We start from the raw sequence: 71,174 nt of genomic DNA on the forward strand, positions 1-71,174 counted from the left end.
GTAGTTATTTATTAGCCTGTTCTACGTGGTTTAGTTTTCTTATCCAAGCTTTCATTTTGCCAGTTGATGCGAGAAGCTCAAAGAACAGCACCAAGCATAATTTATATCCCACGTATCCATTTGTGGTGCGAGGCTGTTGGACCTACAGTGAACGCTACTTTTACAACACTACTGCAGAACATGCCAGCATTTGCTCCGGTTTTGCTGCTTGCAACATCTGATGTGTGTCATACAGATCTCCCAGAAGAGGTATTTCTTTCTGTTGATACTTTCCTTACTTTTTTGTTCCATTTCTTGTTAATTTATAAATCCTGTAAGCGTTGGAGTACTGTGCACTCTTAGGCACATTCATCCTGTTATTACCCAGGCACCGTAAGCAGGTCTCTTAAAAATTTACTTAGACAAAACGGTGCTGAAAGCATTTGTCTAAAGTGTTTTCTGAGTAAAGAGACGGACTTTGACCCAACTTTTTCCCCCTTCTCACACACTCATGTTTATTAGACAGATGCATAAATTTACTTCAGACAGTAATTCCAGTGACTTGAAGATGGTTAGTTATGTACTTGGTCAACAATATATGGTGCTTGAAATGTAAATGGGAAAAAGATATTTTTACTGAAAAGTGCAAGACATTTTTACTATTCAATATATTCATTAATGACTTGGATGAGGGAATAGAGTGCACTGTCAGCAAGTTTGCTGATGACACCAAACTGGGAGAAGTGGCTGATACACCAGAAGGCTGTGCTGCCATTCAGAGAGACCTAGAAAGGCTGGAGAGTTGGGCGGGGAGAAATTCAACGAAATATAACAAGGGCAAGCATAGTGTCCTGCATCTGGGCAAGAACAACCCCATGTATGAGTATAAGTTGGGGATAGACCTGTTGGAGAGCAGCATAGGGGAAAGGGACCTGGGGGTCCTAGTGGACAGCAGGATGACCATGAGCCAGCAGTGTGCCCTTGTGGCCGAGAAGGCCAATGGCATCCTGGGGTGTATTAGAAGGGGTGTGGTTAGTAGGTCGAGAGAGGTTCTCCTCCCCCTCTACTCTGCCCTGGTGAGGCTGCATCTGGAGTATTGTGTCCAGTTCTGGGCCCCTCAGTTCAAGAAGGACAGGGAACTGCTAGAGAGAGTCCAGCGCAGAGCCACGAAGATGATTAAGGGAGTGGAACATCTCCCTTATGAGGAGAGGCTGAGGGAGCTGGGTCTCTAGCTTGGAGAAGAGGAGACTGAGGGATGACCTCATTAATGTTTATAAATATGTAAAGGGCAAGTGTCATGAGGATGGAACCAGGTTCTTCTCAGTGACATCCATTGACAGAACAAGGGGCAACGGGTGCAAGATGGAACACAGGAGGTTTCACATAAATATGAGGAAAAACTTCTTTACAATGAGGGTAACTGAACACTGGCACAGGCTGCCCAGAGAGGTTGTGGAGTCTCCTTCTCTGGAGACATTCGAAACCTGCCTGGACGCGTTCCTGTGTGATATGATCTAGGTAATCCTGCTCCGGCAGGCGGATTGGACTAAATAATCTTTCAAGGTCCCTTCCAATCCCTAACATTCTGTGATTCTGTAATTTTAACAGGAAAAGTGTGGTGGTCATACTGTTAATGATGGAATGTAATTTCAAATTTAAAATCTTTACTAAAAATTTCATTTCCTTTCTTCATATAGGTGAAAGGATTACAAATTAGAAACCTAAGTTCCAACTTTTGTTTAAGTAACTTGGAAATCAATTTTTTAGTTGTATTCCCTAACAGAATTCAGTAAGAACACATGCTTAGCTTTCTAGACATCTGAGAGTGTGCATTAAAGGAAGGTGTTCAAAATGTGAATATGCTGCTCTGATTATTTTGTCTCAGCTGGGGGGAGGGGGATTTACCTAGATGTGTTGATCATCAAAGGCTTTGAAAGGGCTTAACTTTCTATGGAAGTTTTTATACTGTTAATAAATTACTTCTAAAATAAGTATTGAAATTCCTTCCACACCTTTTGGCAGTAGAGATTGAAAAATGGAGTAAAACTTGGAAGTATGCCAGACACCTCATTTAAATTAATTAAAAAAAAAAGAAAAAAACAAACCCCACACCTTACCAAAAAGCCTGCACTTGTCTCCTGAACCCTGCCTGTTCCCTCTATAGCTGCCATCCAGATTCTAACTGAAGGAGAGCGAGGCAGGTAAATACGAAATAAGCAGTCTTGGAGGTGGTGAATGTCACGACTTTATCAGTGTATCATATGGTCCCTTCATTGAGCTTTAATTCTAAAGGTGTTCCTAGAGAAGATATTTTAATTTGCCGTGCTAACCTGTGAAAGTCTAGCCTTTTAAGGCCAAGAAGATAACTTTTCACAGTTGTTCTTATTTAGATGATTATTCAGTTTAATTTAGAAAGGTACTCATCTTTTTTTTGGAATAGAATATGAATTTGCATGGCCTTATATCTGAAATATCTTCTCACGCTTTAGATAAAAGAATTGTTTAATAATGATTGCGAAGAAGTTTTCGAAGTCCCGTTGCCTAATATGGAAGAAAGAAGAACATTTTTTGAGGACTTAATTGTAAATCAAGCAGCTAAACTTCCTGCATCAGAAAACAGCCCAGGTGAGGATATTCTCCATAGAAAACTTTGCTAACTGTAAGTTAATAGCTCTACAGTATCTGGTGGTAACTTTCTTTCAATAATTTTTCATATGCTTGTATTTGAGTACCATAAATGGACTCAAAGTTTCTGATGAAATTAAGCTTGGCGGCCATTGGAAGTACTGCCTGTAGCACCGCCGCCTAAGACACTGGCCTTGATGACCCAGCTGACATTTAATGGCTCCTCAGTTGCTACCTGGTGAAGTCAAAAATGTTGTACGTGTCAGTTTCTGAATACTCAAACGAGTTTTTAGTTATATGAAACAGTATTTTTCCCTTCCCTGCACTGATAATAGCTAAAATCTATTGCCACCTCTTACTGTGATTTCCAAGTGAAGGGGGAAAAGGGAAAAAAATAGGGGAGCGATAATGATAGATGTGTAAAGGAAAGATCATTATTTCCTTACTTTTCCTGTGAAAAGGACACAAAAGGACAAAGGGACTTGGGTTTCTTTCAGTTAAAGCGCAAGACACGGTGTGAAGTTTCCTGGTCTCACTGGCATGCCTGGGAATTCTGCCATCGACTTCACCCGTATGCTTTGTGTAGTACTCTGTGAATACAAAGAGTGGTGGGTTTTTCTGGAAGGCAAAAATGCAAAGTGTGTTTTAACCACCACTAAATGAATCAGAAAGCAGATGAGGTGTAAGTCTTTACGGACAATTTTTTCTCCAGCAGATATTCCCTTAAAATTGTCTCTTTTAACTCTGCCCAACACGTGTTTAGCTTTTGAAGTTTACAGCTTTATAAAAGATTTGAAGAAGGGCTCATCTCCAAACACTTTTCTGTTGTTCCAGAAGACCAAAATGAAGTAGAGAGGGATGAAGAGTCCCCAGAAAAACAAAATGGTAAGTGAAAGGTCAAACAGGTCATGTAGCTCCTATTTCTTCCTGAGAAGGATGACACTATTCATTAGGTTTTAGCCTTCTTTCATTCCATTCTGTTATTCCTGTGGTAGCTCTCTGAAATCAGCACTCAGTGTTTCTGGCATAATGATGCTGCCCCTCTAGTTATGCTAGCCAAACTCATGTTTTTCTACAGCTGCTGTTTTTTTGATTCTGAATGTTGTTTTTCAAGTGGTACCTAATTGAAAAACACTTGTTGACTTTCTCTTATTGTATGAGTATCTTCCCAGTAACGAGCAGCGTTAAGTTAAAAAGCTGTACTCCAAGCAGTGTGGACCCAGAGTCACACATGGAATAGGAGACTTATGTCCTAACATTTGCAGTGTAAGATGTGTTTCCTAACCTAAATTACTTTGCAGTTTTACCGTGCAGTGCTGTAATGGCAACGTGACTATGTTTTTTTTCCTGTGTTTACCCTGCCTTTTTCTCTAGTGCTTTTTATTTGTGTCTGAATTTCTAATTTTAATGGAGCGGTGACTTTTGCCAGAAAGAAAGTAAAAGTCAAGCATTTCTCAGTGAAAACATGGTAACAGTTCAGTCTCTGTCATTGCAGACAGACACACTATTCCAGGTACAGGATACTTCACTGGTACTGTGTTCTAGATAAACAGAAATCCTGACTTAAGAAATTTTGTGTCTTTCCAGATTCGGGGCTACACCTTGTGACTCGTGCAAGACGTTCTCGGCTGGAAGAGCAACGGGTGACAGGCGTCGAAAAAGCAACAGAAATTCTCACACAGCCAGTGATTGTGGATTACTGTGAGCTCCAAGTAAGTCTAATTTCAATTTTGTTCATACTGAAGTAGGATATTTTCTTGCTTACGTGCACAGTTGTAAATTAAGTCAGCTCTTAACCAATGCCAATTAAAACAATTTGCAGGAAGGATATATCGCTTGTGAAATAATTCAACCTGTAACGGACTATGACTGCTGTGTTTCCGCACCTGGTGTAGACGGCTGTTCTTGCTTTTGGTGAACTGAATTTTAGGCGACTTGGTTCTCTTCCTCATTTCTAATTTAAAAGGGCCTGTTGAATTTTAAAATAGCCCGCTGACAACCTGCTAGTACTGTTGGTTATTAATGTCTTAAGAGTTTTCCTGATGGATTTGGGGGTTTTGTTTTGGGTTTTTTTGCACGTTTTCGATTATTAGGAACCCAAAAAGGACCTTTATTTCTAGCAGTGATGAGTTTAAACCTTAAGTTAGCAGGTTCACATCAAGCTCACCATGGAAAAAATATTAATACCTACTTTTCTGAATCTCTTTCAAAATACAGTGTTAAAATGCAGCATTCACACAGTTACAGTGTTGTAAGGGTTTTCCAGTCCCTCGCAGGAGGCAAGTTGCTATCCTAGGCGAGAGTTGGGGAAAGGGTTAAAACTGGGCCTAGCTGCAGGGTGCAAAAGAGGTTCCTTTGCATGAATTGGAGAGGGTGGAACAAGGACCAGATCTTCAGGGGATACTGCAGTGAGGAAAACTAGGAAAATTACTGGGTTGGAGTCCTGGACGTAGGCCAGTGCAGAGGAGGGCTGCTGTTCACCTGCCGTGATGAGAGAGGGAGTATTACATGGATGTTTCCCCTATGTGGGGAGAATGTGACCAGACAGGAATCCCCTTTGGTGAAGCGGCTTGTCGACACAACTTCTGTCCCATTTTTAAGCTGTGACCTAATTTGTAGAGGTGAAACTGACTTTTTAAAGCTGGCTTCCTAAGGAAGCAGGTTTCAGGGGGTTTTGTTGTTCATGTCTGCCTGTGTACGTAGAGAAGCCCCACAGGGATTTCCTAGAGTCAGGGTGCTAACAGCGTGTGTTCGGAAGTTATTACCCACTGGAAACGGTACGGTAGAGCCCTTCTATGTGTTTCAGCTTATATAGGTTTCAGCTATGAGGAGAGCTACAGTCGTGAAATGTGTCTTCTAGAAAACTTGTTTCGTTAACATGGGTGCCATTGGAACTAGCTGCTCATACCAGAGCGCCTCTTTGGAACTCAAGTGCGGTGAATCAATCGCTCTCGTGAGACCCCACCTGGAGTACTGCATTCAGCTCTGGGGCCCCCAACAGAAGAAGGACATGGAGCTGTTGGAACGAGTCCAGAGGAGGGCCATGAACATGATCAGAAGGCTGGAGCAGCTCTCCTATGAAGACGGGCTGAGAGAGTTGGGGCTCTTCAGCCTGGAGAAGAGAAGGCTCCGAGGAGACCTCATAGCAGCCTTCCAGTACCTGAAGGGGGCCTCCAGGAAAGCGGGAGAGGGCCTTTTTACAAGGGCACGTAGCGATAGGACAAAGGGTAATGGTTTTAAACTGAAAGAGGGTAGATTTAGATTAGATATTAGGAAGAAATTCTTTACTGTGAGGGTAGTGAGACACTGGAAGAGGTTGCCCGGAGAAGTTGTGGATGCCCCTTCCCTGGCAGTGTTCAAGGCCAGATTGGATGAGGCTTTGAGCAACCTGGTCTAGCAGAAAGGTGTCCCTGCCTGTGGCAGGGGGTTGGAACTACATGATCTTTAGGGTCCCTTCCCACCCAAACCATTCTATGATTCTATGAATAAGCTAGGTGGACCTCCCAAATGTAGCTGCTTTGTTTTGTTTGGGTTTTTTTTTTGTTCGTTCATTTGCTTGGTAATAGGCCTAGAACTTTGTGAAGATGTAGAGGAACATGCAGTCATCTACGTGGCAGTGGTTAGAAATAGTTTCACACGGGACGTTGACCATACACCTCTGTCACATCCTACCTTTTCTGTTTTCAGCAGCTGAAAGCACTCTGCATCGGTTTTGTGTGTCTTATCTGCATGTTGTACAGAATGAAGTTGAGGGGAATGCTCAGATTTTGTGCTGGCTGACCCGAGGGAGGCAGAGTTTGATGACAGGCGGTTGGGAGGCAGTCCTATTTTCATTTGGTATGGCTGCTCTCTTAAGCTACATCTTCACAGCCTCACCCGACACACAGTTCCTAAACAGCCGCAGCAGTGGCAGAAGGTGCTGCCACTAGCTTGGTACTGCTGCTTTCCCAGAGAGTATCACATTTCCATCTCTGGTAACAGAAGCAACTGTGTGAGAGGTTGGTAACCTGCTACAGGCCGAGTGACCCTGCTGGTTGATCCGCTCTGCAGTTTAAAGGCAGGAGCTAACTGATCTAACTTTGCTTCCGGATCTGCTTCAGACACTCGAGCAGTGTGTTCTGCCAGCAGAGCTGCAGGCACGGTATGCGTTCAGCTAATGGGTAAAGGTGAGCACCTAAGGATGCTTCCGTTGCCAGCTGGCACAGCTGTATCGAGAATATCTGTAGCCTGGCTTCCAAAGGCCCATTTTACAGTGCCCTGCATTGCAGCAACGTTTTCTCTAATGAAATGCAACAGTGGGTTTGCTGTAGCAGCCACTCTTCGGCAAAATGGATCGTGTCATTCCCTGCTGTTCTGGAAGCAGCTGATTCGCAATTTTGATCGTCGCTGTAATAGATCGATCAGTAATAAAATATTGTCTGAAATGTAAGCCTTCCTTTTCTCTGAAGTACGAAAAATTACCTCATTTTCTCCAGTTAAATCTTGTGAGCTATTTAATCTGGTCTCTAAAGTGTCACTCATTTTATTTAACAAGGTAAGACAGCAGGATGTCACTTGTGTTGTTATTGTTTAGCTTCTGAAAACATAAAGAGCCTATGCAAAGGATCTGGCACTATTCTAAACTTGCCGTTTCCTTTTTCTTTTCCTTCAGCAACTGTTGGATTTTGTCACTGTGATAACTGAGAACTTCAATGTATTCGCTTTGGAAAAACTACATACTCTTCTCAGCCAGTGCATTTACCAACATCGGGAGGATTACAACAAAACCGAATTAGTGAAGGTAATTTTTTTTTGTAGCACTTTCTATCACTGTCACGCACGTGTGTGTTATGCAGGCGTATGTGTGCACTCTGGACATCACGCTTATTTAGCATGACTCTTTACTGCTTAGTTGCCTGCGTTACAAGACTTTCTCATTTCAGTCTGTAAAACGTTTGTCCCCATTGCAAAACCATTGTTGTATTTGGCATAATTGTTGGCAGTTGCAGCAGGAAAAGGCTTGCACTTGAAGACAATGGGTCCACCCACACAGCCCTCTCAAAGCAGTTAACCGCAGTCTGTCAATAGTCCTTCTCCAGAACCTTTTTAAGGGTGGGTGGGGGGCTATGAAAGGAGGGCGCTTTTCTCAGTCTGTCGCTTCCTCTCTCTCCCCTTACAGGCAGTCAGACGTGGCAATACTTCGTATAGTAGTCATTCCAATCTTGAAAAGAAATGAAGTAGGAAACATAACAAGAGGTTGAGACTTTTCTCTAGTCTCGCCATAATCTCTTCTTAACTAGCATGGCTCGAGCATCTGTAGTTTGACGTAAGGGGATATTTCTGCCTGTGCCAGTTTAATGCTCATGAGTCAATTTCTCGGACCTCTTTGTGTAAGGGAGGATTTCTGAGTTGTTGGAACTCAACAAAAATTTTCCAGAGGCACCCATGGTCCCAGTCAGGTATTCCCGATATTGAGTCGATTTAGATAGGCTGCATCTTCAGTCTTCAGATTCACCGTCTGTGAATCCAGTTGTCTTTGAGATGCTTGTGCCCAAGAATAGATAAAATTCTTTATGCCTCTCAGTCTGCCTTAAAAAAAAAAGAAGCCTCTTCTCTTCAGCCCTGGTCGTCTGGATCTCTTCTTCCGCATCTGATGGAGAGTTAGAATGGACGCTCCATTCTGATTGTGCGACAGTGAGGATTATTTGGAATCAGGGAGGCCATTCCTGACAAATGCGCCCTTCTCTCATCCAGTATAATGCTGTGGTTTAGCATGAGAAGGGTTTATTTCTGTTATCTCAGGGCTTGTGAACTTGTGTGACTTAACTTTTAATGCTTAAATTAAAAGGGACTTGATTTCTTTGTTTTCTATTCTACATTTAGCTTTAACAAAAAGAAATCCCCTATTCAGAGGGCCTGTGCAAGTCAGTCAGGAGCAGGCTCTACTGTACTAAGAGACAGGCTTCAACAAGTAATTATTCAGAGTGCGGGAAATAACATTTCCAGCTTTTAGTTGTGGCTTCTCAGGAACTGTCTCCTCTTTCTACCTGTTGAAGCCACTGTTGATACAGATCCGCAGTCTCTTGATACAGATCCATACAGTTTCTCTAGACTGCTCTCTAGTTTGGCTGCCTAAGGATGCGTTTGAAGCTAGTGGGTATAGAAAGACATTGTGATGGTGGTAACACATGTATTTGCTAAATATTACTAATAATTGTATGTATGTACAGATTCTTTCTTCTTTTATGCAGAAAGCAGCAGGTTTCTTAAGCTTTTATTCGTGCTGACTGATAGTTTGTCTTTTTCTTACTAGGAAATGAGGAAAGAAATTGCAGCCTTCGGTCATGCACAGTGATACTTGATTTCAGCATCCTTCTGCCCTGTAATGTTTCCTTTTCATCGAGTGCTGTTATAAAGAGGATAAAGATTGCTTCTACATACCTACTCATACATGTATTAAACAAATAAAATTTGTCTTAAAATTCCTTAAGACAGCTCAAAGTCCTTTTATTTTATATTTTCGTCCTTTATATGTATTTTTATGTGACACACTGCTGTGATTGCCCTTGGAACACTGCAGATCTGAACACCTCCCAGATAATTTCGGTACCTCTCTTTTAAAGAAAACGATTGAAAACTTGATAAACTCCTATCACTGGCATATTTTTCCCTGTCATAAAATACTAACTTGAAACAAAGCAAGACCTACTCCTGTAACTTTCTAAGGTGAAGTTTAGTCTTACTTGTCATAATGACAACCTTCTTGATACTGGGGAATAGCATTTAAATATAAACTGTTAGTTGCAGGTCAAGTGGTTTGTAGATGAATTAAATTGGAAATAGTTTTCTAATTCCCTGGAGAGAATTGGATCTGTTTATTACATAAAAGTGAATATATTGTTGGTGATGAATATATTTAAGTAAAAGCAAAGCACTACCCTGTTTTGAAGAGGTATGCCTCTTCAAACCAGCAGAGAAAATTTCTCTCAGTTAATTTGATGAGAGTTATTTTTTAAAAAATTGATAAGAAGATAGGCAAAGTTTAATTTTACAAGAATAAAATTGTATATCCCTTGCGATAAAATACGTGGCACGATCCATTGCTCTTATGTCACCTCATGTACACAACATCTGCTGATACTGAATGCCTAGCACAGAATCACAGAATCAGCCAGGTTGGAAGAGACCTCTGGGATCACTGAGTCCAACCGTTGCCCTTACACCACCCTGTCAACTAGACCATGGCACTAAGTGCCATGTCCAGTCTTTTCTTAAACACATCCAGAGATGGTGACTCCACCACCTCCCTGGGCAGCCCATTCTGATGTCTAATAACCTTTTCTGTAAAGAAATTCTTCCTGATGTCCAACCTGAACCTCCCCTGGCAAAGCTTGAGGCTGTGCCCTCTTGTCCTATCGCTAGTTGCCCGGCAGAAGAGGCCAACTCCCACTTCACTACAACCTCTCTTCAGGTAGTTGTAGACTGTAATAAGGTCACCTCTGAGCCTCCTCTTCTCCAGGCTAAACAACCCCAGCTCCCTCAGCTGTTCCTCGCAGGTCAGACCCTCCAGACCCTTCACCAGCTTGGTCGCCCTCCTCTGGACTTGCTCCAACACCTCAACATCTTTCTTGAAGTGCGGGGCCCAGAACTGGACACAGTACTCAAGATGCGGCCTCACCAGTGCCGAGTAGAGAGGGACGATCACTTCCCTAGACCGGCTGGCTACACTATTCCTAATAGAGGCCAGGATGCCATTGACCTTCTTGGCCACCTGGGCACACTGCTGGCTCATGTTTAGCTGGCTGTCGATCAGCACCCCCAGGTCTCTTTCTACCGGGCCGCTTTCTAACCACTCTTCCCCCAGCCTGTAGAGCTGCATGGGGTTGTTGTGGCCGAAGTGTAAGACCCGGCACTTGTTCTTGTTGAACCTCACACCGTTGGTCTCGGCCCATCTATCTAACCTGTCCAGATCCCTCTGAAGGGCCTTCCTACCCTCCAGCAGATCGACACTCCCACCCAGCTTGGTGTCATCTGCAAATTTACTGAGGGTGCACTCAATCCCTATGTCTAGATCATCTATAAAGATATTGAACAGCACCAGCCCCAGAACTGAGCCCTGGGGAACACCGCTAATGACCAGCCGCCAGTTGGACTTTGCCCCATTCACCGCCACTCTCTGGGCTCGGCCATCCAGCCAGTTTTTAACCCATTTAAGAGTCCACCCATTCAAGCCCCGGGCAGCCAGTTTGTCTAGGAGGATGCTGTGGGAGACAGTGTCAAATGCCTACTGAAGTCTAGATAGACTACATCCACAGCCCTGCCCTCATCTACTAAGCGGGTCACTTGGTCATAGAAGGAGACCAGGTTGGTCGAGCAGGACCTGCCTTTCATGAATCCATGTTGGCTGGCCCCGATGCCCCGACTGGCCTGCATGTGCCGTGTAATGGCACTCAGGATGATCTGTTCCATCACCTTGCCTGGCACCGAGGTCAGGCTGACAGGCCTATAGTTCCCTGGATCGTCCTTCCGACCCTTCTTGTAGATGGGCGTTACGTTTGCTAATTTCCAGTCAGCTGGAACTTCTCCAGTTAACCAGGACTGCCGGTAGATAATCAAGAGTGGTTTGGCAAGTTCATTTGACAGTTCCTTCATTACTCTGGGGTGAATCCCATCCGGGCCCATAGCCTTCTGGGTGTCCATCTGGCACAGCAGGTCACTAACCGTCTCCTCCTGGATCATGGGAGGTTCACACAGCCCCCCGTCCCTAACTTCAGGCTCTGGGGGGCCGAGTCTCTTGAGGACAACAGGTCTTGACATTAAAGACCGAGGCAAAGAAGGCATTGAGCACCTCTGCCTTTTCCTCATCCCCTGACACTACACTACCCTCCTCATTCAGCAAGTGGTGGAGGTTCTCCTTGACCCTCCTTTTGCTGTTGATGTATTTGTAAAAGCTTTTTTTGTTGTCTTTGACTGTAGCAGCCAAATCGAGCTCTAATTGAGCTTTGGCCCTTCTAATCTTCTCCCTACACGACCTGGCCACGTCCCTATAGACCTCCCAAGTTACCTGACCCTTCTTCCAGAGCAAGTAGGCTCTCTTTTTTTCCTTAAGTTCTAGTCTAAGTTCCCTGTTTAACCAGGCCGGTCTTTTTCCCCGACAGCTTGCCTTCCTACAGACTGGGACAGCCTGCTCGTGAATATTTAACAATTCCCTTTTGAAGTATGTCCAGCCTTCCTGGACTCCTTTGCCCTCCAGGGACTTGGTCCACCAGCCTCTTAAACAGGCTAAAGTCAGCCCGCCGGAAATCTAAGGCAGAAGTTCTACTCTTGCCCCTCCTTACTTCCCCCACTATTGAAAATTCTAACATTTCATGGTCTCTACTCCCAAGACGGCCACCGACCCTCATATCTCCCACTAGTCCTTCTCTGTTCACAAACAACAGGTCAAGCAGGGCCCCTCCTCTAGTGGGTTCGTTTACCACTTACATGAGGAAGTTGTCCTCCACACATTCGAGGAACCTCCTAGATTGCTTCCTCTCTGCCATGTTGTATTTCCAGCAGACACCTGGCAAGTTGAAGTCGCCCATGAGTACAAGGGCCGGCAACCGGGCGGCTTCTGACAGCCGCTTGTAAAACGCCTCGTTCGCCTGCTCATCCTGGTTGGGTGGTCTATAACAGACTCCCACCGTAATGTCCGCCCTGCCGACCTTCCCCTTGATCTTCACCCATAAACATTCAACCTTGTCATCCTCACTATCTTCCTCAATTTCCACACAGTCCAAGCACTCCCTAACATACAGCGCTACCCCACCGCCTCTCCTGCTTCGCCTGTCCCTCTTAAAGAGCCTATAGCCATCCATAGCAGCACTCCAGTCATGAGAGTCATCCCACCACGTTTCTGTGATGGCAACCACATCATAACCTTCCTGCTGTACACTGGCTTCTAGCTCTTCCTGTTCGTTGCCCATACTACGTGCATTGGTGTAAACACACTTCAACTGGGCCAGTGGCCTTGCCCCTGACACAGGCCTGTCACCCCTAGGTTCATTTGTGGTTGACCCGGTCTTATCCCCCTCCCCCATTGAACCTAGTTTAAAGACCTCTTGATCAGCCCTGCCAACTTCTGGGCCATAACCCTTTTCCCCTTCTGACTCAGCTGTTCCCCATCTGGCCTAAGCAGGCCTGGTGCCATGAAAACCACCCCGTGGTCAACAAACCCAAAATCCCACCTACGGCACCAGTCTCTTAGCCACATATTAGTCTGTTGTATTTTCATAGTCTTTTCCCTATTTTCACCTAACACTGAAGTAATTGAAGAGAATATCACCTGCGCACCTACCCCTTTACCAAATGCCCCAGGGCCCTGAAGTCCCTTTTGATAGCCCTGGGACTTCTCTCTTCAATCTCATCCCTACCCACCTGGAATACTAATAGTGGGTAGTAGTCAGAGGGCCTCACCAGTTCAGGAATCCTCCTGGCAACATCCCTTACCCGAGCCCCAGGGAGGCAGCAGACTTCCCTGTGAGTCGGGTCTGGCCTGCATATGGGGCCCTCCATTCCCCTTAGCAGGGAGTCGCCTATAACAATTACTTTTCCTTTCTCCTTTTTGGAGCTGGTTGCAACCCTCTTACTTGGTTGCTTCTGTTTACGTAGCCCCGTAGAGGGTCTTTCACCTAGATTCGTGTCTTCCTGACACTCAGGAAGACGCTCAGGCTCCAGCACCTCATACCTATTCTGCAGGGGCACGTGGGGAGGGGAGGAAGGTCGGGATGGGATTCGCCTGCCACCCCGAGCAGGGACCTGCCTCCATTCCCCCCCATCCCCTAGGTCTCCTCCTGCTCCTTGTGGAGGAGGAAGAGGATCCTCCACTACCCGGGGAGCATTAGGCCCGTCCGTTTTCCCCAGGACGGGCAGGGAACAGCACTGCCCACCAACCTCTTCCTGGGATGCTCTTGTGCTCCTTAACCTTTCCACCTCCTCCTTGAGTTGGGCTACCAAGGAGATCAGGTCATCGACCTGTTCACACCTCACACAGGTGAGGTCTCCATTACCCTCGAGTGCCAGGGCCAGGCTCTGCCACTCCCTGCAGCCTGCCACCTGCACCTCCACATGCTTCCAGGGCAGGTCCGTTTGGGTTGCCATGTCTTTTCTGGCACCCACAAGGGACTTAGGGCCCAGCCGAGTGGAAACCATACCTTCCTGGCTGCCTACTCTGCTTGCCCTGCCTGTGCGAACTGCTGCGCAAACTGCCACGCCCCTGTTTGCGCGCTGCTGTTCACCACACTCTGGGTAGCTCGCGCTCCCCAGGGGGCCCTTCAAGTCTCCCACAGCGTCTCTGGCTACGCTCCCTCCTCTCCTCAGTCGCTGCCGCTGCTGCCAACTGACATATAGTCATATAGTTTAGTTTTAGGTATTCCTGCGAGGAGCAGGGGTCTGGACTCCAGAATCCTTATGGAGCCTTATGCAGCCCCCCCTCTCCCCAGCAAGCCCTCCCTTTTATAGTGACCTTGATTGTTAATGATATAGAACACACCTGTGGGCCAGCCTGGGTCAGCTGCCCTGCGTTTAACTGCTAATGGCCCTGATCACCATGGCTGGCCACAAACTGAAACGAAATCCCAGTGAAACCAGGACAGTCCCTTCCAACTTGAGATATTCTATGATTCGATGATTCTGTGTGCTTTTGAAAGGCATTTAAAGGACAATGTAAGCATCAGGCACAGTCAACATGGGTTCACAAAGGGAAAGTTCTGTTCAACTAATTTGAGATATTCTACGATTCTGTGATTTGTTCCTTCAGGTTCCTCTCATTTGCCAGTTGCCTGCTGTTTTGAGCTTCAGGTATTTAAGAGATTTCCTGTCTTTCAACAGCCTAATTGTCTCCTTAAACAGCTCTTTAATTATGTTTATATCTATTCTTTTTTATCTACCTATTTAAAATATTTCTCATAAGTTTATCCCTTGTAGAAAGGTGACCTCATTAGAGGCAGCTCGTACTCAGCATATGGTTACAGAGTCTGTTTAATTGTTTATGAAATTTTATCATGCTTTAGTTTTCTTTCCTTGCAAATAAGAAAAATTCTTCTGTGCCTGTGTGCAGCCAGTTCTCCAAGGAGAGCAGGTGGGAGATGGTGCAATGGAGCTGTAACATCCAGCTGCAAACTTTGGTGAAGAAGTCTGATGTAAGGAACAGTGACCTAAGTCCCAGGTGGCCAATGACAGAAATGGTGGGGCTGGGGAGGTGAGGAGTAAAGTTGCCCATAGAGTGTCAGACCTCAAAGGACTGTTTTCCTAGCTTTTATCACCTCTTCTTTAAACTAAAATGTAATAAAAAATATCCTTTAAAATAAGAAATAATTATTAGCTGCACTTTGAAATCTTTCTCCTTAACTACACTATGAAACCTCTCTAATCAGCTGTACAAGTCTTGAAGACTTGAAGAAAATTACAGGAAGAGACATGGCTCCTTTAGGGCTTTCTGTATTTTAATGAGCCCCATGGTGTATTGGGTGCTGACTCCCTGAACCTCAGGTACTAAGAGAAGGTTGAAGAAACTGCTCAAGAAGTCAGAAGCAAAACTCAAAGTACCTGGAAGCATTAATGAGCCCCACTGGGGCCATTACTGACAAAGCCTCCCCAAGGACTCGTTAAAGGAGATAATTGGAGGCTGTGATTATAGGTAGGCAGAGGCCCTGTGCAGGTGGCTGTAATGCTGAGAAAAACCTTTGGTTGGTTTGATGAAGCAGAAAGGCCAAGCCCTGACCCTCCAGGCCCTGGGAAGGAAGATCCTGTCCCTCACATGTAGGTCAGGGCTCTTCCTGGGGACAATGGGATGTGAGGGTGAGCAACGACAAGTGTAGGAAAATTCTATAATATCTCCTGACGTCCGCAAGCAGGGGAAACAAAGTCTAGACCTTCAAAAGAAAGTTTGTCCTGGTGGGCCTCGGTGGCATAGGCAACTGCCATGGCCAAGGGGACAAAGCCCTCAGTCCTGCGGAGTCTTTTATTCTAGCCAGAGCCTTTGGCCATCTCTACTGCAGGCTGTTCTACACTGTCCCATGCCTGCATCTCTATTCTTGCTGTCTGTTCCTTGAAACACAAAGGCATCACAGAATCACAGAATGTTAGGGATTGGAAGGGACCTCGAAAGATCATCTAGTCCAATCCCCCTGCCGGGGCAGGATTGCCTAGACCATATCACACAGGAACGCGTCCAGGCGGGTTTTGAATGTCTCCAGAGAAGGAGACTCCACAACCTCTCTGGGCAGCCTGTTCCAGTGTTCAGTCACCCTCACCGTAAAGAAGTTTTTCCTCATATTTAAGTGGAACCTCCTGTGTTCCAGCTTGCACCCATTGCCCCTTGTCCTGTCAAGGGATGTCACTGAGAAGAGCCTGGCTCCATCCTCTTGACACTTGCTCTTTACATATTTATAAACATTAATGAGGTCACCCCTCAGTCTCCTCTTCTCCAAGCTAAAGAGACCCAGCTCCCTCAGCCTCTCCTCATAAGGGAGATGTTCCACTCCCTTCATCATCTTCGTGGCTCTGCGCTGGACTCTCTCTAGCAGTTCCCTGTCCTTCTTGAACTGAGGGGCCCAGAACTGGACACAATACTCCAGATGCAGCCTCACCAGGGCAGAGTAGAGGGGGAGGAGAACCTCTCTCGACCTACTAACCACACCCCTTCTAATACACCCCAGGATGCCATTGGCCTTCTTGGCCACAAGGGCACACTGCTGGCTCATGGTCATCCTGTTGTCCACTAAGACCCCCAGGTCCCAGGCATGGGCTGATCCAGACTCCCTCTGTGTGACCTCTTACACCACAAACGTTACTGTTTGAGTGAGACATCTTTTTCCTCACCTCCAGTCTGAACCTTCCAAGTTGCATTTTGTGGAGGTTTCCTTCTCTTCCCACTACCAAGAAAAGCTCCATCATCTCTGAAACCACCCTTGAAGCAGGTGCAGTCTACCCCTGTAGTGCCCTGAGGGTCCACTTCACCAGGCTAAAGAAGCCCAGGGCCCTGAGGCTCTCCTCAGAGGCCCCAAATCCCATCCTGACAGGTCTCATCTAGAACCTCTCCAGTTCCTCCCCATTCCTCCAGACTTGGGAGCCCCATGCCCAGACACACTAGTCTAGCTGTGGCCACATCAGTGCTGAGTCAGGGGGGATGATAACTCTCTTTCTGGGTGGCCAAACTCCTCCTCATGCAGCCCTGTATGCAGTTGGCCTTATTAACTTTGAGCATTCACCACTCACTGCTATGGCATCCCTCGTAACGCCCAGGCCTTTCTCCTCAGGGTCACTCCTGAGCTGTTCAGGTCCCAGCCTGCCCTCATGTCTGGGGTTATTCTGCTCCCAAAAAAGGACTTTCAACTTCTCCTTGTAAAACTTCATGAGGCTTCTATTGCCAAATCCGAGACTTTCTTAAGGTCCCCCTGCAGTGAGGCTCTCTTTTGACAGCTGTTAATGTGTACGTACAGATGGCCCAAAAAAGTTGTGGTGCCTCTGACAAGATAACAGCATGAGGAACTGCAGGACACTCCAGATAATAAAAGGAGGTACTAGTTTAATGGAACTGCTGACTAAGGTAGGAAATGCAATGGCGACAAGCTCAGAAACCCCAAATGAATGTACAAGGAAGCCAAACAAGGGTTGGGGAGGAAAGAGAAAAGAGACGTGACCTGTTTACATAGGAGGGTACAAGGATGGTCAACAGGAAGAAATTGTGAGAGGAAAAAAGGAAAGGAAAAGTGAAGCAAAGGAAACAATCAGGTACCCCCAAACAGCCCTGCATGTGTACTACAACGCCTGGAGTCAGACAAGGAAGTCACAGATCGCCTGATAAAACTTCTCTCTGACTGACATCAAAGATCACTGGGAACCTGAGTGCTTTCCCTCCCATCATAAAGGAAAGATCAGTTGTGGATAGAAATGCAGAATCATTCATGCTGGAAGGGACCTCAGCAGGGTCAGCTATGGGGTCAGAGCAATTTGCTCGGGGCTTTATTCATTTTGGGCTTGAAAATCTCCAAGGATGGAGATGACATAAGGTCTCTGGAAAATCTGCTCCAGTGCTTGACCATCTTCACAGAATGTTAGGGACTGGAAGGGACCTCGAAAGATCATTTAGTCCAATCCCTCTGCCGGAGCAGGATTACCTAGATCATGTCACACAGGAATGCGACCAGGCGGGTTTTGAATGTCTCCAGAGAAGGAGACTCCACAACCTCTCTGGGCAGCCTGTTCCAGTGTTCAGTTACCCTCACTGTATAGAAATTTTTCCTCATATTTATGTGGAACCTCCTGTGTTCCAGCTTGCACCCATTGCCCCTTGTCCTGTCAAGGGATGTCACTGAGAAGAGCCTGGCTCCATCCTCATGACACTTGCTCTTTACATATTTATAAACATTAATGAGGTCACCCCTCAGTCTTCTCCAAGCTAAAGAGACCCAGCTCCCTCAGCCTCTCCTCATAAGGGAGATGTTCCACTCCCTTAATCATCTTCGTGGCTCTGCGCTGGACTCTCTCTAGCAGTTCCCTGTCATTCTTGAACTGAGGGGCCCAGAACTGGACACAATATTCCAGATGCGGCCTCACCAGGGCAGAGCAGAAGGGGAAGAGAACCTCTCTTGACCTACTAACCACACCACACCCAGGATGCCATTGGCCTTCTTGGCCACAAGGGCACATTGATGAGGAGAAAGTTTTTCCTCCCTTGTTTCAGCTGATGCACATTGGCCCTCATCCTCCCATCATGCACAACAGGGAAGAGCCTGGCTCCATTTCCTTGCTGATATCCTGGAAGCTGTGGGAAGGCTGTGATACAGTTTTTCCAAAGGTTTTTCCTCTCCTGGCTTTGCACCTTTGCAGCAAAGGCAGACAACGGCATGTTGGGCTGAGGGGTTGGTGGAGGTCATCCTTCCTCTCTACTCAGCACTGCTACAATTTGTCTTGCTCGCTGCCCTCAGGGTTTTCTGCTATAACACCTCACTCGCACTGCAGTGAAATCTGCCCTCCACATCTTCCACCAGTCCTGCCTTGTCTCCTTGTGAAAACCAGATCCAGGAGAGCATTCTTAACATGTTGGAGCAGGGATCACCTTCCACCTACCCTCTGATTTCTTTTAGCAGAGGTCCTTTGTCTTCAAAGTCCCCAGTGATTATCAGGGCCTAAAATTGTGTCCCTTCCTCCAGCTGCCTAGAGCACCTCATGCTCTTCCCAACCTTCTTCGGGGAGTTCAGTGATCCTGACCCAAAGACCATTGTATGTCAAGGAGTCAGTGATCCATGTAACAGTAAACCTGAGCAGACCCAGGCCTGTGCTGTGATGGGCTCTATGTACAACTTGGCCTTCAGGCTGTGTTGTGGAGATCGTATTGCTGGGCTGCAGCATAAATCTGATTGTAATGAAATGTCTGTAGGAATCTCCCACTCAGTACCAGTGATCAGCCCAACTGCATGTCCTTACCTTTATCTAAAACTGCCACAACTACTTCACATGTGAACAGCCTCTTTTGGGGGAGCAGAAATGATGACTTGAACTTTTTCCTCATAAGAAAACACTGGAAGTGATCACAGGAGCAAAATGCAATAACCCTTCTACAGATGGGATCTGCAAGACTTGCTGCATGATCTGACCAGACAGAAGTAACCTCACCATGATCTTGCAAGCCACGTGCCTGCTGCTGACCTTTCAGCTTCTCAGATACACACAACCAAACCATGGTGCTGCTGTCCCATCAGGTACTCAGAAGGAAAGGATGTGACAGCCCATATCCAAGCCCTCTTCCTGGATGGGCCTACCAGGTACCTAGCGAAAGGGATTCCCACAATCAATGTGCCAACCACGTGCCTTCTGCTGCCCTGTCAGAGACACTGGCAGGTGTGAACCTAAAAGCCCATATCGCAGCCCTGAGTCAAGGGCTGACCTATCAGCTGCTTCAGAAAGAAGTGACCTCACAGGCCCTTTCCTAGCCATGTTCCTGCTGCTGGCCTATCAACTCGAGACAGCAGTGACCTCACAGCTGTCTTCACAGTCTCGTGCCTCCTGCTGTCCCATGAGATCCTGAGGCACAACTGACCTCACCATAGCATTCCCACCCATCTCCTCCTTGTGGCCTGTGAGCTGATCAGATGCAGATCAACTCACATTCCTCTTGCAATGCTGTGGGACTGCTCTGGGACCTCACAATCCCCCTCCTGCCCCAGGGGGCCAAACAGCTTATGTTAGTGTTACGAGAGGGTTGAAGGTGAGGTTTTTAGAGCATGAGAAGGAGGGCTTTGTGGGTGTCCTGGTTTGGGTTGGGACAGAGTTAATTTTCTTCCTAGCAGTTGGCATAGTGCTTTGGATTTAGGATGAGAAGAATGTTGATAACACACTGATGTTTTAGTTGTTGCTAAGTAATGCTTATACTGAGTCGAGGACTTTTCAGTTTCCCACGCTCTGCCAGGCGAGGAGGCGCACAAGGATCTGGGAGAGGAGCACAGCCAGGACAGCTGATCCAAACTGACCAAAGGGCTATTCCATACCATAGGACGTCATGTTCAGTATATAAAGTGGGGGGAGTTGGCTGGGGGGGATCGCTGCTTGGGAGGTAGCTGGGCATCGGTTAGTGGGTGCTGAGAAATTGTGCTGTCCATCATTTTTTTTGTTGTATTCTTTTAGTATTATTGTTAGCATTTCCTGGAGTGTATGGAAGATAAGTTCTTGACACAACTGGTGAGTGGGCCAACTAGAGAAGGCACCCTACTGGACCTCTGTTTTGCGCACAGAGAAGGACTTGTCAGGTCCTTCAACCAATAAGGATGGTTGGACACCATCTTTGGCATAGCGATCATGAAATTATAGTGTTCTATTCTTGGAAAAGTAAGGAAGGGGGTCAGCAGAACTGCTACCTTAGACTTCCAGAGGGCAGACTTCAGCCTGTTTAGAAGTCTGGTTGAGAGAGTCCCTTGGGTGGCAGTCCTGAAGGGCAAAGGGGTCCAGGAAGGCTGGACAGTCTTCAAGAAAGAAATCTTAAAAGCCCAGGAGCAGGTCACGCCCTTGTGCTGAAAAACGAGCAGGCGGGTGAGGAAGAAGAGCAGCCTGGCTGAACAGAGAGCTTTGGCTGGAACTCAGAAGAAAAAGGAGAGTTTGCGTGCTTTGGAAGAAGGGCAGACCACTCAGTAGAACTACAAGGATGTCGTGAGTCTGTGAAGGGAAAAAATTAGAAGGGTCAAAGCCCAACTAGAACTTAATCTGGCTACTTCCATAAAAGGAAATAAAAAATGTTTCTATAAATAAATAACCAGCAAGAGGAGGGCCGAGGAGAATCTCCATCCTTTATTGGATGCGGGGGAAAATATAGTGAAAAAGGATGAGGAAAAGGCTGAGGTGCTTAATGCCTTCTTCGCCTCAGTCTTTAGTAGTAAGATGAGTTGTTCTCTGGGTACTCAGCCTGGAGGTGAGCTGGAGGACAGGGACGGGGAGCAGAGTGAAGCCCCCATAATCCAAAGGGAAATGGTTACAGACTTGCAGTGCCACTTAGACACACACAGGTCTATGGAGCCGAATGGGATCCACCCAAGGGTACTGAGAGAGCTGGCGGAAGTGCTCACCAAGCCACTTTCCATCACTTATCAGCAGTCCTGGCTAACCAGGGAGGTCCCAGGTGACTGGAAATTAACAAATGTGATGCCCATCTACAAGAAGGGCAGAAGGAGGATCCAGGGAACTACAGGACTGTGAGTCTGACCTCGGTGCCAGGGAAGATTATAGAGCAGATCATCTTGAGTGCCATCATGGAGCACGTACAGGACAACCAGGCGATCAGGCCCAGTCAGCATGGGTTTATGAAAGGCAGGTCACGCTTGACTAACCTGATTTCCTTCTATGACAAGGCGACCCACTGACTGGATGAGGGAAAGGCTGTGGATGTTGTCTACCTAGACTTTAGTAAAGCCTTTGACACTGTCTGCCATAGCACTCTCCTGGAGAAACTGACTGCTCATGGCTTGGATGGGCATACGCTTCATTGGGCAAAAAAACTGTCTGGATGGCCAGGTCCAAAGAGTTGTCGTGATGGAGTTAAATCCAGTTGGCAGCCAGTCACAAGTGGTGTTCCCGAGGGCTCAGTATTGGGACCAGTTCTCTTTAACATCTTTATCAACGATCTGGATGAGGGGATCAAGTGCACCCTCAGTATGTTCGCAGATGACACCAAGTTGGGCGGGAGTGTTGATCTGCGTGAGGGCAGGAAGAATCTGCAGAGGGATCTGTACAGGCTGGATTGATGGGCTGAGGCGAACTGTATGAGGTTCAAGAAGACTCAACGTTGGGTCCTGTACTTGGGGCACAACAACCCCATGCACTGCTACAGGCTTGGGGAAGAGCGGCTGGAAAGCTGTCTGGTGGAAAAGGACCTGGGGGTGTTGATTGATGGCTGCCTGAATATTAGGCAGCAATGTGCCCAGGTGGCCAGGAAGGCCACCAGCATCCTGGCTTGTATCAGCACTAGTGTGGCCAGCAGGACTAGGGAAGTGATCGTCCCCCTGTACTTGGCACTGGTGAGGCCACTCCTCGAATGCTGTGTTCAGTTTTGGGCCCCTCACTACAAGAAAGACCTTGAGGTGATGATGAAAATCCAAAGAGCAACGAAGCTGGAGAAGGGCCTGAAGCACAAATCTTATGAGGAGCAGCTGAGAGAAGTGAGGGGTTTAGCCTGGAGAAAAGGAGGCTGAGGGGAGACCTTATCACTCTCTTATCACGTTTGCAGACACACGGGAGCTGCAGCTCTTGCACTTCTGGCTCTTCCTGGGCATCTACCTGGCTGCCCTCCTGGGAAACGGCCTCATCATCACCTCTGTAGCCTGCGAACACCTCTTCCACACCCCCATGTACTTCTTCCTCCTCAACCTCTCCCTCCTTGACCTGGGCTCCATCTCAGTCACTGTCCCTAAATCCATGGCTAATTCCCTCTGGGACAGCAGAGACATCTCCTACGCAGGATGTGCTGCCCAGGTCTTTCTGTTTGTCTTTTTCATTTCAGCAGAGTATTGTCTTCTCACCATCATGGCCTATGACCGCTACGTGGCCATCTGCAAACCCCTGCACTATGGGACCCTCATGAGCATCAGAACTTGTGTCCACATGGCAGCAGCTGCCTGGGCCAGTGGGTTTCTCAATGCTCTGCTGCACACGGCCAATACGTTTTCCATACCCCTCTGCCATGGCAATGCTGTGGACCAGTTCTTCTGTGAAATCCCCCACATCCTCAAGCTCTCCTGCTCAGATACCTACCTCAGGGAAGCTGGGCTTGTCATGTTTAGTACTTTTGTATTTTGGTGGTGTTTTGTTTTCATTTTGCTGTCCTATGTACAGATCTTCAGGGCCGTGCTGAGGATCCCCTCTCAGCAGGGACGGCACAAAGGTTTTTCCACGTGCCTCCCTCACCCGGCCATGGTCTCCTTGTTTATTAGCACTGGCACATTCACCTACTTGAAGCCCCCCTCCATGTCCTCCCGATCCCTGGATCTGGTGGTTGCAGTTCTGTACTTGGTGGTGCCTCCAGCAGTAAACCCCCTCATCTACAGCATGAGGAACCAGGACCTCAAGGAGTCCATCAAGAAAGTTATTTCAGGGATGGTTCTCAATACTGGTAAATTTTCCCTCACTCTTCAAGAATGACTCCCATGGTGCCCCATTGCAGGCCTTTCCTTTGTTTGCCATTTTATAATATTTTATCATTTTCTGTCTTATTCATCATTATTATTTTCCTACATAAATATCTGAATCCATCTTACTCGTCTTGACGAATAAACCTGCTGTGACTAACCTGGAGCTGATAAAAAAGTGTGTCTTTCACTGGGACAGAGTTGACACTCTTATTGCATCTCTGAAATAAAATGGGATCACCCCCAGTTACTGATGTTTGGGCTCTTTCAAAGTTGATGTCGACAACAAGGAATTTCACCCCAAAAAGGCCTATTTCTCCCTGGAATTGGAAGAGAAAATCTCATGGTCCTGTTGGTAGCTGTTAAGAGACCAAGGGTTGGATTTTGGACTCACTCAGGGGTGTGTGGTGACTGAGGAGATGGTGAATGGTCTGTGAGGTACATGCCCAGGGCTTTCTCAGGTATGACAGTGCAGAAGAAATTCTCCAGGAAAGTAATCTGGAGCTTCCTGGAGAGCCTTGGGGTTCTAGGGCGACAGTGTGTGCCTGGGGTAAGGGGTGAGTGAAGCTCCACTAAGTCAGAGATCACCAAAGGTGGAGTCACCAAAATGGAATGTGCTAAATACCAGTATCTGCAAGGAAAAAAATATGGACATACCAGAACATACTGTGAAAAGGCTTATTGTGTCAAATTCTTAGTGATAAATTAAAGGAGCAAAAAGTGAGTTAGGCAATGTGCTTATCTTACAGGACATTTGGGGGAGGACAATAAATCACACCTTGCTTGCAGATAATTAGCACTACAAAGACCAGCAGATAGCTGAGTTGCGGTTCATGTCCAGCTTTTCATCCACCAGTACCCCCAAGTCCTTCTCCTCAGGGCTGCTCTCAATCCCGTCATCCCCCAGCCTGTATTGATACAGGAGGTTTCCCCGACCCAGGTGCAGGACCTTGCACTTGGCCTTATTGAACCTCATGAGGTTCACATGGGCCCACTTCTCAAGCTTGTCCAAGTCCCACTGGATGGCATCCCGTCCCTCAGGCATGTCAACCGCACCACTCAGCTTGGCATCATCTGCAAACTTGCTGAAGGCGTACTTGATCCCACTGCCTGTGTCATTGATGAAGGTATCAATCAGGACACCACTTGTCACCAGTCTCCATCTGGACATTGAGCCGTTGACCGCTACCCTCCGGATGCGACCACCCAGCCAATTCCTCATTCACCACACAGTCCACCCATCAAATCCGTACCTCTCCAAGTTAGAGAGAAGGATGTTGTGAGGGACTGTGTCAAAGGCCTTAGAGAATTCCAGACAGATTACATCTGTAGCTCTTCCCTTGTCCACTGATGTAGTCACTCCATCATAGAAGGCCACTAGGTTGTTCAGGCAGGACTTGCCCTTGGTGAAGGCATGCTGGCTGTCTCGACTCACCTCCCTGTCCCCCATGTGCCTTATCATAGCTTCTAGGAGGATCTGTTCCATGATCTTCTCAGGCACAGAGGTGAGGCTGACAGGTCGGCAGTTCCCAGGGTCCTCCTTCTTACCCTTTTTAAAGATGGGTGCACTGTTTCCCTTTTTCCAGTCACCAGGGACTTCACCTGACTGCCATGGCTTTTCAAAATCATATAGAGTGTCTTGGCAAATACATCAGCCAGTTCCCTCAGGACTCTGGCATGCATCACCTCAGGTCCCCTAGACTTATGTAAGTTCAGGTTCCTCAGGTGGTCATACCTATAGAAGTCCTTCTTATTATTCTTTGTGTCCCTTGCCAAGGTCAGCTCCAGCTGCGCCTTGGCCTTCCTGACCACATCCCAACACAACCAGGCAGCGACCCTGTACCTCTTCCCAGGATACCTGTCCCTGCTTCCACTGCCTGTGCATTTCCTTCTTGACCTTTGACCACCAGGTTTTCACTCAGCCATGGTGGTCTCTTGCCATCCAGGAGGAAGAAGTGTGTTGTGAGAATATGTCAGGGTTGAAGGCCCTTGTGCATATCAGGGAACATGCAGATGATTCCATCTTGTGTGCTTGCCTCAGGCTAGGAGATGAAAATGCCCAATGCTGGAGGAGGCCGTGCTCAGTCAAGCCCCGTGAGCTGCATTTGCTCTTTTCCCCTCCTTCACTCTCGACACTTGGTGGGCCTCAGGAAACATCCCTTAGCCTCGATATTGCACGAACCTCCTGGAGTGAGGTTCCATAACTGCTGGGGAAGTGGAAAGGGTTTGTGATGCACATGGGAGTGGAGGGAGAGACTGATGTGTGTATAGCAGTCATTGTGTTAAAGACAGGAAGAAGGCTTGAATTAGAGGGGGAGGTGGGGTATCATGCTGAAGTGAAACATGTTCATTTTGATTTTTGAGGCAGCAGAAGGAGGACATGCATTTCAGGGCTGGAATATGGAGAGAAATAGCAGATTCAAGCAAGTCTATGGCTGTGACATCTTGGGTGCTAGAGGAGCATGAGCAGGGTGTGGGAAGAAGGCAGGTGTTGGGAAACTCACAGGCATTGGCAATTCCTCAGCTAACCACATCTTTTTGTTTGAAGCAACAGTGAGTGAGGACAGAGGGACATGAGTAAAGCTTAGGAGATCCCAGGGTCAGAGTGAGATGGTAAAATGGGGCAGCAGCTAAAGTCTGCAAGGAAACAAGCACAGGCATAAGACAATGTAGGACAGCCTGCAGTGGGGATGACCAAGGGCCTCAGTGCATCTGGGACAACCCCCTGCCAACAGAAATGAGGTCTTTGTCCTCTTGGCTATGGCTGCTCTCCCTTCCACTGAGGCCCATGAGAAGACACCAGTTCCTTACAGCCCCAGGGCCTTGTGGCCTCCTCACCCACACCCCATAGAGCCTGGCAGGTGTCCTGTTGCTGTCCTGCACTCAACATTCCACACCCTCATGTCACACTGCTCCCCAGAAGAGCCACGAACATCCTGTGAGGTAACAGAACCCCATTCCCAGGGGATGGGGGCCAGGGCTCGGCTGTCCTGCTTGGCAAAACACATTAAGGGCTTTCACAGCCACATTCCACATTGGATTTTCCTCCTGTCACCAGGGCCTCTGACTTCCTACTTCACCAGTCCCTAGGAACAGTCTCCTTGTCTGGTCATTCCTTACACGGTCTCTTCTCAGTGATGGTCCTCAGTGGGGCTTGCTGACATCCTCAGAACCTTGGAGGTTTGCTGCTGAATTTTACTTCTCCAGAGGCTTGTTCTCTCTCTCATGATCTTCAGTTCAGGAATTCAGTACCAGAGGGCTCATTAACATTCAAAACACCATAACAAGCCAAGCCTCTGGGAATAATTTTCCTTTAAGTCTTCAATTCCCATGTGTTTAACTAGAAAGCTTTCAGGAGTGTAGTCAAAGTGAAAATATTTTATTACTAAACAAACAGAAGAAAAGAATTTTTTGCTGTTTTCTTTTTTCCTGTTTACACGTTAGTTGATATCAGCAATCTCCAATTGATATTGATCCTGAGTATCTCCTAATGCAGTCTCAATAAATATGAAAATCAAGACCCCTTATGTCCAACAATCAACCCATCTTTGCCCCTACCCCCAACCCCACCATTTCCCACGTCAAACACCTGGCACTTAAAGCAGTCTTGTGCAAATCTGAGCTTCCTCCACTACAGACTGTAGCTACATGTTTCAGCCTGTTGACAGCAACTCCCACCTCTTTTCCTTGGAGAAAAAGATGCACACAGACAGAGAAGGATATTTCTTAATTGACAACAAATAAAAACAAAAGAAGGCATAGTTCAATAAAAAATAAAATTCATTCCTCTGCTGTATATTAACAACCACATTTACCTCCACTGAAGTCTACTTTCCACATCAGATAACCTTAGAAAACACCTTCTGTGTCAAGCACAGATGCCAAGATCCCCCCATACACTCCCTGCCCTGGACTCTGTCCATATCTGCTCTTTGCACACAGTGAGTCACAAGCAAAATTCACAAGTTCCCTCGATCCACTGATGGAAGAAAAGAGACCAAGTGAATGAAATGCTCTATTTTGCACAGCCAAATCTGCACTAATCCCAATATTTTTGGGGTACACGAACTTTATCAAGCATACTCTGCATCATCTACACGCACTCATGTTTTATTCACTGCAGGGTGAAGTACATGTGTCTCCAATGTAGGTGAAGGCAGGGATGAGAGTTATCTCCTCTAATGTTGGACACCTTACGTTCAATTGCCCAGGCTTCCCTTTCTAGTCAAGAGAAGGAAATCAGTTGTGTTAACTGAGATGCCTTGGGCTTCCCTGCCTGTCCACCAACTCCTCCTCCAGAAGTGCTCCTGTAGCTCCTGGGTCACATTTCCCAGTCCCACGTGGGGTCTTCAGTTACCTCAGGGTGTCTTGGAGTCAGTGCCCACTTCTGCGTGGACAATTGAATGATGTTAGATGTACGACAGCATATCAGTGTGGGCCTCCAAGTGCCAGTCCCCAAATGAGGCCCAGAGCACAGTGGTATCAAGAGGTCCACGTCACACCTAAGGCAAAAAAAATGTGACTCTATCTTCAAGAAGGGACAACAGGAGGACTCAGGGAATGACAGGTTGGTCAGCCTCACCTCAGGCCCTCCTTGAGGTGAAGGAGCAGCTCATCCTCTAAACTGTTTCCAGGTGCATGAACGACTATAATGTCATCAGGAGCAGTCAGCATGGCTTCACTAAGGCGAAGTCATTGTTAACTGACCCGATAACCTTCTCTAATTACATGCCTGGCTTGGTACATGAGGAGAGAAGAGTGGCTATTGTTTACCTGAATTTCAGAAATTCTTTTAACACTATCATCTCCCACAATATCCTCACAGAGAGGCTGTTAAAGTCTGGTCTGGATGAGAAGAAATTGAGGTGGACTGAAAACTGGCTGAAGGGGCAGACCCAGACAGTGGTGACCGGTGGCATGAAGTCTAACCGTCTACTGCTGGTTGTTCTCCTTCAGGGTCCTGCCTCCAGCCACAAAGGCCTGGGAGAAGACAGAGACAAAGAAGCCATTAAGTACCTCAGCCCTGTCTGCTCTTGCTCTAATGAGGTTCAGCAGCAGGCATACATTATACCTCTCCATTCTTTTACTCTTGATGAAATAGTGTCAGCTCATGTGGCTACCCTTACCCTCCCCTGCAAGTATCAAGTCTATGGGAGCTTCGGCTTTGGTATCATCCCTGCATACTTCAACAAGGTTTCTAAATTCCTCCTTTGCAGCTTCCCCTGCTTCCACCTTCTGTGTGCTGCTTTTTTGCCAGGGAACTCAGTCAGTTTATACCAGCAACCTCCTGAGATGGTTGCTTCTCTCCATGGCTATTCAAATAGATCATTCTTGTCTTTGGAGGAGGCTGCCCTGTAAGGCCTATCAGATTTCCTGAGCTCCTTCACCCTTCAGACCTGCTTCCCATGGCACCATCAATATCAGTCTCCCAAGTATGTCAAGGTCTTGTCTGGAGTACACCCATCTGTGCTCCACTACTGGTCTTCCTCATTCCTCTTTGGCATCTTGGACCCCACTATTTCCTGGTCACAACAGCTGAGGCAGGCACTGATGGTCACATCCTGACCAAGTCTTCCTTGTTGGCCAGGACCAGAGCCAGGTGAGAATCACTTTTCCTGACCAACCTGGCAGCTGTGTTAACAAGTTGTCCCAAGATCCTCCAGACTGTTGGCACCCTGTATGCCTTGCCTGGCCATTGAATGCCCTGGCCTTTATAGGAACCTGCTCATTGACCTGAGACTTCCTTGCATTGCTGACAGAAGACTTTTTCGGCTTCCTCACCCTCATCAAGTAGTTTGTAACTGCCAACACAATATTGTGCTACGTTAACGGTTGGTCTTGATCTTAAAGGTCCTTTCCAACCAAAATGATTCTATGATTCTATGTCACCCTGTATCCCTCCATTGCAGCACCCCAGCTCAGCAAGCTCTCCCACCACTTCTCATTTAATCCAAAAATGTCACAGTCCTGTGACAAGTCATTGGGCTTCAGCTCCTCCTGCCTATGCTCCAGATCTTCCTGGCCATGCATCACAGCTGTTGCGCCAGGGTGGAGCACAGACTTCTCACAGGGAAAGCTGCTCACTGCTCAGGTACATCACCTGAAGATCGTTGTACATCAAGCAGTTAGTGCTGTGCTGTGCTGCACAGATCCCTTGGCCACAAGACAGCCTCAGCACCTCATTGTCACCGTGGAGACCGCAGGCAGCTCTGACTCAGTACTGACCATTCCACCACCTGTGTGTCCCTGTCTCTATCTAACAGTGCGGCAAGACGTTCTCATAAGAACCATTCCTGTTTGATTGTAGAGAAGATGAATAGAGTTGTGACCTTGTAAGGAAACACAATAAGAGCTTGAATGATCAAATTAGGAGACTGTCTTCTATGGATGATGTCTGTATGGCATGTTGCGTATGGGTGGGAGTCCCATCCGATTCTACACCACCCAGGCCTCCCACGACCTAATGGGAAGAAACATTATCTATTTTATTCTCTCCTCTCCTTATAATCTTAGCTCTAACAGCATTTTAAACGATACCTCACAGAGGCTGAGTCCCTTTCTTACTGAGATCATAACAGACCAGTGTCTCATGGTAAAAAACTTTCTAGGCACACAGAATTGCAGCCCCTCTACTCCCACAGACTGGAAAGGGTGTAGTTTGCTCAAGTGACCCTTGTCTTGATCCCCATCCACTGCCGGTTGTTCTCCTGCAGAGTCCTGCATCAAAGCTCAAAGGCCTGGGAGACCTTGCTGGTGGTAACTGAGACAAAGAGGACACAGGGTATCTCAGATCCACCTACACCTACTCCTGCTGCATTCAGCAGAGATCCCACATTAGCTCTGTTTCTTCTTTAACTGTTCCTAAAGTAGGAAAACCTCCTCTTGGTGCCCTTGAATGCCCTTTTGAGTTTCAATTGAGTTTTGATATGAACCACTGCTGTGCTTGGATTATGCTGTCCTTGAAGGCAAGATGTATCCAGGCTCACTGAAAATGATTGGTGTGTTCCTTGACTGTATCATCAAGGGTGTGAGTAAAGACCCCGGTGTGATGTGCTTTGTGTTCATGTAATTCCTGCAGCTATTGGGTAGAAGAAGGGACAGACCGTGCCTCTCTGATGGCACCTGATGACTGATACCTCTGACTGATGGCATCAGTCAATGGCACACAGGCACCAAATTGCACTCTCTGTGATGCTGTCTGGGGGGGGCCTGTCCTGCACCCACCCTGAATTCAAATTGCTTTGCTTTAAGTCCTCTCCTATACCTGCAAGCCCTGGCATCTCACGTAGCTCTGTGGGACTGGATGTGAATTGAGTAGCTGCCCTGAATTCTGATAGGCAATGTGGGGCTGAACATGAAACAACTGTCAGTGCAGTGAGGAGTGACCTAGTAAATACAGCTGAGGGAGAAGAGAAAGAGAGAGATTGAGCTCTCCTTGTGGCACATGGCTCCAGTTGTTCAGATTAATAACTCTGTAGGCTGCACTGAACATAATGAGTGGGGACAGGTTCAGTTGCCCTTAGTTTGGGCATCAGCTGTCATTTCAGCTGGTCAAAGAAAATACCCAGCAGCCTCTAAGAGGATTCCCTCTGATGTTGGCCTGCCTCTATGAACTGTTTCGTTAGAGCTTGCAGTTACCTGCACATCTTTGACCACCCCGGACACCTTCAGTGTCACCAGGCTGATGTCTGAACAGCCCAGTCCTGCCCTCCATCTCCATTAATCACCATGGGAGCTGAGACAAGGAGCTCACATGCAGGTGCCTATTTTGTGCCCACCTGAACACCTGAGGCAAGAGGAATCCCACCTCCTGTGGGTTTGTGGTGTGAGTGGGAGGGAGCTGAGTCCCCTTCTAGCCCCAGGACTACAAACCCACAAATGAGATGCTTCTATTGACTCATCTGCATCCCTTCCCTCAGCAGGGGTAAAGGACATCCCTCCTGGTCACGGTCCAGTTGTCCTGTCTAATGATAGGACAAGGAAGTGTTAATCTTAGACCTAACCCTATCTCTCAGAGGAGAAATGCTGCTGCTGGAAAAAACTGTCTCTCCTCATGTGCCAGATGAAACATCAGTGATTGCATGAGCCTGATTCACAGCAGGTTCCCCTGAAGCCCCAGGGACTCCTGGAGGGAGCCCACAGGGGACACAGGAAGAGACACCTTGGGCTGGTCCCTCTGCTGCTGAGCTGGGCTGGGCTCCTGGGGTGGAGGGAGCTCATGGCAAGTGGGCAGCACTGCAGAGAGACAGCTCTGCCCAGGAGCAGCTCCTCTGCAGAGCGCAGCAGGGCTGAGGGCACTGCCTGCAGGCAGCGAGGGGAGAGGAGCCAGGCAGAGAGAGGGTGAAGGCAGTGTGGGGTGGGAGGGTGCTGAGAGCTCACTGGGGGAGAAATCTTCACAGCCCTCGACATGGTAAGTCTCTGGCTGCAGCACAATGCAGGGGCAGTTGCTGGTGGGATTACCTGAAGCTGCTGCATCCCACAGTTTACAGGATCTGTCAGGATGTCTCTCGCAGTATCTCTGTTGTAGAGGAGAAGAACATGCTCCAGAGCAGGGCTTCCCTGCTGCACTGTCAGAGGGACAGAGCATGACGGCTGCCTTCTGCTGGGGACAACTAGAGGGGTGTGCAGCCAGGGGTGCCCAGGGCTGTCCTTGAGACCAGGGTCCCTGCACCCCAGGGGTCTTTGCGACGGGGCACGGACTGTGCTGCCTACCATGGTCAGCACTCAGCCTGGCCGGGGACCTCCCTACGGTGCTGCAGGGAGAAGCTGTGGGTGGAAGGAGTGACCCCAGTCAAGGCAGGGTCCTTCTGCTGACAAGGGGATGCTGTGTGGGCCAGGGCTGCTCACAGCTCCAGATCAGCACTAGAAATCTTCCAAGGAGATGTTTCAAGAGGAAGGTCAAGGCAGGGTTTACTCTAAAGATAAAGAGATTTTTCTGAACCTGTTTTCCTACTCTCAGGGCAGGGGAGAGGAGGGGATGGAGGGAGAGCAGAAGAGAAATAGAAAAGGGCTCATGAAGTTTGAACAAGTCATTGAGACTCCTGAGATGTATCTTTGAGTGGTCAGTAGGTCTGCTAGAAGCCTCCTAAAGTGCCTCCAGCCACTCCTCTGCCCATGGACAGCACCAGCATCACCTTTGATGGACCCATCAGGGTGTTCTGCCCTTCTGAACCTCCAAACAGGAACATGCACACAGACAGTGCCCTGCAAACAGGCAGGTTTGTGTAGGTGAGTGCACAGAGGTTGCAACGGGGTCTGTGAGTGCTGACAGAGAAACACCTCCAGGTGGAAAATCTCCAGGCAGCAGGGAAATGATCTGGGAATGAGAGGAAACTAAAACCAGAAATATTGTGCGAGGGAGAGTTCAGAAAACTCTGTCTGACCCCCTCCAATGCAGACCCCTTCCTCTGAGCAAGCCCCCTTGCCTCCTCTCACACCCACCAAAGCCTCTGCCCTCAGGGCCGTGGGGTCCAGGACATGAACCCCCTCCTGTGCAGCCAGAGCTCCAGCAGAGCCGTGGTGCAGCTCTCCAGCCACGTGCCCAGTTCCCTCTGCAGAGCACAGGGGCTGAGAGCAGCTGCCCGGCAATGCTGGTGTGTGGGAGGTGGCGTGCACAGCTGGGTCAGGGTACCGCTGTCCTGAGGGCCCGGCTGCCTCTGCCCTGGCCTCTCCCAGCCACACCCTCACTGGATTTCCCCTTGTTTCTCCACTTGTCTCTGTTATTGCTGTGGTTATTTCATTCTTGCTGCCAGGCTCTCTGGGGAGGTGGAGTTTCAGCTGCAGTCACACACTGACCTTGTGGGTCCTTTCCTGCAGGTGTGTCCATGGGAACAAGTGTCCCTGCTTTCCTCCCATCTGTGGGATCTGTTCAATACAGTTTGTGGGGCTGGGATATGAGCTGGCTCCTACTGAGATGCCCTTGTTAGGACACTTGGCTGTCCCCTTGAAATGTCCTTCCAAGCTGCCCTCAGGAACGTAAACCTATTTCATAGCACTTCTGTTCTATCTTAAATCTCTGGAGATTGCAAAGCCTCTGCAACTGAGGAAATGCTGTTGGGTTGGTGAAATAAGGCATGAGTGTCGTGGGCTGGACGTGGGGTGCTGAGACCTTGAGAAAGGGTGAGACATTTAGTGGTCTGCAGTGGATCCCTCTGCTCTCAGCAGCATCTGCTTATTTTTCAGGATAATATGGGAGTGTGATAGCCCTCCACGTCAGAAAGGTGCAAGCCCAGAGAAACTGGGAATTTGATGGAGGGACAGACCAGCTCCTCTCACTCTGCACTAACCCACAGGCAATCCTCTTGCCTCGCAGGACTTGCTCTGTTCTCCCTGAGTGCAGCAGAAATGCTGAGGGTTTCTGACATCCAAGAGAATACTCCTCAAGTGAGATGGAGGGGGAGCTGTAAAAGAACCTAGAACTCTTAAACTGCCTTCTGCCCTCCCTGTTCCTTAGCACTGGGGGTGCAGATGCTGACAGGCCGTTAACAACAGTTTCATTGGATAAAGTTGACCACTAGGAACGGTCCCTGCCCCTACCCACTTCTGCAGAGGAGGGCTGATGATCGAGAGCCCATGGGCAACTGTCCTGCTCTTCATTGCACATGCTGCCAGCACCAACCACGACTCCAGCCACAAAGCTGAAGGAAGGTCTCCTCTAGAAAAAAAAGGATGTCTGTGTGTTACAGAGGGGGAGACTGTGGGAAATGGCTTTGATTTTGCTTAGTGAAGTCTCTGCTAACTTGTCTCTCTCTTTTTCTCCTATGACAGGTCCCCATGCCCAGAGGCACCAAATGTCCAACAGCAGCTTCATCACCCACTTCCTCCTCCTGGCATTTGCAGGCACACGGGAGCTGCAGCTCTTGCACTTCTGGCTCTTCCTGGGCATCTACCTGGCTGCCCTCCTGGGAAACGGCCTCATCATCACCTCTGTAGCCTGCGACCACCGCCTCCACACCCCCATGTACTTCTTCCTCCTCAACCTCTCCCTCCTTGACCTGGGCTCCATCTCAACCACTCTCCCTAAATCCATGGCCAATTCCTTCTGGGACAGCAGAGACATCTCCTACACAGGATGTGCTGCCCAGGTCTTTTTTTTTTCCTTTTTGATTGCAGCAGTGTATTCTCTCCTCACCGTCATGGCCTATGACCGCTATGTGGCCATCTGCAAACGCCTGCACTATGGGACCCTCACGAGCATCAGAGCTTGTGTCCACATGGCAGCAGCTGCCTGGGCCAGTGCGTTTCTCAATGCTCTGCTGCACACGGCCAATACATTTTCACTACCCCTCTGCCATGGCAATGCCTTGGACCAGTTCTTCTGTGAAATCCCCCACATCCTCAAGCTCTCCTGCTCAGATACCTACCTCAGGGAAGTTGGGCTTCTTGTGGTTAGCGGCTCTTTAGTTTTAATGTGTTTTGTTTTCATTGTGCTGTCCTATGTACAGATCTTCAGGGCTGTTCTGAGGATCCCTTCTGAGCACGGACGGCACAAAGCATTTTCCACGTGCCTCCCTCACCTGGCCGTAGTCTCCCTGTTTACCAGCACTGGCACGTTTGCCTACCTGAAGCCCCCCTCCATTTCCTCCCCATCACTGGATCTGGTGGTGGCAGTTCTGTACTTGGTGGTGCCTCCTGCAGTGAACCCCCTCATCTACAGCATGAGGAACAAGGAGCTCAAGGATGCCCTGTGGAAACTGATGACTCGATGTTTTTCTGAAGCAACAAACTGCCCATCATCTTCTACAGAGCAGTTATAATGTAACTCATTACAGGTCCAGCCTGTCTTTTTTTTTTTTTTTTTTGGTGGTGTTGTTTTTTTACTTGTGATAATGTTGTCATCCCCTTTCTAATTCACTGTCTGCTTGTCTTTTGTGGCTGTGGAAATGAGGAGCCGTGCTCTCTGTGTGTTTACTCAAAATAAAAGACCCTGTAGTGACTATTTCTGTCCTGAGATCCTTCCTCCAAAGCCTTTTTGGAGCTGCAGGGACAGTTCCTTTGTGCATGGGTGGAGGGCAAAAGAGTCTCAGCATGGCAGCACTGCCAGGGATCACCACCATCTGATCTTCCAGTGCTGTTCTCTTTCCACTTCCACACTCTCTGATCCCTTGCATTGGTGTAAGGCCTGAGTGTTCTGGCAGCTTGGTCACAGTTGTGCTGCATGGTAGTCCTGTGACCACAGGCAGGGACAGGCAATGGGCACCTCTGTGACAGAGCTGGCCACCTTAACAGCTTTTCGATAAAGAAAGGTGATCTGCTCAGGGCAGTGCCTGAAGGCTTGGGTCTTCTTCCAAAGATTATCTCAAGAACATGCCCAAGAATGTGGCCTGAAGAAGAAAACACCAGTGTACATCTAGACAGTGTGGGTGTGCATGGTTGGGGCACACAGCAGTGTCCTCGCAGCAGGAACTATATTGGATAAATTTGATAAAACAGCATAATTTTATCTGATCAGGTCCTGGGCCATAGGAGGGTGATGGATGAGTATGGTATTATGAGGTCAGTTGTGTCTCAGAAACTCGTAATCCAGCAGGAAGCGTATGGCTGTGAAGGGGACTGTGAGGTCAGTTCTGTCTCTGTAGGCGATAGGCCAGCAGCAGGAACATGACTGGGAAATTACCTCTGCAAAAGTGCCCCATAGGCCCTATCCAGGAAGAGGGCTTGCATATGGGTTGTCATGTCCATTCTGCCTGAGTACGTGACGGGACAGCAGCAGGCACATGGTTGTTCTGATCTGAGATACTGAAAGGCCAGCAGCAGTCATGTGATTTAGAGGATGATGGTGAGGTTACTTCTCTCTGGTCAGGTGAAAGACCACAAGAAGGCTAGCAGGTTGGGTTCCCTGTTTGAAGTTTTTGAGATGGTAGAGCTTTCCTTAGTGGTGGGAAAAAGCGAGAGAGAGGAAAAATGTCACAAAGTGCAATTTGGAAAGTCAAGACTGGATGTCAGGAGGAAGAAATGTCACTTGAAGGGTAGTGCTGTGGTGCAAGAGATCGCCCAGAGGGAGTCTGGATCAGCCCATGGCTTTGTGTTTCAACAAACAGCCAGTGAGAATGGAGACACATCAGTGAAGATAGATAGGGAAGTGGTATGTTGAGAGCAAGGCAGCAAAGTGAGATGCTACTCACTACAAGGGTGCCTACAGCCTGCAGGGAAAGAGGGGCAGGTGTAGAAGCATGTAGAACAGTCTGTGATGGAGATGGCCAAGGACGCTGGCAAGGCTGGAATGCATCAAGCTGTGTGGAGCTGAGACAAATAATATTCTACTGGATTCTTTATTGATATTATGTAAACAGGGAGCCTGGATCCATATGTACATGAAGTCTTTCTGTCAAGACAGAAACAAGTGTGTGCCAGGGAAGGTTATGGAGCAGATCATCTTTACTGACATCACGCGGCGTGTACAGGACTACTAGGCGATCAGGCCCAGTCAGCATGGGTTTATGAAAGGCAGGTCGTGCTTGACTAGCCTGATCTCCTTCTATGACAAGGTGACCCGCTTACTGGATGAGGGAAAGGCTGTGGATGTTGTCTACCTAGACTTTAGTAAAGCCTTTAACGAAATCTCCCACAGCATTCTCCTGGAGAAACTGACTGCTCATGGCTTGGATGGGCGTACACTTCACTGGGTAAAAAACTGTATGGATGGCCAGGCCCAAAGAGCTGTCATGAAAGGAGTTAAATCCAGTTGGCAGCTGGTCACAAGTGGTGTTCCCCAGGGCTCAGTATTGGGGCCTGTTCTGTTCAATATCTTTATCAACGATCTGGACGAGGGGAACGAGTGCACGCTCAGTAAGTTTGCAGATGAGGCCAAGCTGGGCGGGACTGTTGATCTGCTGGAGGGTAGGAAGGCTCTGCAGAGGGATCTCGACAGGCTGGGTCAATGGGACAAGGCCGACCGTATGGGGTTCAACAAAGCCAAGTGTCAGGTTCTGCACTTGGGGCACAAGAACCCCATGCACCACTACAGGCTTGGGGAAGAGTGGTTGGAAAGCTGCCTGGCGGAAAAGGACCTGGGGGTGTTGGTCAACAACCAGCTGAACATGAGCCAGCAGTGTGCCCAGGTGGCCAAGAAGGCCAACAGCATCTTGACTTGTATCAGAAATCGTGTGGCCAACAGGACTAGGTAAGTGATCATCCCCCTGTACTGGGCAATGGTGAGGCTGCACCCCAAATACTGTGTTCAGTTTTGGGCCCTTCACTACAAGAAAGACATCGAGGTGCTGGAACATGTCCAAAGAAGGGCAACAAGCTGGTGAAGGGTCTGGAGCACAAGTCTTGTGAGGAGCGCATAAGGGAACTGGGATTGTTTAGCCTGGAGACAAGGAGGCTGAGGGGAGACCTTATCACTCTCTACAGCTACCTGAAAGGAGGTTGTAGAGAGGTGGGTTTCAATCTGTTCTCCCAAGCAGCAAGTAGTAGGACAAGAGGAAGCGGCTTCAAGTTGCACCAGGGGAGGTTTAGGTTGGATATCAGGAAAAATGTCTTCACTGAAAGGGTTGTGAAGCCTTGGAACAGGCTGCCCAGTGTAGTGGTTGTTTCACCATCCCTGGAGGTAGTTAAAAGACATGTAGATGTGCTGCTTAGGGACATGGTTTAGGGGTGGACTTGATAGTGTTAAGTTAAAGATTGGACTCGATGATCTTAAAAGTCCTTTCCAACCAATACAACTCTATGATTCTACGATTCTCCTGCTGCCTCCTCCTCCTCCTCCTCCTTTTCCTTCTCTTCATGCTGTGGTCTCCTGCTGCCTCCTCTTTCTCCTCCTCCTCAGACTAAAATCCATTCCTGCTTTTTCAAGTGGGTCCAGAAGGTGTCACATAAAAAATTGAGGTAAATCAAAAGAGACTTCAGAGCCCTGGGAAGAATGCTAAAAAATTCAGAAATACAGGTAGGGTTTTCCTTAATCCTCCCAGTAATGGGGGGAGACTTTGGAAGAAACAGGCGAGTCCAGGTTATGAATACCTGGCTCCAAGACTGGTGCCTCCACCAAAACTTTATGTTTATAATCCATGAAGAGCCTTCAAGAGACAAGGTATATTGGGACCTGATGGTATCCACTTGTCCCGATGGGAAAAACGTGTCTTTGGCGTAAGCTTTAAACCAGAATCGATGGGGAAAGAGGATACCAAAAGGACTGCGGTAGGTAAGCCAAGAGCTGGCATGGCACCGCCTGAGGGTGGCAATACTAGTAGGAACATTTATACTGCTCCTGGGAGCATGGAGGGCTCAGGAGCATATCTGACATGCCTATACACCAACACAGGCAGTATGAGAAACAAACAGGATGAACTGGAAGCGTTGGTCAGCTCCCAGAGCTACAATACCACTGGTATTAGTGAGACTCAGGGGAGTGAGTCCCACGATTGGAGTGCTGGGATGGAGGACTACAGGCTGCTCAAGAGGGACAGGCAGGGCAGGCGAGGTGGAGGTGTCGCACTGTACGTGAGGGAAAGATTTGATTGTACAGCCCTTACAGTTGTTGATGATGTGGTTGAGAGCCTCTGGGTGAGGATTAGGGGGATGGAAAACAAAGGAGATGTTGTAGTGAGGGTATGGTATCAATTGCCCAGCCAGGATGTAAGCATTGATGAGTTATTGCACAGGCAATTAGGAGAAATCTCTGGATCGGTAGCCCTTGTCCTTATGGGAGATTTCAACTTCCCAGACATCCACTGGGAATATCATACCGTGGTGATGAGCAGGTCTTGGAAAATCTTGAAGTTTGTAGGAGATAACTTTTTGTCACAGGTACTCAGTGAGCCAACGAGGAAAAATGCCCTCCTGGATTTTCTGTTTCTGAATAGAGGAGGACTCGTGGGGGATGTGATGGTATATGGCTGTCTTGACCACAGGGATCATGAAACGGTTGAGTTTATAATTTTTGGTGTAATGAGAAAAAAAGTTCAGCAAAGTTGCTACTTAGCAGTGTCCCCTGGGAAATGCTTTTGAGGGCTTCAGAGTCCACGAGTGCTGGTCAGTTTTTAGGAGCCGCCTTTTAGAAGCACAGGAGCAGGCATTATCCTATTGTGTCACAAGCCAAGCAAGTGGGGCAGAAGACCAGCTTGGCTGAACAGAGAACTGCTCTTGGAAGTCAAGAGGGAAGATGAATTGTACAATCTCTGGAAGCAAGGTCAGGGTCTGCAGGAGGATTACAGAGCTGTGGTTCATATACGCAGGGAGAAGACATGAAAGGCCAGAGCTCAGTTAGAATTCAAACTGTCCAATGTTTGTCAGACAACAAGAACAGCATTTTATGTATGTCAATAGCAAAAGGAGGTCTAAAGAAAACATTAGACAAATACTGCTTGAAGATGGTCACCTGACTAAGAGGGTTGAAGTTAAAGTGGAGGCATTCAATGCTTTTCTTGCCTCAGTCTTCAATAATACTGATAGACATTGGGCTGCCTGATAGACATTGGGCTGCCCGGTCCCCTGAGTTGCAGGAATGTGGCTGCAGGAACAGTGACTTTCCATTTGTGGACACTGAAATTGTCAAGGACCAGCTGTATCAGCTGAATGGTCACAAGTCCATGGGGCCTGATGGGTTTCGGCCCAGAGTACTGAAGGAACAGGCTGCCCAGGGAAGTGGTGCAGTCACCATCCCTGGAGGGATTTAAAAGACAAGTAGATGTCATGCTTAGGGATGCGGTTTAGTGGTGGACTTGGTAGTGTTAGGTTAATGGTTGGACTCAATGATCTTAAAGGTCCTTTCCAACCAAAATGATTCTACGATTCTATAATTCCATGATACTATGTTATGACAGGACCCCTCTCGATCACCTGCCAAAGGTCTTGGGACCTGAGGCGGTCCCTGCTGAATGGAAGCTAGACAATGTTATTCCAATTTACAAGAAGAGCAAAAGGGAAGACCCAGGGAACTACACACTTGCGAGTCTAACCTCAGTTCCTGGAAAAATTATGAAGAAGATGATACTGGGTAGTACTGAAAGGCATTTAAAGGACAATGCAATCATCAGGCACAGCCAACATTGGTTCACAAAGGAAAAGTCCTGTTTAACTGATTTGATGTCCTTTTATGATAAGGTCACCTGACCAGTGGATGAAGGGAAGGAGGTGGATGTAGTTTTTCTGGACTTTAGTAAGGCTTTTTATATTGTCCCTCACAGCATCGAGCTACAAGTTGTTGAACTGTGAGATGAGCAGGTTCACAGTGCACTGGGTGAAGAACTGGATGAAGGGTAGTGTAGGGACGTATTTGGAGGAAAACAGACATGTTCTGAGCCAGCCATTTGGGACCTGGGACTAAGCACGTAGCAAGCGGCAAAAGCAACTTTGAGGAGTCAGCAGCCTTGAGGAGAGAAAACAAGAAATCAGCAGTTAAGCAACTAAGAACTGAGAAATCAGCGAAAAGTAACCGATGAAGAGCGGAGTAAGAAGGACCAATCGTAAGAGACTTGCTATATTGCGTAAACCAATCAGTAGTTCGCTAAGACGTGTGACTGCCTCGTGGACAAGAATTATAACCAATATGAATATGCGTGATCGCGCGTAGGGAAAGTAAAAATTGTATCTAAAGGGATAGTTTTGCTTAATAAAAGGACTTTCACTTGATTCATATTGAATCGTGTGGAGTCCGTTGTTTTCTCTCCTCAGATGGTGACGCCAACGTGATTCTGACTTAGCGAGGAACCGACGTGATCCTGAAACAACTACCGATCGGCAGACGACTCGGGGAACAGCCCAGAAAGAGACACCACGGCTGGAGAGCGGCTCAGCTGGACTGAGACCGGGACGGGAAGGAGCACGGCCCGAGGGGAAAAAAAGAAAATAACGTACGTTGCAATGGGACAACCAGTGAGGTGATCAGCCAGGGAACGGAGATGAGCCAAAATATTTCTAAAGAGGAAAGTGCGATAGTGAGGCTCCTCCTGCATATACTCTCCAAGAGGAGTGAAATACAATGAGCATTCGCTCCGGAGACTGTTAGTCTGGTGTCGAGAACATGGGTTTCCCCCCGACCCACAAAGTACCTTTAAGGTAGACACCTGGGAAAAAATCGGGAAAGTACTATGGGATGCAGTGAGTAGTGGGGATAAGGATGCTAAAGAATTAGCTACTGCATGGAGAGTTGTTCTTACCGCTCTCCAAGATATGAAAGCAGAAAGATCCATAGCAGCTGGAGCATTTGCAGCCTTGAGTCCTTCAACACCGGAGGCGTTTCCAGCGGGGCTCCGAGTTTCTGGCCAAATGCCAATTCCAGTCTTCTCTGCTCCATTGGCACCTCTGGCGGAGGAGGAGGGAGGAGTGGAGACTAAAAAAGCAGCTGTGCCACAGAAAGCAGAGGAGGCAGAGAAAGTTGAAATGGTAGTCAATGAACCATGGCCCGAACCCCTGCCCCCGCTCAAGCTGCCAAGACAGTCAAGATACGAGTATCCTCCTTTACTGCCATCAATCCCTCCGTCTCCTGCTACCGCTGCTGATCCATTTAAGCCTGTCCGGGACCCAAAGTGGGCGGAAAAACTTTTAAGGAAGCTGGAGGAGTTGGAAAGACGAAAAATATTAACTGAAAGGCAACAGAAAGAGGAAGTTGATGCTTTAATCCATTTACAGAACCAAATTGAGGAGCAGGGGTCACATGGAATGGGTGGAGGGGACGCGGGTGCGAGCGGTGGTGCGGGTGTGGGTAGTAAGGATGTGAATAATGACGGGGATCCATGGCTGCGGTGGAGAGGAGTTATTCAAAATGCATTAGTGGAAGACGAAACTCTTCCAACAGCCTTCCCAGTAATTATAGGAGGTCAAAATAGACCAAATCAGTGGGTGGGTTTTCAATGGGAGATTATTAAGGAAGCCCGTAAAACAATACAACAGAATGGGCTGCATTCACAGTATACGCAATCATTTATCAATATCATTTTTATGTCTATGCTTTTAACCCCATTTTATTGTAGGCAACTTATGGCAATGATACTAACACCTATGCAGGAACTATTGTGGCGATCCCGATGGTATGATGCAGCAAAAATTACTGCCTAAAAAAATCTGGAATGAGGGGAGGGCGATCCGTTACAGCTGGCAACATATGGCAAACTTGTTGGGGAAGGTAATTTTAGTGACCCGCAGCTTCAGTCTGGTCTGAGTGCAGAAATCCTAACACAATCGGCAGCTTTGGCAAGGGAGGCTTTCAAAACCCTCCCTGAGGATGGAAAGGTAACACTTTTATACACCAGGGTGAAACAAGAACCGAATGAACATTATATGCATTTTTTGGAAAGGTTGCGTGAAGCGTTAGAACAGGCGTCACTAACTGATGTTGCCCGAGAAGCTTTATTAATGACATTAGTGGTAGACAATGCTAACCCCACTTGTAAGCGTATTTTACAGGGACTGCCGAAACATTCTAGCCTTGCAGAAATGATGGATGCTTGCGAACGAGTCGGCACAGCTGAAGAAACTGCCGGACACTTGGCAACTGCTTTTGCAGCTGCTGTTAAACCCTAGTGCGCCAAGGGAAAGGTGATCGAGGCCCAAAATGTTTTAACTGTGGGAAACCAGGCCACGTCAAAACACAATGCCGAGTGGTAAAACAAAAAGGGAACGGTGGGAGCGGTTTTGTGGGAACCTGTAATCGTCAGAAATACAGTCACTGTGCAAATGAGTGTAGGTCCAAATTTACCAAGGGTGGAATCCCTTTGGGAAACGGGGGTGTGAGCGTGAAGAGACCCAGTGCAATGACACAAAATGGGTCCTCAGTCCAGGCTGCCCGGATGGCATCACCGCCGCCACAGCAGGGAGTGTCAGAGTGGACGTGGCCACAGTGGTAGAGGTAACTTTAGTGGACTCGCAAGTACAGTGTATTCCCACCAACATGAAAGGCCCACTGGGCCACGGCCTGAGTGCCTTGCTTATTGGGCGGTCTTCCACAACTCGAAAAGGTCTTTTCGTGTTAGCCGGTGTAATTGATGCTGATTTTACAGGTATCATATCCATAAGGGTGTGGACACCTTTACCACCAATTCACATACCTGAAGGAGCCAAAATTGGACAACTTGTCCCCTTCCAATCAGCTGTGCCCACAACTGAAAATTGAATAAGAGGAAGTGGGGGATTTGGTTCAACAGACCAAGCTGAAATTTACCTGGCAATGGACATCAGTAAAGCAAAACAAACCGAAGGGGTAACACTTAAAGAACCAGGTGAGAAAACTTGCATGGTCACTATGTTAATTGATACTGGAGCAGATGTCACCACAGTAAGTCAAGAGGCGTGGCCTCAGTCATGGCCCCTGGAGACCCCACTAACGTCCATTATGGGGGTTGGGGGAATACAGACCACCAAAATTAGCAAAACTGTGATTTGTTGTAAATTGAAGGATGGGAGCACGTGCACAGTAAGGCCGTATGTGCTGCCTGTCCCCATTTGTCTATTGGGGAGGGATGCTTTGAGTCAATTAGGAGTCCGTTTGGTAACCAACAGTGAGGGTTTTTAGTGGCAGCCATTGATGAAGGGCGACCAATCCTAAAATTAAACTGGAAAACAGAAAACCCAGTTTGGGTTGATCAATGGCCGCTGTCTGCAGAAAAAATCGCCCATCTTGAAAACTTGATACAGGAGCAACTGGAAAAAGGTCACATTGAACCCACAACAAGTCCATGGAACACCCCAATATTCACCATACCAAAGAAAAGTGGAAAATGGTATTTGTTATATGACCTTCGAAAAATCAATGAGATCATGGATGATATGGGAACCCTGCGACCGGGACTCCATCCCCTGATATGATTCCTAAAAACTGGGACATTTTAATCATTGACTTAAAAGATTGTTTTTTTGCTATCCCATTGCACCCCAATGATTATCAAAAATTTGCCTTTTCGGTGCCATCAGTGAACAAAACTGCACCTATGAAACGATATCATTGGGTTGTGTTACCACAGGGTATGAAAAATTCACCAACAATGTGCCAAATGTATGTGGCCTGGGCACTTGCTCCTGTACGAAGGAATTACCTAAATTTGATCATATACCATTATATGGATGACATTCTAATAGCAGGGAAATAATTGGATAAAAACCAACTGATTAATACACTGCAGACTGAACTAGCAAAAGGTGGATTGCAAATAGCCCCAGAAAAGGTACAACAGGAGGAAAATTGGAAGTAGCTTGGGTGGGAAATTACCAAAGCAACTGTTAGACCCCAAAAATTAGAGGTTCGAGTGAACATCTCTACTTTAAATGATGTGCAAAAACTGTTGGGAGACCTCATTTGAGTGCGAACCCTGTGTGGTCTCACCAATGCTGAATTGGCACCTTTGATGCAATTGCTAAAGGGAGGAGGTGGCGCAGATGCCCCCCGCACATTGACACAGGAAGCTGAGCAGGCATTGAAACACCTGAGCACCAAAATAGCTATGGCATACACTCACCGTTGGGACCCAGATTACAGTATTGGAGTATTGGTTATCAATCACGATCGCCACCCCCTGGCATTAATTATGCAGTGGGTGACTGACGAGGATCCTCTACATGTGCTGGAATGGATCTTTTTGCCAATGCAACCAAAACATACCATCACTACGAAAGTAGACGCCATAGCTCAACGTGTAATGAAAGGAAGGCAGAGGGTTGTAGAGATAGCAGGCGTCGAACCTGCTTTTTTGGTTATTCCACTGGTTGCAGAGTATCTACAATGGGCATTACAAAATTCCATACCATTACAAGTTGCGTTATTGGATTATAGGGGCGAGTTGAAGGTACATCTACCCCCTCACAAATACTTCTCCATGCTGCAATTGGGTCAATGGGAAGAATTACCAAAAAGGTCAGAACGTCCAGTCAGGGGTGTCACTGTTTTTACAGATGCTGGAGGCAAAGCTCAAAAAGCAGCACTAACATGGCTAGACAATGGGAAGTGGCATGATGTAATTTTATCTGACATTCAAGGGTCTACACAACAATTAGAATTGCGAGCTGTGGTGGAGGTCTTCCGGCAATGGAACACAGCACCTGTTAATGTGGTATGTGACTCTTTATATGTCGTAGGGATTGTCCAGAGGATGGAGCGTGCTCTGCTCAAAGAGATAGCTAATGAACAACTATACCAACTTTTTCATGAATTATGGCTTTTGCTGACGGAGCGACTGCATCCATATTTCGTCACACATATCCGTAGTCACACAGGACTCCTGGAAGGCTTAGCTGAAGGCAATGCTCGGGCAGACAAACTTGTCACACCTGCCTGGGCTGCGCCTTCAATTGATCGCTTCGCTCAAGCACAACGATCCCATGCCTTTTTCCATCAATCTGCTAAGGTATTGCGGCGTCAGTTTGGGCTACGCAGTGCAGATGCACGTGGGATAGTCCAGTCCTGTCCAGACTGTCAACATCTTGGGGGTGGTTTAGCACCTGATGTCAACCCCCGCGGTACTGGACCGTTGGAGATATGGCAAATGGATGTAACACACATCCCCGAATTTGGACGGCTGAAATATGTCCGCGTGAGTGTTGACTGTTTCTCCCTTGCTACCTGGGCTACAGCACAAACAGGCGAATCCAGCAAACACGTTCAACGACACCTGCGTTCTGCTATTGCAGCCCTGGGCATTCCACAGACGATTAAAACGGACAATGGCCCAGGCTATGTGGCACGTGCCACACAGGACTTTTTCCAGCTGTGGGGTATAACACATGTAACAGGTGTCCCACATTCACCAACGGGACGAGCTATTGTGGAGCGCATGAATCAAACTCTGAAACACCTTTTACAAAAACAAAAACGGGGAGAGCCAGGGCTATCTCCTCCTGACAGGTTGTATAAAGTGCTTTATGTACTAAACCTTTTACGCTTGCCACAGGACTACTCTGTACCTCCAGCAGTAAAACATGGTGCAGGGTTAAAGGGAGGTATGGAGGCTTTTCAGAAAGAACAGGAACAAGCCAAAGTGATGGTAAAAAATGGGGTGACTGGTGTGTGGGAAGGTCCAATGAAATTAATAACGTTGGGTCGAGGGTATGCATGTGTCGTTACAGATACAGGAGCCAAATGGGTACCAGCTAAGTGGGTGAAGCCGCAGCTACAAAAACAACCCGAACTACAGGAGCCAACTCAGGATCTGCCTCGGAACGCTGACCTCTCAAGAAATCCAGTGTCCTGACTGCGGGAAGTGTGAAAAAAGGTTTGCGTGGGAGGTATAGAAAAGGGAGCAAAAGGCGCAGTCATGATGAAGCAAGGGGTTGTTTTTTCAGTGTTAAGCCTGCTTTGGATCCTGGACCTGACAAAAGGTCATCAACTGATAGTCCTTCCACCGACACCGTGGGAGGGGAATCACAACGTTTGGGTGACTCTGATGCAGAGCTTGAACCAGACGCAGTTTTGTGCCTCCTTAGCTCAGCCTGAACAACCCTTTCATACATTTCTAGTGGGGGTCCCCTTAAACAGATCTGAAAGTAAGGAGATAGTGGCAGGGTTGAAAGTGCTGAAACAGAGCCTCTGTGAGAATGCAATGAAATGTGGCGAACATTGGGATTTATGGAACGATAGCTTGCCTGTCAGTCCCTTAGAGCCCCAAGAACTTGACATCCTAGGAACTTTAGAGGCAGAATCCTGTGTGTTTTTCAATTACACAGAGGGATCAAACATTTATCAGAACAACATAAAGAGATTACAAAATGTCACACCCAGTAATCCATTGTGGCAAAATGAATCTATCTGGTGTGCAAACGTAGGGCGCAGTCGAACAGAGCCAGCACCGGATTTGGCCATGCCTAGAAAATTACCAGAAGGCTTATTCCTAATTTGTGGAGATAGGGCTTGGCCAGGGCTGCCCAGTAAAAAACTGGGAGGTCCGTGTACCATAGGTAAATTAAGCCTACTAATGCCTACACGAAAGGTCATATTAAACCACACTAACCTACACAAGATTAAAAGAAGTGTCACTATCTTAGGGAAAGAATGTAAAGATGAGGTAGAACTATGGTCTAGGATCAAAGTAGTTCTTTCTTCTATTTTTGCACTGGGTGTTGCTGCTGCACAAGGACTAACACAATTGCGAAATTTAGCTTGCTGGGTTGCAAAAAGAGCTGATCAAACTTCTAGAATTTTAGGAACATTAGCCAATGATGTAGATAGTATCCGACATGCTACCTTACAAAATAGAGTTGCTATAGATTTTTTATTATTAGTGCATGGTCACGGATGTCAGGAGTTTGATGGGATGTGTTGCATGGATCTGAACGATCATTCCAGGTCAATTTATAAGCAGATCAAAGAGCTCATGGATGCCACACAGAAAATACGGGAACAGTATGGGTTTCTGGATGACTGGTTGGGTAATTTGGGAATTGGAGGGTGTCTGGTCGGATTGATTAAAATGCTATTGATGGGATTGTTTGTGATTTGTATTGTCATCCTTGTATTACCGTGTTTATTCTCCTGCTTGCAAAGGGCCCTGCAGCGGACAATAAACACGGCCTTTCTGGCTCAAGAAAAGAAAGGGGGGATTGTAGAGGGGTTTTTGGAGCAGAATGGTCATGTAATGAGCCAGAAGTATGAGAGTATGGAGTGAAGGCTTAGCTGCGTGAGAAGATTCATGTAGCTAGTGTCAACAAGCCGACCTTGGAGAGATGAGGAAAAACAGTAGCTGAGCAAAAAAGAATTGAGGGAGTAGCCGGTGGGAGCCGAACGCAGAGGAGACGAAACAAGAACTGATGGAGCCAATTAAGGAAGGACCAGTGGCAGAGCAGTGACCAATCAACACATCAAAGAAGAGGATGTTTAGTAATATTAACGAATAGCAGTGCACATGCTTACAGCCAGGGAAAGTACAAAATGTATAAAAGGGACAGGTTATGCTTAATAAACGTCTTCACTTTGATTCACATCGGATTGTGTGGAGGCGTGTTCCTTCTCCTCAGTACTGAGGTTCAACGAGGCTCAGTGTCGGGTCCTGCACTTGGGGCACAACAACCCCATGCACCGCTACAGGCTTGGGGAAGAGAGGCTGGAAAGCTGCCTGGTGGAAAAGGACCAGGGAGTGTTGGTCGATGGCCAGCTGAATATGAGCCAGCAGTGTGCCCAGGTGGCCAAGAAGGCCAACAGCATCCTGGCTTGTATTGGCAATAATGTGGCCAGCAGGACTAGGACAGTGATCGTCCCTATGTACTTGGCACTGGTGAGGACGCACCTTGAATCCTGTGTTCAGTTTTGGGCCCCTCACTACAAGAAAGACATTGAGGTGCTGGAGCGAATCCAAAGAGGGGCAACGAAGCTGGTGAAGGGTCTGAAGCACAAGTCTTATGAGGAGCAGCTGAGGGAACTGGGAGTGTTTAGCCTGGAGAAAAGGAGGATGAGGGGAGACCTTATCACTCTCTACAATACCTGAAAGGAGGTTGTAAGCAAGGTGGGTGTTGATCTCTTCTCCCAAGTAACAAGTGATAGGATGAGAGGAAACCGCCTCATGTTGCACCAGGGGAGGTTTAGATTGGATGTCAGGAAAAATTTCTTCACTGAAAGGGTTATAAAGCATTGGAACAGGCAGCCCAGGGAAGTGGTGGAGTCACCATCCCTGGAGGTATTTATAAGACGTGTAGATGTGGTGCTTAGCGATATGGTTTAGTGGTGGACTTGGTAGTGTTAGGGTAATGGCTGGACTCGATCTTAAAGGTCCTTTCCAACAGCAACCATCCTACGATTCTGTAATTCTATGATTATTATTGTTGTTATTATTCTCTTCTGTTTTGTTCTATTAAACTGTCTTTATCTCAACCCACAAGTTTTATTTACTTTTTGCACTTTTCCTCCCCATCCCACCAAGGTGGGGGGAGGAGTTAGTGAGCGGCTGAGTGGTGCTTAGGTGTCGGCTGGGGTTAAAACGCAACAGTACCTTTTTGCTGCCTAACGTGGAGCACAAACAGTTGAGATAACAACAGATCTCATCAGTCTGTTAAAACAAATTTGTTGTAAGTACTCATTGTATTGTTTAATTGTCACTGGTCACATTGTTGATTTATTTGCTCCCTAAGTTGTTGTTATAGCTGTGGGATGTAACACCTGACTTGCTCCCTGTTGTGCTGGTTATCATCTCTGGAGCCTGGCTCAAAGGTTCCCTTCGGCTGTACTGTGTGACACCGAGAGTGAGACTCATCCTGTACCTGTAGCCAGCAGTGCCGTCATCTCCGTACTTCGGCTGCCATCTCCTGCAGACCGTTAATAATTACACTTTTTATCTTTTCTCGCCGGGGAGCCGACTTATGGCTGAGACATCTTCCCACGACTTCACCTGCTCTGCCGGGCTAATTACAACAGCGTTTGAGAATTCTGAAAATTTTGAATATCCTTGGGATGCTGAAACCAGCGTGGTCCTACTGCATGGGACCAGCATGTTCCTCAATGGGCTTCAGGTCTTATTTAGTGATAAACAGCTATCTAAGACTACTATCAGGAGATCAATGCCCACACAGACCCTGGCGACAGGCACTGCAGCTGCCCAACCCCCGTGGCTGTGGCTACTCAAAACCCTGTGAAAGGCACTGCGGCTACTCAGACCCTGGTGATGGGTGATGCATCTGAACCATAGAAGCAACCAGTGCCAGCACCAGTCGTAACTACACACAAGAAGAAATGGACACAAATTCATAGAATCATAGAATGGCTTTGGTTGGAAGGGACGTTAAAGATCATCTAGTTCCAACGCCCCGTCATGGGCAGGGACACCTTCCACTAGACCAGGTTGCTCCAAGCCCCATCCAACCTGGCCTTGAACACTGCCAGGTAGGGGGCAGCCACAACTTCTCTGGGCAACATGTTCCACTGTCTCGCTACCTTCACAGTAAAGAATTTCTTCCTAATATCTAACATGAATCTACCTTCTCTCAATTTTGAACTGTTACCCCTTGTCCTGTCACTACTTGTCCTTGCAAAAAAAATACCTCTTCCGCTTTCCTGTAGGCCCTTCAGGTACTGGAAGGCTGCAAGAAGGTCTCCCCAGACCCTTCTCTTTTCCAGGCTGAACAGCCCCAACTCTCTCAGACTCTCTTCATAGCAGAGGTGCTCCAGCCTTCTGATCATCTTCATGGCCCTCCTCTGGACTCGTTCCAACAACTCCATGTCCTTCTTATGTTGGGGGCCCCAGAGCCGGACACTGTACTCCAGGTGGGGTCTCACGAGAGCAGAGTAGAGGGGCACAATCACCTCCCTCGCCCTGCTGGCCATGCTGTTTTTGATGCAGCCCAGGATGCGGTTGGCCTTCTGGGCTGCAAGCACACATTGCCGGCTCATGTTGAGCTTCTCGTCAACCATCATCCCCGAGTCCTTCTCCTCAGGGCGGCTCTCAATCCGTTCTCTGCCCAGCCTGTATTTGTGCTTGGGATTGCCCCAACCCACATGAAGGACCTTGCACTTCACCTTGTTGAACTTCATGCGGTTTGCAAAGGCCCAGTTCTCAAGCCTGTCCAGGTCCCTCTGGATGGCATCCCTTCCCTCCAGCATGTTAACTGCACCACACAGCTTGGTGTCATCGGCAAACTTGTTGAGGGCACACTCAATCCCACTGTCCGTGTCATCACCAAATATGTTAAACAGGACTCCCTTGGTGTGCAAACATCTAAGAATGCAGGCCAGGTTGCCTGGGGAACCATCACAGAGCAGATTTCTAACATGGCAACCACGTCCCACCCTAGATGCTATCCCTGACTTGTGCAGCTGCTTCTGTTGTCACTGTTGTCTGACTAGCTGATAGATCAGGAGCCTGCAGCTGGCTGGTGCACCTGCTTGTGGTGGCACTGGTGGCTCTGTAGCAGTTACGGCAGGTGCGTGCAGCTGGCTGGTGCAGGTACTTATGATGTCACATGTGCCTGAGCAGGTCATAGGGCAGGAGTATGCACCTGGCTTCTGCAGCTGATTCTGATGTCACTGATGGCTGATTAGGTGCTAGGACAGAAGCCCGCCCCTGATTTATTCTCGTTCCTGGGAGGCCACAGGTGAGCGAGTAGCCAATAGGTGTGGAGCAGGACACTGGGATGTGCAGCTGCTTGTGATGTCCCTGGTGGCTCTGTACCTGTCAGGGCAGGAGCCTGCAGCTGGGGTGTGCAGGGGTTTGTGGTGTCACGTGTACATGAGCAGGCGATAGGGCTGGAGCAGGAACCTTCTATGTGTGGGTGTATGTGATGTGATGGGTGGCTGAGCAGCTCTTAGGGCAGGAGCATGCAGCTGCCTTCTGGAAGCCCCAGGCTCCCAGTATCAGCAGTGCTCCAAGTAACCCCAGTGCTCCCAGGGCTCCCAGTGCTCCCAGTAACACCAGTGCACGCAGTAACACCAGCACACCCAGTAACCCAAGTGCACCCAGTAACCCAAATGGTCCCAATATCACCAGTGCTCCTAGTAACACCAGGGCACTCAGTAACACCTCTGCACCCAGTTACACCAGGGCTCCCAGTAACACCAATGCTCCCAGTAACCCAGGTCTGCCCAGTAACCCCAGTGGTCCCAGTAGCACCATGGCTCCCAATAACAGCAATGTGCCCAGTAACCTCAGCATGCCCAGTAACACCAGCTCTCCCAGTCTGCCCAGTAGCCCCAGGGCTCCCAGTAAAATAGATGCACCCAGTAACACCAGGGTTCCCAGTAACTGCGGTGCTCCCTTGTAAAAGCAGTGCGCCCACTAACACTAGTGATCCCAGCGTGCCAATTTACACCAGTAGCACCAGGACACCCAGTACCAACAGTGTCCTATGCTCCCAGTAGTCCCAGTGCACCATGGCTGCCCAGTAACCCCAGTGCTCCCAGTAACACCCAGTGCTGCCAGTGCTCCCAGTAACCGAATGCTCCTGGGGCTCCCAGCAACCCAAGTGCTCCCAATAACACCATTGCTCTCAGTAAACCCAGTGCTCCCTGTCTGCTCAGTGACCTCAGAGCTCCCAGTAAGCACATAGCGCTCAGTAACCCCAGCACGCCCAGAACCACCAGAACTCCCATTGACACCAGTGCTCCCAGTAACACCAGGGCTCTCATTAACACCAGTACTCCCAGCCTGCCCAGTAAATCCAGTGCTCCCAGTAACACCAGCACCCGCAGTAACCCCAGTGTGCCCAGTAAGACCAGAGTACCCAGTAACACCAATGCACCCAGTAACAGCAGGGTGCCCATTAACACCAGTGCTTGAAGTAACACCAGTGCTCCCAGTAGGTCCAGTGCAGCCAGGAGCACCAGGGCGCCCAGTAACTCCAGTGCACCCAGTTACAACAGTGCTCCCAGTAACTCCAGGGCTCTCATTAACAAAAGTGCTCCCAGTCTGCCAAGTAACCGCAGGGCTTCCAGTAACATCATTGTGTCCAGTAACACCAGATCTCCCAGTAACATCAGGCTCCGAGTAACTCCAGCACGCCCAGTAACACCAGGGCGCCCAGTAACACCAGTGCTCCCACTAAACCCAGGGGTCCAAGCAACACCCGTGCGCCCAGTAACCCCAGTGTGCCATGTAACTCCAGGGCGCCCAGTAACACCAATGGGCCCAGCAACAGCAGTGCTCCCATGATGCCCTGTTACACCAGGGCTCCCAATAACACCAGTGCTCCCAGTGCTCCCAGTAACCCCAGTCCTCCAAGTAACACCATCGTGCCCAGTAACACCAGCGCTCCCAATAACAACAGTGCTCCCGGTAACACCAGGACACCCAGGAAAACTAATGCTCCCAGTATGCCCAGAAATCCCAATGTTCCCAGTAACATCAGGGCACCCAGTAACACCTTTACACACAGTTACACCAGGGCTCCCAGTAACACCAGTGCTCCCAGTCTGACCAGTGACTTCAGTGCTCCCAGTAACCCCAGTGCTCCCGGCAACACCAGTGCTCCCAGTAACACCAGGGGTCCCAGTAAAACCAAAGTGCCCAGTAACACCATTGCTCCTAGTAACACCAATGGTCTCAGTCTGGCGTAACCGCAGGGCACCCAGTAACACACAATCACACAATCCCAGCCTGGCTGGGGTCAGAAGGCACCATTGACCTTCCTGGGCACAAGGGCACATTGTTGGCTCATGGGGAACTTGTTGTCCACCAGAACTCCCAGCTATTTCTCTGCAGAGCTGCTTTCCAGCAGGTCACCCCCAGCCTGTACTGGTGCGTGGGGTTATTCCTCCCCAGGTGCAGGACCCTACACTTGCCTTTGTTGAACTTCATGAGGTCCCTCTCTGCCCAGCTCTCCAGCCTGTCCTGGATGTTGGCCTGTCTCTGTGAACTGCTCCCTTAGAGCTTGCAGTTACCTGCACATCTCTGACCACCCCTGACACCTTCAATGTCACCAGGCTGGTGTCAGAACGGCCCAATCCTGCCCTCCATCTCCATTAATCACCATGGGGGCTGAGACAAGGAGCTCACATGCAGGTGCCTATTTTGTGCCCACCTGAACACCTGAGGCAAGAGGAATCCCACCTCCTGTGGGTTTGTGGTGTTCAGGGGAGGGAGCTGAGTCCCCTTCTAGTCCCAGGACTGCAAAACCAAAAATGAGATGCTTCTATTGACTCATCTGCATCCCTTCCCTCAGCAGGGGTAAGGGAGATCCCTCCCGGTCACGGTCCAGTTGTCCTGTCTAATGATGGGACAAGGAAATGTCAGTCTTAGACCTCACTCTGTCTCTGAGATGAGAAATGATGCTACGAGAAAGAAATGTCTCTCCTCACATGTCAGATGAAACATCAGTGATTGCTTCAGCCTGTTTCACAGCAGGTTCCCCTGGAGCCCCAGGGACACCTGGAGGGAGCCCAGAGGGGACAGAGGAAGAGACACCTTGGGCTGGTCCCTCTGCTGCTGAGCTGGGCTGGGCTCCTGGGGTGGAGGGAGCTGATGGCAAGTGGGCAGCGCTGCAGAGAGACAGCTCTGCCCAGGAGCAGCTCCTCTGCAGAGCGCAGCAGGGCTGAGGGCACTGCCTGCAGGCAGCGAGGGGAGAGGAGCCAGGCAGAGAGAGGTTAAAGGCAGTGTGGGGTGGGAGGGTGCTGAGAGCTCACTGGGGGAGAAATCTTCACAGCCCTCGACATGGTAAGTCTCTGGCTGCAGGACAATGCAGGGGCAGTTGCTGGTGGGATTACCTGAAGCTGGTGCATCCCACAGTGTACAGGATCTGTCAGGATGTCTCTCACAGTATCTCTGTGGTAGAGGAGAAGAACATGCTCCAGAGCAGGGCTTCCCTGCTGCACTGTCAGAGGGACAGAGCATGACGGCTGCCTTCTGCTGGGGACAACTAGAGGGGCGTGCAGCCAGGGGTGCCCAGGGCTGTCCTTGAGACCAGGGTCCCTTCACCCCAGGGGTCTTTGTGCCAGGGCAGGGACTCTGCTGCCTGCCAGGGTCAGCACTCAGCCTGCCCAGGGAGCTCCCTCTGGTGCTGCAGGGAGAAGCTGTGGGTGGAAGGAGTAACCTCAGGCAGGGCAGGGTCCTTCTGGTGTCGAGAGGGTGCTGTGTGGGCCAGGGCTGCTCACAGCTCCAGATCAGCACTAGGAAACTTGCAAGGGGATGTTTCAAGAGGAAGGTCAAGGCAGGGTTTGCTATAAAGATAAAGAGATTTCCTGAGTCTGTGTTTTCAGTTTCCTTCTTTGAGGGGGGTAATGGGGGGAGGAGGGAAAGAGAAATAGAAAAGGAATCGTCAAGTTTGAACAAGTCACTGAGACTCCTGAGCTGTAACTTTGAGTGGTCAGTAGGTCTGCTAGAAGCCTCCTAATGTGTCTTCAGTCACTCCTCTGCCTATGGACAGCACCAGCATCACCTTTGCTGAACCCATCAGGGTATTCCGCCCTTCTGAACCTCCAAACAGGAACACACACGCAGCCAGTGCCCTGCAAACAGACAGGTTTGTGTAGGTGAGTGCACAGAGGTTACAATGGGGTCTGTGAGTGCTGACAGGGAAACACCTCACAGGAGGAAAATCTCTAGGCAGCAGGGATATGATCTGGAAATGAGAGGAAACTAAAACCAGAAATGTTGTGGGAGGGAGAATTCAGAAAACTCCGTGTGACCCCCTCCAATGTAGACCCCTTCCTCTGAGCAAGCCCCCTTGCCTCCTCTCCCACCCACCAAAGCCTCTGCCCTCAGAGCTGTGGGGTCCAGGACATGAACCCCCTCCTGTGCAGCCAGAGCTCCAGCAGAGCCGTGGTGCAGCTCTCCAGCCACGTGCCCAGTTCCCTCTGCAGAGCACAGGGGCTGAGAGCAGCTGCCCGGCAATGCTGGTGTGTGGGAGGTGGCGTGCACAGCTGGGTCAGGGTACCGCTGTCCTGAGGGCCCGCCTGCCTCTGCCCTGGCCTCTCCCAGCCACACCCTCACTGGATTTCCCCTTGTTTCTCCACTTGTCTCTGTTATTGCTGTGGTTATTTCGTTCTTGCTGCCAGGCTCTCTGGGCAGGTGGAGTTTCTCATAACACCTCTGTTTTATCTTAAAGCCCCATAGAGAACACAAACCTCTGCAACTGAGGAAATGCTGTTGGGTTGGTGAAATAAGGCATGAGTGTCGTGGGCTGGACGTGGGGTGCTGAGACCTTCAGAAAGGGTGAGACATTTAGTGGTCTGCAGTGGATCCCTCTGCTCTCAGCAGTTTCTGGTTATTTTTCAGGGTAACATGGGAGTGTGATAACCCTCCATGTCAGAAAGGTGCAAGCCCAGAGAAACTGGGAACAGGACAGAGGGACAGACCAGCTCCCCTCACTCTGCACTAAGCCACAGGCAATCCTCTTGCCTCACAGGACTCGCTCTGTTCTCCCTGAGTGCAGCAGAAATGCTGAGGGTTTCTGACATCCAAGAGAATACTCCTCCAGTGAGATGGAGGGAGAGCTGTAAAAGAACCTAGAACTCTTAAACTTCCTTCTGCCCTCCCTGTTCCTTAGCACTGGGGGTGCAGATGCTGACAGGCTATTAACAACAGTTTTAGTGTACAAAGCTGACCACCAGGACTGGTCCCTGCCCCTACCCACTTCTGCAGAGCAGGGCTGATGATCGAGAGCCCATGGGCAGATGACCTGCTCTTCATCACACATGTGGCCAGCACCAACCTGGGCTCCATCCACAGAGCTCAAGTAAGGTCTCCTAGAAAAACAAAAGGATGTGTGTGTGTTACAGGTGGGGAGACTGTGGGAAATAGCTTTAATTTTTCTTAGAGAAGTCTCCCCTAACTTGTCACTCTCTTTTTCTCCTATGACAGGTCCCCATGCCCAGAGGCAGCAGAAGTCCAACAGCAGCTCCATCACCCAGTTCCTCCTCCTGGAATTTGCAGACACATGGGAGCAGCATCTCTTGCACTTCTGGCTCTTCCTGGGCATCTGCCTGGCTGCCCTCCTGGGCAACGGCCTCATCATCAGTGCTGTAGCCTGTGACCACCACCTCCACACCCCCATGTACTTCTTCCTCCTCAACCTCTCCATTCTTGACCTGGGCTCCATCTCCACCATTCTCCCCAAATACATGTCAAATTCCCTCTGGGACACCAGAAATATGTCCTACACAGGATGTGTTGCCCAGGTCTTTTTCTTTGTGTTCTTGATTACAGCAGAATATTCTCTTCTCACTGTCATGGCCTATGACTGCTACGTTGCCATATGCAAACCCCTGCACTACAGGACCCTCCTGGGCAGCAGAGCTTGTGTCCACATGGCAGCAGCTGCCTGGACCAGTGGGCTTCTCAGTGCTGTGCTGCACACGGACAATACATTTTCACTACCCCTCTGCCAAGGCAATGCCCTGGGCCAGTTCTTCTGTGAAATCCCCCACATCCTCAAGCTCTCCTGCTCACACTCCTACCTCAGCAAGGTTGGTCTTCTTGTGGTTAGTGTCTGTTTAGGTTTTGGGTGTTTTGTTTTCATTGTGTTATCTTATGTGCAGGTGTTCAGGGTCCTGCTGAGGATCCCCTCTCAGCAAGGACGGCACAAAGCCTTTTCCACGTGCCTCCCTCACCTGGCTGTGGTGTCTCTCTTTATAGGCACATCATTTTTTGCCAACCTGAAGACCCCCTCTATCTCCTCTTCATTGCTGAATCTCGTGGTGGCAGTTCTGTACTCGGTGGTGCCTCCGGCAGTGAACCCCCTCATCTACAGCTTGAGGAACCAGGAGCTCAAGGAGGCCATTAGGAAACTGATTTCATGGACTTTTTGCAAGTGTGATAAATTTACCACCCCTCTCCATAAATGACTTCCGCAGCATTTGATTCCATCCTTGTTTGTTGTTTTTTTGGTATTTTAAATCATTGTATTTATCACTATTGCTGCTGTTATTATTATTCATTGTTATTATGTTTCTACACAAATGTCTGCATTTGTATTACTACACGAGACATGTACCTACTTGGTGGCACCTGCTTCCCTTATAAAAGTGTGTCTAACAGTGGCTCAGAGCTGGCCTCATTCATTGCATCTCTATAAAAAAATGGGATCCCCCCCATTTCTGTGCATTCATGCCGGACTCTTTCTCCAAAGAGGCCTGAAGAACTGCACCCCTGAAGTTCCTCTTCCTCTGTGCGTTCAGGACTATAAAGCTTAGTGTCTTTTGGTTGCCTTTTAGAGACATAGGACTGGATTTAGGAGTCACCTGTCAGTGTCCAGTGACAGGTAAGATGCTGACTGTAACTGAGGGATGTACCCAGGGCTTTCCCACAGGTGACACTGAAGACACTCATCCTGTATGAGGGAATCTGGAGCTGCCTGGAGAGCAGGGTGGTTGTCCAGGGTCAGCCTGTTCCTGGGATATTTTGTTGGCATGGAAGGGGTCAGCAATGATGAGGTTTTGGACCTTAAGTACAGGACATGTGCAGACCTCCTGCATGCACTCTCCAATTCCTCCCCACCTGTCCAGAGCAGGATTTCCCACAGAGGGACACACTAGTCCAGATGTGGCCACACCACGACTCACTAGAGGGGGATGAAAACTCAAGAAGTCTGGGTGGCCATCCTCCTCCTAATGCATCCCACTGGGCAGATGACCTTGTTCATGCTGGGCTTGCACAACTGGTTCATATGGTGGTCTTTTTAGTACCCAGACCCTTCTCCTCAGAGTCACTGCTCAGCCAGTCAGGTCCCAGTCGGCCCTGATATGTGGGGTTATTCTTCCCTCCCTGATGCAGGACTATCCCCTTCTCTGTGTAAAACTTCAGAGGTTTCTGTTGGATGAATCCCTCAGAGTTTCTCAACATCCCCCTGGAATGAAGCTCCATTTTGTCAGTTCTTAATGTTTGCACGCAGAGGGATCACCCTCATTGTGGTGATCCATCAATACAAGATCACAGCATGAGGAGCTACGGGTCACTACAGGGAATAAAAGGCATTACTGGTTTTGTACTGTCCAATATAGGAATCTGCACAACCACCATGTTAGAAACATCTTTGTGCCCCGTATAGAGGGCACAAAACAAGCAAAGCCAGGGCCAGTGGGGAAAGAGCAGAGCTGGGCTGTTTGTAGAAGAGTGTCTGAGGATGATGAAAGAGAAAAACTTGGGAGGGGGAAAGAGGGAAAAAGAGAAGCAAATGTTCAGCTCAGGATATGACGACGCCTGCTTGGTTTAACCTGCCTAGCAGCCTTGAGACAATGACTTGAATGGGACAAAAAAGCCACACCTGAGTGGACCAAACTTATGTCTGCCTAATTCTGTGGTCCTGGGGAACCTGAGTGCTCTCCCTATCATCACCATGGGAAGAGCCGTGGTGGAAGGAAATGCACAGTCACTCATCCTGGAAGGGACCTTGGGAGGGCTTTAGGCCAAGCCAAACCACAGTCAGTGGAGAAAGGGAAATGAGGGCTGGGCTGTTTGCATGCCAGGCTGTGTTAGTGTAAGATGGACACCTATAGAGACACACAGACAGAACGGATCCCTCCAGGACGTGGACTTAGACCCTCCATCTATGTAGGAGCTGGCCTTGGGATCCCCTCATCCCCACAGTTCCCCCATGCACAGGCAAGCGCACACACACACACACACACAAAAATGACTCTCTCCAGCACAGAATCACAGAACCACTGCGGGTGGAAGGCAGCCAGCTTCCACCTTCTCTGTGCTTCCTCTTCATGCTTGACATTATTCAGGAGCTCTTCTCTCGTCCATGCCAGCTTCCTGCCACCTTGGCGTGACTTTCTGCATGTTGGGTGGATCATGAAGAGGTGATCCTTGACCATCAAACAGCTCTGTGCAGAATCCACCCGGCCACAGACATCCCCTGATCCAAGGTTATGAAAACTTACCTCCCTCATTATTATGACAATCAGGCTTTATAGTATGAAAATATATTAACTTTCTTAATATATATAATTCACATTACATACTGATTTATCATGCTTGAATAAGCAAACTAAAGGATCCCAGCTCATCACAAGGACAAAAAGAGCAGCCCTGCTCTGGAAAGAAGGACTTTGCTTCTGGCAAGCTTAGTGCTGTCCATGAAGGATAAAGGATACCCCTGGAGAACCAAGGTAACACCAGCTTCCTAGCCCCTCTGACACAGCTTTGAAACCCTCCCAGCGTCTGGTGTCATAGCTAAATCTTAACTGTCACAAGACCAACTCCAGGGATGTCTGGATCAATAGACCAGCAGCCAGAATGTTGATGGATGTTGGCGCTGTAGAAATACAGTTGCTTTGTGAAGTTTTACTCTGATTAGTAATCAGTACTGTGTGTGTTAAGTACTGATTAGTCAAATTGTGGTGTACTTGAACGCTTGAACAGTGGAAGAACCCTGTGTAAAACCACTTTCAGGGTACCCCAGGTGAGCTGGGACACCTCCTGGACATATCTAAATATTTACCCTTGTAATTCTCTACTTTGTGTCCTTGCTTTTCACCTCTGTCAGACAGAGCCTGTTGCAAATATTTATAACATGAGTGACTGTTTGCCAGCACAGCAGTGTGGCAAGGTCTGTCCCTTATCCATGCAGTAGTTGTAGGGCAGCCCAGGAGCACATCACACCGAGGTTCCACACATCTGCCTACACACTCAAACTGCTGTTTTTTCTCTCCACCAACATTTACTCTCCCCTTTGAAAATACAGTCAAGGAACAGACCAACCATTCTCACAGTGAGTGTCAGCAGCATCTTGTTGTTAATGGAGATCAGCTTCACGTCCTCCAAAGACCCTCAGGGGCAGCAGAGATACCACTGACAAAAAAAACTTTCCTGCCAGGGCTGAATTTCCCAGCCCCGTTTCTCTCTGGCCTTAGGGACAGCAGGGTTTGCTGGCATCCACTTTCGCTTTTTTGTTTTGCGTTACCATCCACCCTGGCATATCTCTGCAAAGGGCCTGCTCCTCCACTAAAACCTTCTCAGGCACTTATGGCATCACAAGCACCCATACAAGCTAAATGTCTGCAACTGTCTGATCATCTCCTCAGCCACCCATGACATCACCAGAAGCTGCACCAGCCAGCTGCACGCGCCTGCCGTAACTGCTGCAGAGCCACCAGTGCCATCACAAGCAGGTGCACCAGCCAGGGCCTCCTTATGACCTGTCACCAACTCATCCACCTGTGACATCACAGGCACCTGCACCAGCCAGGAGCTGGCTCCTGCCCTGTCAGTACTCAAACACATGTGACATCACAAGCACCTGCACAAGCCAAGTGCCTGCTTCTACCCTATCACCCACTCATCCACCTATGACATCACAAGCACCTGCACACCCCAGCTGCACGCTCCTGCACTATCAACTGCTCAGCCATCACTGACCACATCACCAGTTGCACGGGGCAGGGGCCTGCTCCTAAACCCGCATCTCCTTGGCATCATGTGACACCACAAGCACCTGCTCAAGCCCGGGACCAGCTCCTGCCCTGTCACTTACGCACCAATGACCTCAGTAGCACCTGCACAACACAGTGGCTGGCCACGGGCCTCACAGTTCCTCAACCACCTATGACATCACAGGCACCTACAGAAGCAGCTGCATGCTCCTGCCCTAAGAGCTGCTCAGCCACCTGTGACATTGCATGCACCCGCACATAGAAGGTTCCTGCTCCAGCCCTATCGCCTGCTCATGCACACGTGACACCACAAACCCCTGCACACCCCAGCTGCATGCTCCTGTTCTGACAGGTACAGAGCCACCAGGGACATCACAAGCAGCTGCACATCCCGGTGTCCTGCTCCACCCCTATTGGCTATTCACTCACCTGTGGCCTCCCAGGAACCAGAATAAATCAGGGGCGGGCTTCTGTCCTAGCGCCCAATCAGCCATCAGTGACATCAGAACCAGCTGCAGAAGCCAGGTGCATACTCCTGCCCTATGACCTGCTCAGGCACATGTGACATCATAAGTACCTGCACCAGCCAGCTGCACGCACCTGCCGTAACTGCTACAGAGCCACCAGTGCCACCACAAGCAGGTGCACCAGTCAGCTGCAGGCTCCTGGCCCTATCACCAGCTACAAGTGACACCAGAAGCAGCTGCACAAGCCAGGGCCTGCTCCTCCCCTGTCACCTACTCACCCACCAATGACATCACAAGCACCTGCACAAGCCCAGGGGAGCTGCTCCGGAGCCGGTCCGTCCTGCAGCAGAGCAGCAGATCTCGGCACACAGGGGCTTTCCCTGAGGTCAGGAAATGCCAGGGCAGCAGCAAGAACCACATGGAGCTGGCAGCTCTCTCGGAGAGTCACTGACGAGGCGGGGGCGTTGCCAGAGCAACCGTGGCCCTTCCTACAAAAGGCGGACTTGGGAGGGCAGCGACCAGGAGCGCCGCGAACAGAGCGGGCAAACAGAGCGTGGCGCGTCAGCCGGAGCATGGGGCGGCAGTTTGCGTGGCAGCTCGTGCGGAAGGGCGTGCAAAGAGGGTGCTAAATATCCGCCAACTTGACCGGGGAGTGATGGTATCCATCCGGCAGAGAGCCAAGCCCTCTCTAAGGTGTGCACCCGCCACAACTGATGCAGCTTCCCAGACAGAGCTCCGGGGGGAACACGCTGCCACCCGGGTGTCAGGCTGCGGTGCCTGCCCTGCTCTCGTGCCAGCACGGACGGCAGCAGTGAGCACACCTGTGGGAGGTGCGCCCAGGTAGGGGAAATCCTCCGCTTGGTGACAGAGATACAAGAGGGGCTGAATAGGATGACAAGTATCAGGGAATGCAGGAGAGACTATGGGAATCGCACCCTGCCTTCCCTGGGACAGGCCCGACAGGCAGACGGGGCACACGACAGGGGGGATTCACAGTCCTTTCCCCGCATGGCTGAACAGAGGGACTTGAGGGCTAAGGGGCAATGGCAGCAAGTTCCTGCCCGCCGCATCAGGCACAGCAGGCGTGTCACCCTAGTGACTGCCCCACCATCCCAGGTGCCCCTGAGTAACAGGTATGAGGCTCTGCAAGGGGACCAGGACAGTAAGGAGGAGGATGGTTCAACCAGCTCAGGGTGCTGCCGAGGTCAAGTCGACCTAAGCCCTGCATCAAAACAACATCCTTAAAGAAAAAAAGACTGCTCATTGTCCTGGGAGACTCCATCCTGAAGGGAACAGAGGTCAAATATGCAGACTGGCCCCACTTCACAGGGAAGTCTACTGCCTCCCTGGGGTCTGGGTTAGATGCGAAGAGGAAGCTTCCCACCCTGGTAAGGCCCTCAGATTATTCTCCGTTATTGATATTTCAGGTTGGCAGTAAGGAAGTAGCTACAAGAAGTCAGACAGCAATTAAGGGAGACTTCAGGGCCTTGGGTCACCTGGTTAAGGGGTCAGGGGCACAAGTAGTGTTCTCCTCTATCCTTCCAGTTGCAGGGTGTGATGAAGGAAGAGACAGGAAAAGCCAGGAGATCAGTTCCTGGATCTGAGACTAGTGCTACCGGCATGATTTTGGGTTCTTCTGTCATGGGTCCATATACATGACACCAGGCCTGCTGGCTGCAGATGGGGTACACCTGTCTCAAAGGGGGAAAAGGATCTATGCGGCGGAGTTAGCAGGGCTCATTGAGAGAGCTTTAAACTAGTACAGAAGCGGGGAGGGGATAAAACCAGGCTTGCTAGAGACAAGCCTGGGGGTGGCACACCAGTGTTTGAGGGACAGTGTGCTAGTGAGGTCCTTTGGTCTGCCAGATCAGTGATGGCGGGGGATGGAGACCCATGTGTCAACAGGAACACAAGGGTTAGTGATGATTTAGAAAACACGCAAGTCCCCCAGAATGGACACACAGGAATTAGGGCTTCTCTCCCCACAGATGTGGCAGGATCAATAGCTCACCTGAAGTGCATCTACACCAATGCACACAGCACGGGCAACAAACAGGAGGAGATGGAAACCCTTGTGCAGCAGGAAAACTACGACATAGTTGCTGTCACGGAAACATGGTGGAATGACTCACACAGCTGGAGTGTTACGATGGATGGTTATAAACTCTCATGAAGGGATAGGCAAGGTAACAGGGGTGGAGGGGTGGCCCTGTATGTTAGGGAGTGTTTTGATTGTCTAGAAAGCAGAAAACCCTGCCCTGCCCTACTGGGGGTCACTTCTTTAGTGCAGAGCTTCTCCCCACAGTGCCATGGGAGCTCCCCGGGCATGCTGAGTCCTGACCCTGACAGATGACAGAGTGCCTGTCCTCGCACACAGTCCCTGGAGTGCAGGGACCCTGCTTGGTGCCTGAGGCACCCCTATATGCACACCCGGCTTGGCACCCCTGCAGCCATCCCTGGGAGGAAGCAACCATCATGCCTTGTCCATCTGATGGTGTGGCAGGCAATCCCTGATCTGGAACATGTCCTCCTCCACAGCAGAAAAGCCAGGACAGCCATCCTGACAGGTCCTATCAGGAGACACTTCCATGAACAAGTCTGCATTGTCCTGCAGCCACAGACTTACCGTGTCAAGGGCTGTGAAGATTTCTCCCCCAGTGAGCTCTCAGCATCCCTCCCACCCCACACTGCCTTTAACCTCTCCCTACCTGGCTCCTCTCCCCTCGCTGCCTGCAGGCAGTGCCCTCAGCCCTGCTGCGCTCTGCACAGGAGCTGCTCCTGGGCAGAGCTGTCTCTCTGCAGCGCTGCCCACTTGCCATGAGCTCCCTCCATCCCAGAAGCCCAGCCCAGCTCAGCAGCAGAGGGACCAGCCCAAGGTGTCTCTTCCTGTGTCCTCTCTGGGCTCCCTCCAGGTGTCCCTGGGGCTCCAGGGGAACCTGCTGTGAAACAGGCTGAAGCAATCACTGATGTTTCCTCCTTCAGCCAGGGAGAAACACTTCTTTCCAGCAGCAGCATTTCTCCTAATAAAAGAAAGAGCTGGGCATAAGAATCACCTCTCCTTGCCCCACTATGAAAGAGGAGACCCAGACACAGGGAAGGATCTCTTTTGCCCCTGCTGAGGGAAGGGATTAGTCACAATCAATTGAGGCATCTCATCCTTGGTTTTCAGTCCTGGGGCTGGAAGGGGGCTCCGTTCTCACCTATGGCTGCCACAAACCCACAGGAGGTGGGATTCCTCTTGCCTCAGTTCAGGTGGGCATAAAATTGGCACCTGCTGCCTGGGAGCTGCTTCTCTCAGCTCCCGTGATAATTACTGAAGATAAAGGCCAGGAGTGACCTCTTCAGATGGAAACATCTGATGACATCTGGGGTACCAGAGGTGGGACAAGATACATGGCAGGTGACTGAAAACTCTAAAGGAGGAATTCATAGAAACAGGAGAGTATCTGGGAGCGTCATCTTTGAGGCTTGTGGGATGATCCTTTGCCCAACTGCAACGACAGCAGGTGCCCAATGGGAAACTGACCCTGTCCCTCCTAAGTACGTTCAGGGCAGCCTATGGAGGTATTGATCTGACCAAATGGAGTCATCGGCCGTAGGGAGAGCTAAGCCTCTCTCTTTTCTCCAGCAGCTGTATTTACCGAATCTCCGCTGACCCTAGTGGAAGGTTTCTCATGTTCATCCACACCTTGCCTTCCAGAATTCAGGGCAGCTGTACAATTTAATTCTCAAATCCAGGCCCACATGGATGAGATGTCAAGGCTGGCACAGAAAGCACAGGAGACCTCCAAGAAAGCAGTTCTCATTCAGAGTGAGTGCATGACAGACACCCCAGATGGCTTCAAAGACAGATTTGATGCCATCGGTCATCAGATGCCATCAGAGAGGCAAGGTCTGCCCCTTTTTTATCCAGAGCTGCAGGCACTGCATGAATACAAAGCACATCACACTGGGGTCATCACTCACTCCCTTGATGATACTGTCAAGGAACAGACTGGTCATTTCCTCCATATGCCTGGATACATCTTGTCTTCAAGGACAGCCTCCCCCAAGCACAGCAGTGGTCCATATCAGAACTCCATGGAAACTTGAAAAGGAATTCAAGTGCACCAAGATGAGGGGTTGTATTTCAGAAACAGGTAAAGAAGAAACAAAGGTGATGTGGGGCCAGTGCTGATTTAGTAAGAATAGGTGCAGGTAGATCTGAGACACTCCGTGACCTCTTGGCCTCAGTTAGCACTGGCAAAGACTCCCAGGCCTTTTTCCTTGAGGCAGGACTCTGGAGAGTAAAAACCAGCCATGGATAGGGATCAAGCCAGGGGTTACTCGAGCAAACTACACCCTTAACTGTCCATGGGACTATAGGGGCTGCATTCAGGTGTGCTGGGAGAGTGTTTTTCACCAGGACGTGCTGATCCAATACGATCCCAGTAAGAAAGGCACTCAGACACTGTAAGGTATCTTTACAAATGCTTTGCATGATAGCTAGCACTACAAGGAAAGAATCTTATAGAGAATCTTACGTGCCTTCTGATGACAGGTACCCAGGTGGTGAAGCACTGAACAGGCCTCCAACAGGTCAGGCTGAAGTGGTTTTGAAGCAGCAGCAGTATGAGGATGTGCATTTCAGTGCTGGGTTATGGAGTGAGGATGCAAGCAAGTCTGGGGCTGGACCATCTTGGGTGGTAGAAGGGCATTAGCAGGGCTTTGAAAGAAGCCAGACAGGTTGTGGGGAGCTCACAGGCATTGGCAAATCCTCAGAAAACCACAGCTTTGTGTTTGAAATAGCAGACAGGGAGGACAGAGAAACATCAGTAAAGCTGGGACGTCATGGTCTCAGAGTGAAGTGGGGAAGCAGGAGGATGGTTGGCATCTGCAAGGAAACAGGCACAGGTGTAGGACAGTGTAGGAACAGCCTGTGGTGGGAATGGCTGAGGGTCTTGGTAGGTCTGGGACCTCCTACCAACAGAACTGAGGTCCTTGTATCCTTTTTCTCTGCTGTCTCTTCCACTGAGACCCACAAGAAGACTTTGGTTCTTAAAAGCCCAAGAGCTTTGGTGCTTCCTCATCCCCCGCAGAGCCTGGGAGGTGCCATACCACTGTCCTGCACTCGGCATCACACACACCCCAAATTTCACCGTCCCCAGGAAGAACCCTGAGCATCGTGTGAGGCAAATGATCACCCTTCCCAGGGGATGGTGGTCAAGGCTTTCCCATCGTCCTTAGTGAAACACATTAAAGGCTTAACTGGCATCAGAGCCAAGTGCACATTTGATTTTCCACCTCTATCCATCACCTCTGACTTCCTCCTTCAGGAAGATCACCTTGTGTGTACGTTGCCTCCATGGTCTCTTCAGTAATGGCTCAGTGGTAATTTCTAACACCCTCAGAAACTTAGAGGTTTGCTCCTGACTCACTTCAGAGGCTTGTTTAGTCGTTCGGGATCTGCAGTTCAGGAACTTGGCACCACAGGGCTCCATAACATACAAAATGCCCTGACAAGCCAAGTCTCCATGCACTGTTTTCCTTCATTCCTCAGCTCATTTCTGGTTAATTAGGGAGATTTCAGGAGTGTAGTCAAAGCGAAAAGATTTCAATAATAAACACCAATACGAAGGGATTTATTCTTTTTCCACTCTTCTTTATTTCTTTACTTACACATTAAGTGATATCAGAAATTCTCTTTTCAATTGACATCGAAAGAGAACATCTCCAAATGGAGTCTAAATATGGAGGGAAATCGAGACCCTACCAACGTTGCTGCTGGCCTCAGCCTTGGACAGTGGTGGGTCCATCTTGGAGGTGGCTAGAAGAGGCTCTGTCCGACATGGCTGGGCAGTTCCTGGTGTCTTCTCACAGAAGACACCCCAGCACCCCACCCCCATCCCCACTACCAAAACCATGCCACATACATAAACCCAATACAAATCCCTAGGCATCCTTCATATGATGTCATCACTCTAGGATGTCTTCAAACTCAGTCTATGACTGCTGCTTGACATTTGCATTGAGTTTTAGAGTTTGAAAATAAGTTATTGTTGGTCTGGCCTGCACTTCTGTCCCTCTAACTCCTCTTGAATCTTGGACCCTCTATGTGTGTGAGACAACATTTGAGGGAGGAAACAGAAACACAGAGAGGAATGAAGAGAACTTACTGGGTCATCAACATAGATGTATGTTATGGTCCTTATCATGTGTGATCAGCACTACTAAATGCCTCATGGAGTCGATGCCATCAGGACTTGGTCATGGTCAGACACAGTCTACTCGGTTTCACACATACCTCACAGACATTTTTATCTGACCTAATTCCCAACACTTCCACTAAAGTAAATAATCACCATTTTTTATAACATGGATCACCCAATTTTCAGGGAAAAAATTCTAAACCCAAAGTGAAAAATGCTCAATCATAGCCAGATCCAACTTATCTGGGTGTGAGACTCGACAGGTAGGTCAATGGGAGAGGCTCCCAGATGACCTTGATGACTGAGGGTGGGGTTTCTGCCCTGGAAGGGTCTGAGGGTCATTATGGGATGTCAGAAAGAGCAAGGGTGACTCAGGAGTGCCCTGTGGTGCTTACAAACAAGGAAGAGCTGGGCAGGGATGTAACAGTCAGGGGTGAGAAAGTAGAGTGTAGGATCCTGAGAGAAGGGAACAAAGCAACTAATAGGACTTTAGGAGATCAGGCTTTGGCCTGCTGAGGGACCTGTTTAGAAGAATTCTATATGATACAGCCCTGAAAAGGGGTGCAGAGTGCTGTTTGATGGTTAACGGTCTCCTCTTCAAGCTCCAGAATGATCCACACAGACATGCAGGACAACAAAAAAAAGGTAGCAGGAGACTCTCATGAATGAGAAAGGAGATTGAAGAGGAAGCACAGGGAAGATGGAAGGTGGCTGCCTTCCAGCCTCAATGGTTCTGTGATTCTGTGCTGGAAAGAGACCTTTGTATGTGCATGTGTTTGTCTGTGTGTGGGGGAACTGGGGGGATGAGGGGATCCTGAAGCCAACTCTCAGATAGCCGGAGTACCTAGGACCAGCTTCTGGAGAGATCCAGATTGTCTGAGTGTCTGTATAGGTATATACTGTGTTCAGTTTTGGACCCCTCACTACAATAAAGACATCAAGGTGCTGGAGAGAGTCCAAAGAAGGGCACCAAAGCTGAGGAAGGGTGTAGGGCACGAGTCTTATGAAGGGTGGCTGAGGGAAGTGGGGTTGTTTAGTCTGGAGAAAAGGAGGCTGAGGGCAGACCTTGTCACTCTCTACAACTATCTGAAAGGAGGTTGTAGTGAGATGGGTGTTGGTCTCTTCTTCCATGTTACAAGTGATAGGACAAGAGGAAATGGCCTCAAGTTGTGCCAGGGGAGCTTTACATTGGATAACAGGAAAAATTTCTTCACTGAAAGGGGTGTCAAGCATTGAAACAGGCTGCCCAGGGAAGTGGTGGAGTCATCATCCCTGGGGGTATTTAAAAGACATGTAGATGGGGTGCTTAGGGACATGGTTTAGTGGTGGGCTTGGCAGTGTTAAGTTAATGGTTGGACTCGACGATCTTAAAGGTCTTTTCCAACCTAAATGATTCTCTGATTTTCCGATTCTATGATTTTACTACCATAGCCTACCATACAAACGGCCCAACCCTTATTTACCTTTGCTCTGCTTTTGACTCTGGTTTTGCTTGTTTTCTAATGTCATTTGGTGTTTCGGAGATTGTGCTCATGGTAATTCCTACCTGGGTCTGCAGTGCCCTGCAACTCCTCATGCTTGATGATCACCATCAAGGTGAGCTATGTTCACACAGGCGTTAACAGCTGACCAAATGGAGCTTCAGTCCAGGGGACCCTGAGAAACTCTGGGATTCTGGCCAACATAAACCTCTTGAATTTTACAAGGAGAAGTGGCCAGTCCTGCATAACCTTGTTCATCAGGGCAGGCTGGGACCTGACCAGCTGAGCAGTGACCCTGAGAAGGGCCTGGGCACTATGAGGGACACCGTACAAGCCAGCGGTGCATGATCACCATGAACAAGGGCACCTGCATACAGGGCTGCATTTGGATGAGCATGGCCACCCAGACTATGATGAGGCTGGAGATGGTGGTGTTTCTCTCAAAACTGGGAAACAACACAAGAAAGAAAGAAAGAATGGAAGAAAGTGAAGCTTTGGAAGTTGAGACTGGATATGAGGATTTCATGTCACTTTGAGTTACATGAAATGTCACTCCAAGTGCAGTGCTGTGGCACAATAGGCCACCCAGGAAGCGTGTGGATTATCCAAAGCTTTGTATTTCAATGAACAGCCCATGAGGATGGAGAGACATCAATAAGGGTAGGAAGATGCTCAAGTGAGAGCAAGGTTGGTGAGCATGGTGGATGTCCACAGCTTTAAAGGAAAGAGATGCAGGCGTAGGACAGTCTGTGGTGGAGACAGTCAAAGGAGCTGACAAGAATGAAAGCCCCCAACAGAGCTGAGGTCTTCCTCCCATTGACTGTGGCTGTTGTCTGTTTCACCAAGGCCTACCAGGAGAAACCTTACCTGGGGTCTCATGCCTCCTTGTCTCCACCTGAATGTCTGGGAGGTCTTGTACCATAGTCTTGAACCTGGCATTGCACGTCCCTACCTCACACTGTTCCAGAAAAAGCCCTGAGCAATGTGTGTGGGACAGGATCTCCCTTCCCAGGCCTGGGGTCAGGGCTTGCCCTTTGGCATGATAAAGCACATCTGCGTTTAGTCAGCATCAGAGCCACCTTTACATTGCCTTTGCTCACCTGTCATCGGTGCCTCCTGTTGTCTTTCTAACCAGAGCCCAGGGTGGCTTTGTCAGTAGTGTCCCTCAGTGGGACCCATTAACACTCCAAGAAGCTTTGGACTTTGCATCTGAATTTGACTTCTTGAAAGGGTCTGAGGTTCATGGACTTGGCACCAAAACCACCAAAGAGGTCATTAAAATGTCTTGGGCTGGGCCTGTGTGACCATGAAGGGTGAGGACACGCTCCAGTGGGTGTGAGGTGCAGAGCCAAGACGTGCAGGTGCAGGAGAGAGGAGGCCGGTCCCTGCCCTTGGTGGTATGGACACACTGGGAAGCTGCCCCAGGGCGTTTGTCTCTCACATCACCATTTCCAGCACCGGCCACTCACCCCAGTTTATGGGTGAGGTTTGCTCTCCGGCCATCTTCTTCCTCCTGCGGCACTCGGAGCCTGCGTCAGGGGAACAGCCAGCCCTGCGCGGCCTCTCGTCTTGGCCAGACCTTGGCAGATCCCAGATCAGGGCTGTCTGTAGACCCCTGCATAGGACATGGCCGGGGCTTGGCTGGGACCTCATCGCAGTCTACAACTTCCTCAAGGGAGGCAGCAGAGGGGGAGATGTTGATCTCTCTCTGGTGACCAGTGATAGGACACATGGAAATGGAATGAGGCTGTGTCAGGGGAAGTTCAGATTGGACATTAGGAAAAGGTTCTTCATTGAGAGGGTGGTTGGTCACTGGAACAGGCTCCCCAAGGATGCGGTCACGGCACCAAGGCCGTCAGAGTTCAAGGAGCGTCTCTGTGATGCTCTTAGTCATATCATTTAGTTTTAGGTAGTGCTATAAAAGTAGGGAGTTGGACTCAATGTTCCTTATGGGTCTTCTCTAGCTCAAGATATTCTATGATTCTATGAGCTTCAAGCTCAAGAGTAGCCTATCCCGGACGATTTCTGTATGTGTGTTTGCCTGTTTCTGGGGTAACTGGGGAGATGAGGGGATCCAAGGTCAACTTCTGGAGAGACTGCAAATCTAAGACCTGCTCTGGGAGGGATCTAAACCCTCTGTGTGTCATATGGAT

General features: G+C 49.0%; 3 protein-coding genes across 3 annotated transcripts; all 3 read left to right on the forward strand.

Moving 5' to 3' along the window:
- Positions 1-22,336: 22,336 nt before the first annotated feature.
- LOC137677059 (olfactory receptor 14J1-like) lies at positions 22,337-23,247 on the forward strand (the record flags this gene model as incomplete). The annotated part of the gene is made up of 1 exon (XM_068424246.1): positions 22,337-23,247. A coding segment is annotated over one exon (911 nt), but the record flags the coding sequence as incomplete, so codon positions are not given.
- A 10,777-nt stretch (positions 23,248-34,024) lies between these two features.
- On the forward strand, positions 34,025-34,990 carry LOC137677037 (olfactory receptor 14I1-like). Its single transcript, XM_068424227.1, has one exon. The coding sequence runs from the start codon at positions 34,025-34,027 to the stop codon at positions 34,988-34,990; it is 966 nt and encodes a 321-aa protein (XP_068280328.1).
- A 1,908-nt stretch (positions 34,991-36,898) lies between these two features.
- LOC137677038 (olfactory receptor 14J1-like) lies at positions 36,899-57,354 on the forward strand. The gene is made up of 3 exons (XM_068424229.1): positions 36,899-37,073; positions 56,372-56,976; positions 57,049-57,354. The coding sequence occupies exons 1-3, from the start codon at positions 36,899-36,901 to the stop codon at positions 57,352-57,354; spliced, it is 1,086 nt and encodes a 361-aa protein (XP_068280330.1).
- Positions 57,355-71,174: the final 13,820 nt, after the last annotated feature.

The sequence above is a fragment of the Nyctibius grandis genome, assembly GCF_013368605.1.
Source record: "Nyctibius grandis isolate bNycGra1 chromosome 34 unlocalized genomic scaffold, bNycGra1.pri SUPER_34_unloc_2, whole genome shotgun sequence".
Lineage (NCBI taxonomy): Eukaryota > Metazoa > Chordata > Aves > Nyctibiiformes > Nyctibiidae > Nyctibius > Nyctibius grandis.

What these genes read in the sequence shown, in the direction of transcription:
- LOC137677037 (XM_068424227.1), top strand. Translation starts at nt 34,025, where the DNA reads ATGTCCAACAGCAGCTTCATCACCCACTTCCTCCTCCTGGCATTTGCA.
- LOC137677038 (XM_068424229.1), top strand. Translation starts at nt 36,899, where the DNA reads ATGAAAGGAGTTAAATCCAGTTGGCAGCTGGTCACAAGTGGTGTTCCC. An exon ending in GACTGTTGATCTGCTGGAGG is followed by an intron (nt 37,074 to 56,371) that starts GTAGGAAGGCTC and finishes CTCCTATGACAG; the next exon opens with GTCCCCATGCCCAGAGGCAG. An exon ending in CACACTCCTACCTCAGCAAG is followed by an intron (nt 56,977 to 57,048) that starts GTTGGTCTTCTT and finishes TCTTATGTGCAG; the next exon opens with GTGTTCAGGGTCCTGCTGAG.